Source organism: Haliotis cracherodii, unplaced genomic scaffold (genome assembly GCF_022045235.1).
Source record: "Haliotis cracherodii isolate W230 unplaced genomic scaffold, xgHalCrac1.p SCAF_10, whole genome shotgun sequence".
NCBI lineage: Eukaryota > Metazoa > Mollusca > Gastropoda > Lepetellida > Haliotidae > Haliotis > Haliotis cracherodii.
In genome coordinates this window covers 55,837,639-55,898,586 of record NW_027266265.1, presented here as the reverse complement: position 1 = coordinate 55,898,586, position 60,948 = coordinate 55,837,639, and the positions used below count along the sequence as shown (strand labels likewise).

Here is a 60,948-nt window from a genome sequence, read left to right as displayed (position 1 = left end):
TGATAACAGCATGACATAGCTGATAGACCGATATCATTACATATATCAGACAGTGAGGCGGACATACTGGACTGCGAGTGAGTGAGTGAGTGAGTTGTGTTTAACGCTGCTTTTAACATAATACATTATTCAAGTTATATCACTGCTAGTCAGCTAAATGTGGGAGGAAAGCCCGAAGTGATGCAGGTCTCAGACATTTACCATTTCGGTGAAACCCACGAGAATGGGCATGGGTATGGTGCTGACAAACCTAGTAACATAATCAGGGCGAACCGAGATTCGAACCCACAATCATAGGTTTCTGGCATCTCCAAGGGACGCTACTCTGCACAGCGCATTGCGGCGCCTTAGAAGACTGGGCCATCCGTGCCCCCTACTGGACTGACAGAAGCTTCAGAATGTCATGTTCAGAAACGAAGTGTTTGGTATACTCTGTTACAGGTACTCCCTCTTTACCTCAGCTTTGATAAAAGAGTCATCTACCATGCCAATTAACACATTTTACTTTATGCAAATATACGCATTGACATGAAGAAATCACTTCAAATGCGATTCCATAATGACTATTAGTGTCGTTCAAAAATTACAACACCGATGCTTGTGTATTGATTTCTGTGTTGCTGGTTTTATTTAACTATGGCAAACAAACATTCACAAAGCCAAATCTCAAACGCTTAATCAACTGTTATCTTTGTGTGAGGAGGCCAGGTGTTCCCAGTTAGAGGAATATATCCTATAAAAAATATATCAAGTTACTAAGGTCAAGAGCACCGAACATGCCAATATCGTAAGTAGTTACGTTGACCTTTAAAGTCAACCTATTAAATGCCAGAATAACCCTCAACGTGTTTCTGAAGAGTACATAAATTGTCAAGTACATATTGTATATTGAACTTATTAAAAACACCCTATTTCCAACAAACGCCATTCTTTAATTTCATTAAAATAAAAAGCCTTACTTCATGGTATGGTAGGGTCTTGTGAACATACCCTCAAAATATGAAAAACATGTCCAGCGGTTTCCCAGACGAAGCAAATTTGGTTCACTAAATTGAGCTGTTGCTGAAAATATTGGTATGTTCACGAGATTTGAAGAGATGATTATAGGTTGGACAGACTGACGACTTAAGAAGACCCATAAAGGCTTATATGGACACACGTTTGCTTAATTTTTCCAAATCCTGATGGTCACGTCACTGCACTACCACCATCTTTCAACACCAAAGTAGGAGATATGGTTCCAGAAATACCAAGAGGATGCTTGTCACAGCAAATTGTGTGAGATGCGTCACAAATCCCATTTGATATGATTAACATTGATCTTAAACTGTTGTAAAAACAGAATTCTAAAACAAATTGGACTGAATACAAGCTACATTATGATCACATTATAGTATCTTTGATAAGTAAACAACGTAATTCATATTGGTAAAATTAACCCAGCACACCAATGACATTGTCACCTGTGAATATTTAAAAAAAATCCTTTTATGTTAATTCACTTTCATTCACATCCATAGTTTACTTTTGTGATCCATCTACAGTAAAGCTAGCAAAGAATAGATCAGAAAATACCGGGATCAACAAGTCATAACATTCTGTCAATATTCGGTTTATAACAGATGACTTCTGTAAACAGTGAACAAGCCCCAAATATATGAGTTTGGTTATTGCCGCCGTGAAGAGCATTTCAGTCATGTAAGTGCACGTCAGTTGATGTGAGAGGAAAGACTTAACAGATGGTTTGAAACATGGTGCTGACAAACGTTAAATCACAATCAGGATGAATCTGGGATTCGAACCCATGACCACAGCTTTCTGATACAACAAAAGGATGCAATCATGAGTGAATTGTCACTCCTTTAGACTGGGCCACACATACTCCTCTCCCAACATATAAGATAAAGTATTGTGCCCATAAAGTGTTCTTTTATAGTCAACTAAACCTTTCCATCTGTAAGTTGCTTAACTTAGCCTATGTTTTTGCCACCTTAATATCAATGAATATCACAATCGTAACACATATGGATCACTTTTATTTACAATAAAATACAGAACACTGTGTGTACAAAGACTACACTGATGAATGCTTAGGACAAATTCAATATATACACTGTACATGTCATGAAAAATGTTTCCAATGAGATAACATGATGTGGTTTAAAATCCTGATACTCCTTGGATAATAAAAACATTCAACACATCCTCAACTTTAAGAACCATTCTAATTTAACATGTCACTCAATAGATTTAACAGCCACATTTAAAATAATAGATGCATTAATTGATAACACAGAAAAATATACAACAAGAAATTGCAAGGCTAACTTTATTCCCCCACATGAATGTGATCTATGCACAACAAACAGTTTATCTTACACGCGATAAAATAAACAGTAATACCTATAACTATTGAATGTGAGCTCAATGAATGAATTTGTGCTGAAATTATTGCTGCGTATGATAAAATTCCTTTGGTACATGACATTTGAAACCTTTCAAATTTCAGGACAAGAGATGAAAATGATAAGTCAATGGAAGTTACAAAAGTTCATACATTAAACTTCTGGCGAGATGACGAAGCATAGCAATTTTGGGGTAGAACACACAAAAACTATACTCTTTTACTAATTGCATCCTTGGTCAATTCTACCCTCAACTGAAGACATTCCACCATCACGTCTACAGATTCCTGTTTGACTTCCAGGAAGTCGTCATTAATTCCCTGATCAGTGTACACGGCGTGCAGCTGGGCCGCTTCACAAAACATCCCTGGTCATAGTCTCATCGAATCACTTGCTGCGGAACACCAGACATGAAGCCACTGAAACCAGCAGCTTGCAGAGCCTGTGCTGAGGGCATCAACAGGTGGTTAGCACGCACAGCATCAGAAAACAGTGCATGGTAGTTAGGCAGAGGAACATATGCTGCTGTGATCACTCGACCTGAAAAAGAGATATGTATTGTTCAGGACCCTGTTCCACAAAATAATCATAGTGCTACAACTGTCACAAGTCTATGTTAAAGTATGGAAGTTACAATTACCTTACCGCTACGATCACTTTGTGGAACAGAGCCCTGGGCTTTATCTAGGATTTCAAACTAATTGCTCATTGCAGAAAAGTTGGAATTGTTTTCAAAAATTTGCTCAATATTGGGATTAAACTTAAGTTTTTTATTTCCTGAAATTCATAGGTATCTTACCAATGTCTTCTCAGCATTGCATCTCATGCAATACTCTACAACTAAGCATGAAAACCTCATCCTCTTTATCATGTTTATTATCCACATTATCAATGAAATCTCTGAATGAAGTCTCTACAAGGCCAATACACTAGTATTTCACCTATAACACGGCATGAATGCTCAATGTGAGAGGAAAGCCCAAAGTGAGGCAGGTCTTAGATGATTAAAAATTCGTTGAAACTAATGAGCACAGATACCGTGTCGACAAACCTAGATACATAATCAGAACTTGGGTTTGAACTCATGAAATTGTTTGTCATACCCAAGACATGCAACTCTACACAGAGAATTGCGGCGTCTGACACAAATGGACCACCTGTGCCCCCTAGTTTGGCGATTAGTAATTAAAAAGTAAAACTTATTGTTCCGACAAGTACCCAAATTGAAGTATCATTCAAGCTAGAACATCATCAACCAAATTCAACAGAATTAAATATAGGATTCCTGAAAAGTGTTCTGCTCCATGTGTCTATTTGCCTCAGGAGCAATGCAACTTGTGAAGGAAATGCAATATTTGAAATACGTACCTGCAAAGTACCTTCCATGAAGAGAGTTGACTGATGCAACAGCAGCAGCAATACTTGGACACTTGACATAGACATTGCCTTGTGGCGACGCCTTATCCACATAAATATGCAATACTCCACCATGTTTATTACATTCTTCTATCACATCATCTCGGATCTCTTGATCCCAGCTGCTTCGCGTCTCTCTGTGGATGATGCAACAAGAAGAGTTGACTAGGCATATTTGTAAAGTGAAGAGCACTGGGGTCTTGTGATATGAACAGCAACAATATACAAAAAACAATAATTCTTTGTTTAACCCGTCGGTCAGCAATATTTCAGCTATATGATGGCAGCCTGCACATAGTCGAATCTGAACCAGACAATCCAGTGATTGATACTGCGAACAACAATCCATGTAGCCAGGGTACGATGACAGGCTACTGACACCAAGCACAACCACCAGAACCATTTGGTTGCCTATTACCCAGCAAAGGTTGCTGGAAATGTATTCTTACCCAGACTCCCCATAGAGTAAGTATCAAAGAAGTTGATCAACCAATGGTTGGTATGACAATGCTCTATGTTGGCAGAATGTGACAGGTAATAGTTCCCTGGTAGTCATTTGTCAACTCATAACATACAACCATTGTGACAACCAGAACCCAACTCTTTCATTCCTCTTGCATGAAGAACCAGGAAACACGTACATGCTACAAGCTTCATGATCGGTCAAATTTGAGCATGTGACCTAAGGCAGCCAATCAAATTACAGCAATGGTACCGTCCTCGTGTTTGATAAATGTCAGATTTTGACTTTAGGTTTTTGCTAAATTGTGTTATTCTGAATGTTCAAAGCGGGAAATCACAATTTACATTAAAAATATGGAACTTCGTGGATGTGTCGTGCTAGGTTACGACCTGTGAGAAAAGATTTTTCATGCATATATTTTGGCATTAAACATCGTGTCTGAGACGAGAAATCGAGGTGATGAAAGACGATATATCATTTGACTTGCATTACACACGAACGAATAAAATGATGGAAATAACTTAGATGTAAGTTTGACAACTTTTAGATACATTTTTGTTGATTTTATTTATCACTTTTTATAATATATATAAAGATTTGCTTGAAACGTCCTAATTTTGCTCTTTGACATGTTCGACGTGGAGCCGTTGTCAAAGTATATTTTTTGCAATAACATTGCGTGAATAAGTGAATAATTTTTTAATCTATCGATACTGAGTGAGCGAGTATGGTTTTACGCCGCTTTTAACAATATCACAGCGAGGGACACCAGAAAGGGGCTTCACACATTGTACCCATGTCGGGAATCGAACCTGGGTCTTTGGCGTGACGACCGAACGTTTTAACCACTAGGCTACCCGACCGCCTCTAATCTATCGATAAAAAATGATAAATTGAAATGGATTACGTATATCAGACATTGTGAAATGTGCTAGATTTAATATATGAATGAATTGACAGGTGGGTTCATAAAATTATACACTATTTTGATGTGACTTGGTCGGTCTTCCGGCCTGCGGTGTCCGGAGACTTGAGGCTTCTTTGCCGGCGTACCGGCCTACGGTGTTGAAAGAGTTAAGCACTGTTAAGAAATAACTTTTCTACTCAAATTTTGTTTTAGTATGGCAGAACACTTTTTGGCTTACACCATGCAGTCATTAGAGTTAGGTTTGCAGGGAAATGGGACACCACAGCCTTAACCCAGTCATTTCATACTTCAAGTCACACCATGTGTGGTCAAAAGAAGTCACAGGGTAAGCTTCATGGGTGTATAGATACGAAAGATTTGCATAAGTAAAACACATCCATCCTGGATAACCAGGCAGTTTTGAATAAAACATTTGTTGACACAACTCTAGAAAATATCAAAACTTATGACAGACTATTTCTAATAACAAGCTTTGCATATCACATTTCATTTCTACTTACGTGTTAGGATCAAACATGTTGGAAAGCATGAAGCACTGTGTTGCTATAGGAGGGGCCCCGCTCCCTGCCGATGGGGCTTGCGTTGATGCCGCTGCTGCTGCTGACCCTGTAGCATTGGCCACAGCAGCAGTCAGGGTTGCACCTGGTGCAGTTCCAGCCTGATTCAATGCATTAGCTGCATACTGGGGGATTTGGAAGCCGGTACCTATGATGACAGAGTAACAAGTAGTATTTACAGACTATATTAGATTTATCTATAACATATTGATTATTTATGTTTTTCTTTCCAACAAATTTCTTTAGGAAAATGTTTGTTGTTGAATGCTGCACTCAGCAATCTTACACCTATATGATGGTGGTCTGTAAATAATCAACTCAATCCAGTGATTGTCATCTTTAGCATAGATCTAGGCAATAGGGATATCATAACATGCATCAACTAAGTTTGTGAGACTGACCACCTAATCTGTTAGTTGTCTCTTATGACAAGCATGGGTTGCTGAACACCAATTCAAACCCCAATCTTCAGGAACAATTAGTATATTCAGAGTATTACTTTTGATCCATTATACATTAATCATATATGATCAAATTTCGAAAAAAAAAAGATCTGTAGGGATGTATTTTGTGTTTGAACAAGATCAGACTATTACAAGGAGCAAGAATTGTTTTTCTCTGCAGTTCTGCGTTCAGCAATCAACCATGACATACAATCATTTCAGTTGGCTCTTCCACAGGCATTGGTACTGGGGGCCTGCAATGCAAAGTAATCCCCAAAACATGGGTGTTTGAAACCCGACAGTGAGTGAGTGAGTATGGTTTTACGCAGCTTTCAGCAATATTCCAGCAATATCACGGCGGGGGACACCAGAAATGGGCTTCACACATTGTACCCATGTCGGGAATCGAACCCGGGTCTTCGGCGTGACGATCCAACGCTTTAACCACTAGGCTACCCGACCGCCCCTGAAACCCAACAATTTAAACAAACAGCCCTTCAGCTTACCTTCAGCAAGCTTGGCCATAAGTTGGAGTCTGCCTGTGGCCCCGAGGTCAATACCAGCCCGATCCATCTCATCACTGTCCAGTATTGATGCTCCCTGACTCTCTGCTGTCCTTTCCGTAACATGACCTACTTTCATAGGTCGACCAGCAAGCTCGAACCCATTCAACTGTTCAAGAGCCTTCTTTGCATCTTCTGCATCAGTAAACTGAAACACCATTGATCATCGTTAAAAGGGGGAAGTCATAAGGTGTGCGTGTGAGTGTGTTCTAGTTCGGACTGATGCTTAGTTCATAGTGCTAGCCCACCAAGATACCTTTTCCGACTTCAACATGAATACTCCACTTGACACAATACACTGACCAGCCCTTGTTTTAGACCCTTAATGCCGAACACCAGGCAGGGTAACAACAACATTATGATATTTTAAAGAATTTTATTACTCCTTAAGTACATACAGTATTCGACGTAATAAGAGCCCCGCTATATTTGCTAATATATTGGCAAGTGAACAATCTCAATTAGCACCCCTTCCGATTAATCAATGTACGCAAGACTTATTTATTCGTGTATAATACGCACTCATGCGTTATATGCACCCTGAAATTAAGGGCAATTAAATTCTGGAAAAATATGTCTGTCGTATATTAACAGTCAGGCTGTCAGCATAAACCACGAAATTTATCTTTCAACTCAAATAATATTCTAATAAGAACCCCCATATTTCTAATTTTGAGAGCACCCTGGGCGCTTATTACCTTGAATACGGTAATTTAGAAAAACGACAATTTCCTATATATCATTAGAAACAAATAAGAAGATGTCCAAACAAATTCATGCTAATTTCTAATTTTGTAACATGTACCATGGGCCAGTGGCTTTAACATTAAAATAAACTGTTAATCATTTAACTGGATTTTACATTTTTACATAACATTTTATCAGTTCTAACTGTGTACCAAAAATGTTAAAATCGAGTCTGGTGATGAACTAAACCCACAATACATATTCATAAGATGACGTTCACATGAACCAACATTACCCACCGACATGAAGCCATAGCCTTGAGAGCGTCCAGTTTCATGATCCCGAATTAGTTTAATGTCATCAATCTGAAAGAAGGAGACAATTAGATATTAAATAAGACAAACATTAACATTTAAAAGAAAAATCTAAATCAATGTTCAAATTTAGGAATGCGATTAAAGGTATCTTTTTTATGATGAAGAAAAGATTCAGGAGTGCTTGGATTCCATTTACAAACAACAGTCATCAGAAAATGACAAATCCCCCCCCCCCCCCCCCCCCCCCCCCTCAACAAATTTGAAAAAACAAATCATCTGAATGTTACTTCTAAGTCCAACTTAAGAGAATTTCTATTTAATCTGTCTGTCCCAAGATTATTCATTGAGGCATCAAAACAATCCCATGAATGTGGGTATTTGGAACTTTGTATTTCTATGTCAGGTACACAACAATATGAACAGTCAGGGTCAAACTGGTTGCGATGAGAAGGAAAAACCCAGTAAATTCTAAAAATCCCTAAATAGCAAATGGCAGCTTTGACAATCTGGTCTTCGTGTGTGCACAGTTTAAAGAAAGAGTACCTATGACTTTTAGAGAGATGGTTCAGACAAACACACCATTATGAACCAGTCAAAGTCAAACTTGTTTCCATAGAAACGGAAAAATCAAATTCCTTTACAGCAAAAGGCACCACTTCAGCCCTTGATTAATACATGTAGCAGGGTTTTTTATGAAAGGTATTTCACGGTTTTCCAGTTGTGCTCTGGAAATGAAATCCACCACCCCTTTTGAGACTTAAGTCCAAATTATTTCTATGGAAATTGAAAAAAACAAAAATGCCAAAAATCTGCAAATAGCACAGGCACTACTTTTTAAACAAGAGTCATCAGAAAGATGTAAAGTAACCACTAGTAAATGTGCAAATCTGTATGTAATGAGTCAACAGTTGAATATTCTTTTAGAAGCATACATTGTTTAACCTTCTGAATGGTTTTCGAATTCTGGCCCGGAAAAGAACCCGTTCCCCAATGGAGTCTAGGTCCAACTTCTTTACATAAAAATTGCAAAAAATAAAAATTCGTAACAAAATAAATATCAAAAGGCACCACTTCAGTATGTGCCTGATAGCTTTGCCAAGTTTCGATCAAATACACTGAATGATTTTCGAATTCTGACCTGGAAACGAACCCCATCCCCAATTGAGTCTATGTCCAACTTCATTCCATAAAAATTTAAAAAAATAAAAATTAGAAAAATCCCAAAATATCAAAAGGCACCACTTCAGTATGTGCCTGATAGCTTTGCCAAGTTTCGATCAAATACACTGAATGGTTTTCAAATTCTGCCCCGAAACGAACCCCATCACCAATTGAGTCTATGTCCAACTTCATTCCATAAAAATTAAAAAAAAAAAAAAATTACAAAAATCCCAAAATATCAAAAGGCACCACTTCAGTATGTGCCTGATAGCTTTGCCAAGTTTTGATCAAATACACTGAATGGTTTTCAAATTCTGCCCCGAAACGAACCCCATCCCCAATTGAGTCTATGTCCAACTTCATTCCATAAAAATTTAAAAAAAAATAAAATTAGAAAAATCCCAAAATATCAAAAGGCACCACTTCAGTATGTGCCTGATAGATCTGCAAAGTTTCATCAAATACACTGACATGTCTTACCTCACCAAATGGAGCAAAGATACCCCTCAACATATCTTCGGTAATGTTGAAATGAAGAGAGCCCACATAGAGTCTCATGGGACCTGACGTTCCCTTCTGCAATAAGCTTGTGCTACTGGCAGTTCGGTTCTTCTCTGCCTGAGAACTCTGTACAATGATGGGAACACCAAGCAGCTTTTGATTGTTGAGACCCATTGCTAGAGGCACTGAATCAGTCTCGGCAAACTCCACATATGCAATGCCCTTTGACCGTCGAGTTTTGTTGTCTGTAATAAGACGTACATCTCTAACCTGCAAGATAAAAAAAAAATCAATTGTCACATTTTTACATCACGTTCCATTTCAAAGAAGTCCATACACAAATTTTGTACATAGCATTTTGAGGAAGTCCTAATTTATTCTAAACACTTGTAACATTGGTGAATCCTCATAGTTTTAGAGCTTGTTACTAATGCATGATCAGGATGGTATCACAATAATGATAAAAATAGCAGTTGATGTGAACAAATGTGTTGTTGCTTGCTGACAAGGTGTGAAGGTGATGACTTGCGTACAAATATATTCTACAAAATATGAAACACCTAGCTTCAGAGATAGATATATATATATATATATATATATATATAAAATGTAATTCCAAACCTGACATCCATCAAATACATTTGATTTGCAAAGTTGTTCCAGTTTTAATTACATGGATTTCAAAATTGCAGCAAAGGGATTGCAGCATGTTTCTCAAGGACATTGGTTCAGCATTTGGATTTGAACATCAAGAAAATTGAAAGGGTCACCTTGAAATCATTACTGGTTTATCATGATGCTTTCATTTGTGTGTGTGCGGCAACCTTACCTTTCCAACTGAAGAGAAGAATTCTTCCAGGTCTCTTGGTCTGATTCTTGCTGACAGCTGCATACAAAATATTGTCCGAGCATCTCTTTCTTCTGGTGTCAACTCGGGGAGGGTCTCTCTGTGGGAACAAAATCAATTAAAATTTGAGAAATTTAGGAATAAAACAGATAGCGTATATGACCGCGGATAAGCCGAATTTTGAGGACCAGAAAAAAGATTCTGTAGAAAGGGGTCGGCTTATCCACAGGATATACTTTCATGGTAGTATTTTTCGGATTGTGATCTGACAGAAACATGTCCTGAATGATGATCTGATAGATTACAACCTCCTGAAAGTTTGGAAGTTGTCATGACTAGAGCCATTATTGTTATAAATTATCAATAAACTTATTATTATACACCAATGTTGTCATTTTTAAAAAAATGTTATGCATGTTGCTACCTCCGATAATGAGTTTTCAATTGAAAGTTCAAAGTTTATCGTTCTTCATTAACTCGACAATCCACAGCTAAAATATATAATCCACAGATGAAATCGCCAATAGCTATTTTGCAAAAATCATAAATTGATAGTGAACAAGTATCTACCTTTATTGAAAAAGGCAAATATACAACTGTAACGGCGAGTTATTCCGTTCGCCATTTGCAAAAACATGTGATCAGCTGTTTCCTGTGACGTCACAAACGGTGACCACTGTGATTGCTTCCTGTTGTTTAAAAGGCAACACGGTACACAAGGAAATGAGCACTGATAATAAAGGGGCTGATTGGTATTGTTATGTTGTTTACACACAAACACTTTCAAGTTGTGGGTGCTTAGCGGTTGTGTTTGGAGTAGGGGCTTAATTCCTTTGTTTTCGAGAGATTAGTTTAATAAACTGGAGAAGCCTGTGAGTAAGTGATGGTCATTTAATTTGATAATGTATATATGTTTTTATTTAGTTATTTGTACACAACACAATAACCAAAAATACAATGATTTGAAACTCAATATTTGACTTGTGTTTTCATTTGTTAGTATATTTTCTCACAGGTTCATAATTCTATATACACCGATTCACAAAATGGCACTTAGTTGTTGATGGCAACAAAAAACGATCATAATGAGATTAAAAAAAGACAAGAGAAACAGCTTCCCACATTATGAAAGTGGATGACTGGTTTGTTAAATCTTTATTAGAAATAATAATGACTTTTTCAATATAATTACAACGTTTTTCATTTTATATTATTGAATATCTGCGAGTACCGGCACATGTCTTGCAGTCCGACTCATCAGTGTTTTTTGCCTTTCACTTCCTGGTTCGCCTTATCTGCGGGTCATATCATTTTCTTACGTATTTCAAAGGTCAAGTTAACATCTCGGGTTATCTACAGGGTCGGCTTATCCGCTGTCATATAGGTTAGGTGTTCAGATTGTATTGTATTAGAATATAATGATTCTGTGATCCACTAGTTCCGGTAAGGGAATCATCACAAGGTGTTTTGAATTGTTCTTACCTGACTGGACTTTTGCTTATACTTCTTGGTCGACGTCTTTCTTTTGACCGACTCCGCCTTTTTCTGATGGGAGATTTGCTTCTACGTCTTTCTTTCTCCTTGCTTCGACGTCGCCGATCTCTATCTCTGCTTCTGCTCCGCTTATCTCGGCTCTTGCTTCGACGTTCACCACCTCTTCGTTTCCTATCACGATCTCTGCAAAATAAATTACCAAAACATTTACAGTTTGAATTTGGTACAATGGTCCCCAAATTTTCTACAAGTAATCATGTTTTCAACTCTGAATCCACATTCATGAGACATGAGGTCATATGGCAGTTACTATGACAAAAATTGCTCCAGCATTTTACACTATTTCATTCTACTTTTCTCCAACGTAAAACTAAACCTTTGTAGAGGTAAAACATTCGCCAACTTATACATAAGCATGGTTTACAAGTCAGACAAGCTAACTAATCACTTGCAAAATGATACTTAGAGAGGAATATTAACATGTGATGGTGTTGCTCCCCTTGGCTTACATAATATAAGCAAACAATTTCTGTCTCCATTCTACAAAAAGTTCTTGCAAAGGTAGAAAGCCTGGACAGAACACTGATTATAATCTTTGGGTTAACAAACGGAAAAGAAGAAGACAAATCCCCCCGTCCCACAAATTGGAAAGAACAAATTAATATGACTGTTACTTTAAGTACAACTTGATAAAATAATTCCTATCTAATCAGTCTGTCTGTATACAAGAGTAGTTATTGACCTATAAAACAATACCATCATGGCTTGGGATTGGGACTTGAAACTTTGTATTTGTATGTCAGGTACACAGCATCAAACTATAAAATCTAAATTCTAAACATAGCTAAATTACAAAAGGCACCCAGTTGACCACCTGGTTTTTGTATGAGCAGTTTCAAGAAAGAGTACCTGTTAGTTTTAATGGTTAATACATATATACCAGGTTTTGATGACGAGTCTTTCAGAGTTTCCAAGTTGTGCTCCTGAAATGACACCTACACCCACCCCAACCCCATTAAGTCCAAATTGTTTCCATGGAAATCGAGAAATATGAAAATGCAAAAGGCGCCACTTCAGGATCTGTTGGATATATTTGCCAAGTTTTGTTGAAAAATATTGAATGGTTTTACAGTTACTCACTGAAAAAAACCATGGACGGATGGACGGACAGACGAGGTGTCAACTATATCCCCCACATTATATGCGGGGGAGGATAAAAATAACAACATAACCTGATTGTTTACAAGTTACATGAAATAATCGTTGTGGTAGCACAGAATAAAAAGTTCTTCTTTTACCTTTTCCTGTCACGGCTTTTACTTCGGCTCCTCTTCTTTCTGCTGAGAACAACATATCCAGTTCAACACATAATGTTAAACTTCATCTAATACCCCAAAGAGTCTTAAATTGTTAAACTTTAAGCTGAAGTTATGAATAATCATTTGTAAGCAGTTACATTAATTACCCAAAGAGACTGAGCAGTGAAATGGGAAAGCTGATTACAACTTTTGAAATCCTTGCTCATATTGGTATCTTATGACAATAGTTAAATAACATCCATCCACTCAATTTCTTTTAGCAGCGCACTATAAAACAAAATGCAAATACTGTTTCCAGAACTTGCAAAAATATAGTAAATTTGACAGCTCATATGCAGGCACTTATAAATCAGATTTCATAAACTGTTTGGCAAACAGCTCCCTATGAAATAAATACCTCATGGACACATTTAAGGAATCTCTGCATCAACCTCTGCAAGTAGCAGTTTGTTCTATGTCCCTTACTTCTATTCACTACAGTGAGCGAGTCCTGTACCCCATTGAACATAGGGCTCACATACCTGGTTAACGCTCAGGTTAGCATCAATTTCAAAGACCTTGCTCTTATAGCACTCAAAGAGATACCTATTTCAATATACAGAACAAATTACAATTAGAAAGGTGGCCGAAGAGTTGTTAAGATTCGGGATAGCTGCACCCTAGAAAGGAAATAAAACGCTGATGAATGACTCCATCATGAGCACAAAATCTGGAATATTGTAGTCATCTCATCCCTTCTTAAACGAGGGAAAGGACCATTTCCATTATTTGTGGTGATAGATCTTTCCTTTGAGAAACAGCCAAACAACAAAATTAATTTGAGAAACAGCATGGTCAACTTTTCTTCAGGATGTAGGGCTCCACACCCAAAAGCCTACAGAAACCATCATATGTTAGATTGAAACAGCTGGTATTCTGAAGAGAAGATAAATACTGGGAGTGTGTTCTACATAGTTGACACTATCTTGCTTCCAATACTTGCCTGAACACAACACTGTCTGACAGCAAACTGATCTATTTATTAGTCTGGACTTTCCCTCAACACTTTAAGGTCCATTGATAAACAATCCTGCCTTTCACAAGGTCATTGATTTCCTGTTGAGTTGGGGTGCAGGATAAACACCCTCAGCAGCTACTTCATTCCTTATAAACAACCTTTTGCACAACTCTGTCTACACTATGCGACTCATCTACAAAGATTACTGGTTTTAACACTAACCTTTTCTTATCTTCATGAGATCCACTTCCTTTTCTTTCTCCCTGCGAGGCCAAAACAGCACATTGATGAAATCAGCACAGCAATGGGTGAAGGAAGGAGAACAAATCACAAAGCATTAGTTCAGGTGCAAATTAAAAAGGCCCTGTTACAAATGTTACCCCTAGAATATCTGACATGTCCCACATTACCATATCTGGGCTGAAACAAAAGGTGTCAATTTATCAGCAAACTTTGGGACCCTAACACAGAAGATTGGAAACTTTCAAAATTTGAACTTCTTTCCATTCCTAATACTCATTGTTACTTTACTAGTGACAGACACTGGAGTTTATGACTGAATTTCGATGCTTGCCAACTATTAAGAACTGATAATTGCAAACTGAAATTAGAAATACTGAAGACTCCTCTATAATTTGGAAAGTTTCCAATCTGCTTGCCAACATCACAACACTATCTTGTCGAGCACACATACAACATGATTCTTAGTATTGATGCAAGGTGATTAGAAATCCAGTTCTTTGTGGAGCGGACTTTGATGAATCATGGCATTAAGTCAGGATGCTAAGATTCCCCACCGGACGGGCTGGCTCCAACAGCTGCTGTCCAACGTCCATGTGTTATCTGAGGTGAGATGGAGGGGCAAAATTTCAGTTGGCTTTCTCATACTCAAATTATACAGAATAACAACTTATGTTTTTGTTTAAGAATGAAGTCACTTAATCAGCTGGAATAGAAGCTCTCATCTGAACTGGCAAATAGCTTAAAGCGATTTTGCTTGAAGTGGTCCCATTGAATCAGATGTGATCAATCTTGTTATTTGTATACATCTTCAGATAAATGCGCATGCATAGGTTTGGTACTTGGTCCATGGGATGGCACTTATCTCATTTGCGACTGTTACTTATTTGAAAACTTATACTTAATTATTGACCAATATACAAGAAACCATGAATACAAGTGAGATGCTTTTCTTGTTGTTGCAAGTGGGGGATACCTGGATTTCTGTCATGTATGCCATGAAGCACAGTAGGGGATAGCTGTACATGTAACAGAGTTGGCAATCTAAGACGAAAAAAAATCACCAGCATAAATATTGTATTCAGTCCAGTTGTAAAACAAGTTTTAACGAAGATATTAACAGGACACTAACAGAACGCATCAAGAAATTCCCAATCCAAATTTTACAAACACAAAGCAAGTGCAAAACAGTCCTGTACATAATGGAACTAATCAACTTCATGAGAAGGATAAAATAAGGAATCAAACCAAATATATCCATGAAAAGAATAAGTACATATATTGTACTTTGCAAAACTGATACACACCACTGCACAATGTCCATATTACATAAGGATCTACATAATAATAGGTCTTGTGTATCTTAAAGAGGATCGCTCATACTCAATCACCTCACCTTGTCACAGATACAATTTTTATGCACCGTCTTGTCCAATTGTTTTTGATATCCTAAATTTTAACCTGTGTGATCTGTAACAATGTAAACCTGCTGCTAAAGTATATCATCATGATCATCTTTCACTGCACACTTGAAATATCCTGAAATATTACAAGTTGGTCACATCATGATAGTAAAACTCATGCATGCAACTAAATACTTACAAGGCACACTTGCAGCATAGCATATACGCTTACAAATGATATGTGAAAGCTGTCACTTCCCTGTCACTTCCCAAATCATGTTGTTACAACAAAGTATTAAATGCAAATAACTGTGCTTAGTGACTCTTTCAACCCATACTTTATCACATTTGCACAAATATGTCCATGTGGGACATTTAGAAATATCTTACATTTGACGTAACCTTTGAAATGCAACCTCTTTCAAATCATTGTGTTGGCCATTTAGAAATAGCAATGTCTCATATAAAAACGAACCTCTTTATTGAAGGGAGCCTCTAACATTGCCTCGACATCAAAATCCTCAGACATTGTTCCTGTTGAAGAAGACCTGTGTGGAATAAAGATATACAGTATTAGTATCAAGATACTGGAGCATTTGATATTGGATATTCAGCATTCTGACCCCTTCCCCTCTACTTCCACACCCTGGTTGCTTATTTTCCACCAAGGAATTGATGATAAACATGATAAAATTCAGTTATATATTTTTTTAGCAGTAATATTTACCAATTTTGTTTGCTAAAGTTGGGTATATAAAAGTATTAAAACAAGTATAGTGAGTGAGTGAGTGAGTGAGTGAGTGAGTGAGTGAGTGAGAGTATGGTTTTACGCTGCTTTTAGCAATATTCCAGCAATATCACGGCTGGGGACACCAGAAATGGGCTTCACACATTGTACAAATCTGGGGAATCGAACCCGGGCCTTTGACATGACGAGCCAACGCTTTAACCACTAGGCTACCCCACCTCCCCACAAGTATAAGTAATCAACATTGTGATAACACAAAGGTATCAAAGCATGTTAGTAGTACAAAATTTCCTAGTAAATGTTTTTGTTGCCACAGAACTTTCCAACCAGAAACCAGTATCATGAACCTTTGTCCAATGCATTACTCTGGAACAGTAGTGTCGTTAATACTCCTAGCTAACAACTAGGGCTGTTACGATTAACTCGCGTATTCTGTGAATCGAACCGTATCCATTCATGAATTGAATTCGTTATTCTTGGTCACTAGAATCGAATATTCATCATGTTCATGAATATGCTGTCATGAGCATTTACATACCCGGACCCTTAAAATATTTTAATCCATAAGAACATATTATATTTATATGTATAGATTTCTTGAGTGACAGTATTTTAGTCACGTCATTGTCGCATTTGAGCAGACACTAGTACCTGGATAAGTGAAGTATATTAATGTATAATAAATTAATAATTTACAAGCCATTTCAAATAACTATTTCGTTATTGATTCACTGAACATCATAAATAATACATCAACTGCTGACTTGTTATTGTATTGGTGAATAAATATTCGTATTTGTTACCCTATATTCATTATACGAATCGTATTCGCCTTATATTCGTTGCAGCCCTAATAACAACCAGTTATAACCACATCTGGTTTCAAACCATAAAATAATGTATTTTATATTTTTACAATAGAATGTTTGGTGACTTTGACTATGAGGAATATTAACAGAATAACGTCTACTTCACACAGTGACCTTGACCATCAAAGTCCCCAAAGTTATGTTGGAGGCACATGAGGTATGAATTGTCGGAACATGTCACAAGCACAAGAAAAAACAGTGGTAGAAACTGTTTTAGTCCACTAGTCCTTATGATGATAACGTATAGCAAATCCCTTTAAAATAGAAAATTTCTACTAGTCATTTGTTTTGAATGTTAAAAAAAATAAAATTATATACGAGGGAAATGGTTGAATTGATTGAAGCATGAATATATTGTGATAAAGATTTAAAAGTTGCTAGTTATTACAAGTAGTTAGGACTATTAATGTCCTCAAGACGAAATTGGTCCAAGGCTTGTAAGCACTATGGGCATCTAAGGCAATGTTTTCTGTCTAGGAATTATTTAAGGAAAACACATTTATCTTACTTTCCACAGCAAATTCTATATTTAATGGTAAAACTGCATTGTTATTGTTATTATTATACGGCTCGGAAATAAGGGGAATTAAATATTATGATTCCCTTGAAAACGTTTATATTTTGTATTTTAAGCGATTTTTATGCATTGGTAAATGTGCTTTAAATAAGGTGCTTGGTGAAACTGGTTGCTGTAGTATAGATATATATATATACCTCGATACCTTAACTATTGAGCAGTTTGGCAAGGACTATGACTAGTGCCAATTTCTAACGCTGAAAAACCAATGGTGTTGTAGCTCTTTCAGCAAACACATCAAGCAGCCATTTTAAAAGGCAATGATTGCTTCCAAATATACTATTGCTTTGTTCAGTCAGGGTTAGAACAATGTTTCTTTTCAACAGTAAAACATTATCTGATGGATATGACAATTGACATTCACGTAATGATAAAGCGGTAGTCCACAAGAAAGTGTTGCTGGCTCTTCCTGAAGATAACTTTCAGACAAGGGGACTGTAAACATAGACATCCCCTATTCCAATCACCAAAATTATTGACATTCTACTAAATCATGCAGCCTGATCAAAAAACCATTCAGTTCTCTCTTACAAAGTGCAAAGGTTGGCTGGTGACCTATTGAAACCTAGAATACTCAGGTGTTCCCCAAATCTTTACTCCACATGGCTCTACTTCATTCAATACAGTTTTTGGATGTTAAATAGGTTCATATTCCTATCCCATCCAAAACCGAACCACTTGTCCAGCATGAATTAATTTAACTAACATTGCCTCCTGTTGGTGTTAGCACCGCATGGGAAACATATGGCATTTGACTGAAGCATCTACTCTTCGTTATCAAAGGTTATCTGTATATTGGGTTTATCCTTCAGGACAAGCAAACATGACGCTTATTTAAGTGTTTCCAGTTCTAATCACAAACGCTGATGTAAAAACTCTTTCTAGTAAACTGCAGGTATACTAGAATATAAACATGTAATTGTAAATGTTTGTTTGCTCGCTGTGAGAGCTATATTTTCTATGAACCGTACCACCTTCATGCCGGTTTTAAGGTTTAGTTACCCCTAGATAATAATATATTGTATATATATTGTTCTCTGTGGTTACCGTTCTCTCTTGTCGACACCTTACGCAAAGTAACTGAGAATGAATTCGACGCCTTTTGAAAATGAAAATCCAGCTCAGCACGAGGAGGTATATTCGTGGTAATAGCGAGACACGAAGCATTTAGTGGAATCTACGATACCATGCAGTTGAAGCTTGCGTCTTGATACAAAATCACAAACACATAGAAGTGGTTGCCGATCAAAATGAGAACAAGGAAGATCAATTAATTTCGTTCTTCCAGTCTGCAAATGACCTAGTTTTTGTAACAACTCCAACATCATGCACACTCCAGTGTCAACAATATCACTTACACAAAAATATACCAAACAAATCGTAGATATACTGTTCAGAACTTTGCACGTCTTTCTTCCAGTTCCTAATCGACGAGACGTGTATTTCAGATCGTAAACAAGGTTGTCGTTTGCAATACGTAATGGCTTCCAAATTGGGGTTTCCACGTGTCTCAACACGGTGGACCAGATCAGGGGAGGTAATAAATGCGGGTTTTGTTTTTCCCTACCGTCAGAAAAAGATATTAATTTTTCCAACGCTATGATAGTGCCTTGAATGAAATTGTGACACTGTTCTTATGTGAAAGAATAATTTATATCCGATAATTTGAGGTAGCAGGCGTTTATTGTTTTGAATGTTAAAAAAAATAAAATTATATACGAGGGAAATGGTGAAATTGGATCGAAGCATGAATATATTGTGATAAAGATTTAAAAGTTGCTAGTTATTACAAGTAGTTAGGACTATTAATGTCCTCAAGAAGAAATTGGTCCAAGGCTTGTAAGCACTACGGGCATCTAAGGCAATGTTTCCTGTCTAGGAATTATTTAAGGAAAACACATTTATCTTACTTTCCACAGCATTGAATGGTAAAACTGCATTCTTATTGTTATTATTATACGGCTCGGAAATAAGGGGAATTAAATATTATGATTCCCTTGAAAACGTTTATATTTTGTATTTAAGCGACTTTTATGCATTGGTAAATGTGCTTCAAATAAGGTGCTTGGTGAAAATGGTCGCTGTAGTATATATATATATATACCCCGATCTCATTAAAATCAGACACACGTTCTCGCTACCGCTGAGGACATCCCATTACAGGTCATGTCAGAACGACTTTTCGCGAACTTTGACCGTCCAATGAAAAAACTAACAGGAAGACAACAGTAGCCACTAAGAAAGCAGTTTTCTTGAACCTTGTGGTACTAGTTTCAAACTGGGGACCTCCATTCCAGACTATGCGTTTTAAAGTATTTCGAATCAGTCATACAACCCGTAACTGTAGTTTTGTGTTAAGCTTTAGAGTTTGCACGACTAGAATACATATTCCGCTACCAATGTAACAATATACAACAAGATTTTCGTGCATGGAAACGGTAAAGAAAAATTATATTTAAATACACATAAACAAAGATTATTAAAAATGTAGATGTATTTCAGCAAAACTGGCACCAACAAATTTCCACTATCTCAAGCATTATGCTAGTATTGAATCATTCATGATGAGCCAAAATACCCCCCCCCCCAAAAAAAAAAACCCCATCAAAACAACCCAAACCCACAACAACCAAAAACAACAAAAACAACAACACCAAAACAAAAACAACAACAAACCACACATACAAACAAACAAAACCAAACAAAACACAACCCCTAAAACAAAACAACACATTGCAACAATGTAATTTTTGTGGCAGACAATTTCTTTTTTTCTCAAACAATAAGAAGCATAAATATTTTTTAAAATATTTTCGAGGACAATTTATTTTTTACGATAAAATCCCAAAACTGTCCCACGTACACGCTAGACCATTTCATATTCACATGTAACGTTTCTAAGTTTTATAACAGACCGTTTATAGTTAGCTGGAAGCGAGTGTGAGAGTATGGTTTTACGCTGCTCTTAGCAATATTGAAACAATGTCACGGCGGGGGACACCAGAAATAGACTTCACACATTGTACCCATGTAGGGAATCGAACCCGGGTTTTCGGCGTGACGAGCGAACGCTTTAACCACCAGGCTACCCAACCGCTCCCGAAACGGACTTAGAAAACATGTTACTTGAACCATTAAGGGTGTATACACAATTAAAGATCTCTGCAACTCAATAGACCTTATGACTTTTGAAAATTTCAGGAAGAAATATGTTGTTAAAGGTACTTTCTTCGACTTAGTAAAAATTTATCAGGAATATTCCCAGGGCCCTGAGAGAGACTGCCAACAATACTGTCCGTGTTAGCCAGAACACCGGAAATAAGGTGCTGTTGAATTAGTACACCCGCAAAAGGATGCAATTATATTCAACGATATACTTACAAAAGCACAAACTATATCAACAGTATGTGAAAAAAGGGAAAACATTACCGATATCTCACGACCATGGAAGGTTACAGTTATAGAATATGAACAAAAGACACAAATCTGCTCGATTTCCAATAAAATTTATTCACCAAACTAAAATGAAATACAAAAGATGAAAATAATATACATAAACGTGTGTACTTTTTGTGAGGATGAACCGGAGAGTAGAAAACATCTGTTTGGTTTCTGTAAGGACGTGAAAAGGTTTTGGAATGATCTGAGCTTCTTTATTAAAAGAATAGTTGATATCAATGATATCTCCACCGAATGTTGCAGTACTACTGGCAATTAATACTGGCTACAATTTCTTGAATAATATTATCTTATCCGCGAAAAGATATATCGGTATCTCCAGTATTGCAACAATAAACGTAACTTGGTTCTATTCTTAAGAAGGGTTAAACATCTTGTTCATTGCCAGAAAAAAGCCGTATTGCAAAGATTGAGAAACAATGGCGAATTCGATTAGTGAAATAATTCAAAAAGAAATATTTGCTCTGTATGTACATATACGCATTTATATACACGCTCCGACCATATATGCCTGGTTTTAATGTAATAAAATGAATAGTTTACTGTGTAATACATTACATGCACTTTGCCTGACTGCATCTCACAGTCCTATACTTATCCTGACAATGTACGTTATAACAAATATGTCTAACATGTGGAAAGGTAACATCCTTCTGCAATCAATAAAAAAAATAAATAAAAAATATATCATTTCCATTTCCAGATTTATTAGACCCGGTGCAAACAGCCACACGTTGAGTTGTTGGTTCTAATATGCCACATATACTCGCTTTGTGGGTAGTTCAGTAATAATTCAGTAATGTCAGTTACATATAAAAACAAATTTAGGATATTTCGCAAATCTTAGAAAACTGTGACACACCTGCCCCTAATTCTGAGTGAGTGAGTGAGTGAGGTTTTACGCCGCTTTCAGCAGTATTCCAGCAAGCTAACATCGTGGGCTTTACACATTGTGCCCATGTAGGAAACAAACCCGGGCCTTCGGCAAGACGAGCGTCCGTTTTAACTACTAGGCTACACCACCGACCCACGCTCTGTAAGTATTTTAGTAATATTGTAGTGATGTCAGGGATTTTATAAAAAAGTTCAGTATATATCTGAAGTCATAAAAAAATATGTTTAGGGACGTCTGCTGAAATGTTTTTTTAGTTCACTGCGACTCTCGAACAGTCGTACACGTGGTGTTGTTATGACATATCTTAGACAGTCTATTATGGAGACGCAGAAAGTGCAGCTGATAATCATAGACTAAGATATACAGCAAACAAGAGGTGAATAAATCCAATTCTACCATGTGTTGTGTATTGCTTATTTACCACAAAGAATAACGGGCGTAGTAAACTGGCTCCCTGTCGCCACTCCGCCCCTACGCTGTGCGTTCGTCCACCTAGCACATTTAAATGGACCAATACTTCCTTCCGTCTCCCACTATCATTATTATTTTTAATATACTTTATCTCTAAGAAAGAAATACTCTCACTACAGAATTGCAGACGTAGTGTAAATTCTGTGCAAAGACAATATGAACATATGTATAAACCTTGTTGCAGGCGAAAGCACTCACTCACGCAAACACGCACACACGCACGAACGCACGCACTCACTCATTCACGCATGCACGCACGCACACACACGAACGCACGAACGCACACACGCAACAGCTCAACAGTATTTCTCGAAGCACGTTGATCATCCATCACTGATCCAATGTTTAGTTCCCACACAAGAACGTCTGTATGACACCATACATCTGACAAACATACATCCGTCCTTTTTCATCAGTACACATTCCAAGTGGATTAGACATATAGTCCTGGGATGTCATTAGTTCTTTTACAAACTTTCCTCTCTCCGTCAGATAGATGACTCTGCACTTGGAGTGGTCTGCAACCAGGATGTCGCCTGTGCTGGCACAAGTGATACCATAGGGACACACCAGTCCTGTGTATCCTGTAGGGCTGTACTCGAACACCACATTTCCCTCGGGGGTCAAACACATGACACATTGGGATCCGTTGTCAGACACCAGGATGTTTCCTGTCCTCGTGGTACAGAGGAAGTCGGGGCGTTGTAAGATGTCGTGACCCTTTTGGAGTGGACAGATTGACCTCAGGACATTGCCCGCCATATCCAGGATATCAACACAGGGAGATTGGGAACTAGCTGCTAGTGTTGATGGTGTCAGGGACGTTATGCCCCAGTACTCTTTGCTGGTTGTGATGGTTGACAGCAGCACCAGGTCAGGGTTGACCTCTACTGTTACAATCTGATTCGCACCTTGAGCAGTGACAGCCACCTGATTGTGTGTCAACTTCGTAATACCCAAGGGAGATCCACCAAGCAGGAGCTCACTGTGACCTTGTTGATTGTTCCTGGTATAGAAGGAATCCACACTGTGGTTAAAATGATCTGTGACTACAACCGTGTCAATACCATTTGCCACAATCACTACCACATCCCACGGCACTGCATCCCATGTGGCATTATAAGAATTGTGGTAAAGGATGTCGCGTAACACAGGAGTTGTTTGCAGGGGCTCAAACTGTTGAGTGTCTTTTTTCCGAGTAGCCTTCATTTCCCGCAAGTTAATGGTGTCTTGTAACATAGGTGTAGCCTTCAGGTCATGCACGTTAGTGGTGTCTTGTAACACAGGAGTAGCCGTCAGGTCCAGCTCGTTAGTGGTGTCTTGTAACACAGGAGTAGCCGTCAGGTCCAGCGCGTTAGTAGTGTCTTGTAACACAGGTGTAGCCTTCAGGTCCAGCACACCCTCATACAGGACGTCTATCTCACCCAGCTGTAGACCGTGCAGAGACTTACTCAGCTTGTCCGTGTCCTGTCTGACCATAGCTATTCTCTCTGTCTCCTTCAGGTCTGCGTCTCCGACAGCCTCCACATCACCCGCCTCACATCCCTGATACATCTCATACACATCCATGTCACACTCAGATTGTAGAGCCTGGTCTATCAGCTCAGCCTGTTGTTGGTACATCTGTACTGACATCTCACCTAACTTTATGCCTGCTTTCAGTTGTCCAAGGTGTTCGTCTGACATCTCTCTCAGTTGATCAAGAAGATCCTTTTCTCGGAGTTTAATCCGTTCTATCGCTTTAACAGTTGCAGAGTTAATATCTGATTCCATTTGTTTAAATCGACAAGTTTCATCCTCCAGCTTTGACTTCTTTGTCTCAATCTCTTTGCTGATTTCGTCTTTTCTCCGTGACAGATTGCCCGTCGCCCGCGTCAGTACTGCTTTCATTGCCCGTATCTCCACTCCCAAGCTGACAACAGACTCACATTTCCTGTGGTAGATTGTACAACAGGTTTGACAAACTGCTTTCTTGCAATCTTTACACAACAACTTGATGCTTTCATCCGTGTGTTCTTTACACATGACCGTTCGTCTTCGTTTGACCTTGACCTCCCCAGAAAGGTCAGTGACGTCATGATGACGAGTAGCTGGGATGAGACTGTGAACTTTGACACATCTTCCACACAGTGCATCATCACACACATAGCACCAAACAGAGGCAGGAGTTGTCTCCCCTTCCACTTTACAATAGCTGCAGTTGGTTGTATCTGAAAGATGAGGTTATACGTTATTAGTGTTTAACATACAATACACTGGTGTACCAATGCCCGATTGTACAAAGTAACTAAATACAAATAATATTTGAAATCATAGCTGCCAAAAACTAATATTTCTATGGTGCTTGGAATTCCAGAATACTGTTTAGAACCTCACACGCTGATATTTGGAGTCAATAATGGAAGTCAAGAAGCACCAAAAGAAATTGTATGATATCTGAGAAATAATCAAGAATATACTGAGCCATTGTATCATACGTGAGTATTTTACATTTGTCTACCTTTAGAGGCTGGGCCAAACGCATCCAAGAGTCCCTGGATGACAAAGATAGGATTGACGTCATCCGCCCACTCCTCCACTGGTCTCTCAGGGGCAGACACTTTCGTCATCTTGTTGCAGTATGGACAGAGGAGGGACTTGGCTCTGATGGCTTCTGGTCTGGTCTTGGTGTAGTTGACGACACATTTCCGACAGAAGGTGTGGTTACACACAAGTGTGCAGGGATTAGTGAAGACATCAGAGCATATGACACAGGTTAAGTAATGTTCCGTGAGCTTCTGAGAGGTCGCCATCTGAAAGAGGACGAAAAGTCTTGAAGTTCTCATCACCACACCCGTTGTATCAAATGTGGCAATCTCAAAAGAAACTTTGAATACTTCAACTTTCAAAACACCGATCAGTTAAGTATCAGGTCACTCAGAATTACATGTACGCTCGGTAAGTGAAAGAAATAATTCGATGTTGAGAAAACAGGTTTTCTGTTGTGAAAAGGGGATTCATGTTAACCAATTTGAAGTCCAGTAGGTCTGATATCCGCACTTTAAACTTGATTGTTGAGGAGCACACGGGTGGCCCGATCATACTAGGCGTCGCAATGATTAAACCGCGCAGAGTTGCGTCCCTTAGGCGTTGCAGTAACCTAAGATCGTTGGAATCCCAGATTGGTTCTGATTATGTTTCTAGATTTGTCAGCATCATACCCATGCTCGTGCATTTCGCAAATTTGTATATAAATACACATTAATAAATAACCCTTCTAATCATAAACTGCTCTATTTAACTGACTAAAGTGAACACACAAAGCCTACCCCATCAGTATCGATAAGAAAAAAGTAAAAAAAATAATTTGAAACACGCTTTTGTTTTGTTTTGTTAATGCCAGTCATCATAATTCTCGAGCTATATCCCAGAGACCTGTTAATAATAGATATGATGAGCAACGACCCACGACGTCGGGGCACGATGACACACTGTCAACCCAGACACTGAGTCTAACCACCCAATTCACTTTGTCACTGCATCCTGCAGTCACCATATACGATATATATTTGACAGGTAACCTGACGAAATGTGAATATAGAGAGCACTTTTCTGTTGCATACTTCGACTTCATGTCATCTCAATGTTTGAATTAATAGGTGGAATCATATGAATAATGCTTCAACGGTATTAGCGCTAGATGATGGTATGTCTCATATTGACTGACTGAGTATAGTTTTACGCCGCCTTGAGCAATGTTCCAGCAATATCACCAGGACACCAGAAATGGGCTTCACACATTGTTACTATGTTGGGTATCAAACCAGGGTCTGATAGCTGAAATATATTGCTGACCAACCAGGGTCTTTGGCGTAACAAGCGGACGCTTTAACCACAAGGCTACCCCGCCGTCTCTTGCCTCACACTGAAGTGATTAAAAGTATCAAGGTGATAATAATGATTTGTCCACATGAAAAATAAATAGATCAAAACCGGTCGTCTTTGATCTCGAATTTAATCAGCGAAACGTCTGATCTGATAATAGCAGATTCATCCATTCATGACATATCACTTATTATTCAGATATTGTCAAGTCGGTGAGTGTGTATGGTTTTACGCTGCTTTTAGCAATACCCAGCAATATCAAGGCGGGGAACACCAGAAATGGGCTTCACACATTGTACCCATGTCGGGAACCGAACCAGGAATGTCGGCGTGACGAGCGAACTCTTTCACCACTAGGCTACCCGACCGTCCCAGATATTGTAAAGAGTTCGCGTATGGTCGTGGGAGATGGCAACGGATGGCGTGGCAGTCATAAGCCATACTGGACGGTTTTATTAGAGAGTTACCTCTAGCAGAAGAATTTTTAAATAGCGTTTGCAGGAAGAGTATCATGCATGCGTGTTTACATTTTCAGCTATAGACAAATCTTTAATGAGTGTCCGACTACTGCCGATGTCCAGATACTACCGAGCTCTCTACATGGAGATATAGATTGTGCAAAACATTCATTGGCGACAAGACCGAGTGTCCAAGGTCCAAGTGTGGTATGAACTGTGCTTACTCCATGCATACACCACGTCAACGATAACAGCTCGGATTCGTTAAAAGACTTTTCAATCAAACATATCTTGGGAAATTTTAAAAGGATTTTGACTAGTCTGGCTTGCTGAAGAGAGAACTTAGAACGCCAGAACACGATATCATTATCATAACGAAAGTAGGGTATATATATCTAACTTCCGGGTTGGCAACCAAGAACAAATACAGAACACAATCAGGTTAATTACAGTGTAATTACAACAGTGTGTTAAGTTTTCATTAACAAGCATTTCGTGACAACATATATACATTTCCATGAACACTCGGATATCGAGTTTTAATCTGAACAGTGAATAGCGCGCTAGAATGACCCAGTTCATAACGAAAGTGCAAACACGCGAAATGATTGAAACTTTGAAATCACAAAACAGGGAATTCCTGATAGAAGGCAGCACGTGTACCCTACGAGACTGTTAAGAAGGTACTCCCTGACCCAAGAAATTCAGAAATCAATACACGTCCTTCGGGGGTATGACATATTCATCTCCGAGTTTTCCAGCAAACACACACCTACCTTGCAGTTGGCCTCAGACCACAGTTACGCACCCACCCGTTTTTCCCCCGGAAGGAAAATAGGCGAATATAGTGCCCAATGGAAATTGGCTGTTCAGCCCGTACAAATGTTTTAGAATGACTTCTGATAGCCTAAATGAAAGATTAGACATTGTATTATGTTGCATTTTTTATCCACAATCTGTACATGGTATTGACATCAGCTTCGCATGATTTGATCCCAAGTTCAAGGCCGTTGTGTGTGTTTCGGCTGATAACTTCCTGTGACCATTGTTGATAGTGGTAACTGTGAAATCAAGATGGTGGATCTAAGCCGATACTTTGCGGTTTAAGATAGATATTCTTTATTTCCTCCAATTGAATGAAGATAACAATATGCAGATATAATTATGTTGCATGTTTAACGTGAATTGGGGGTATATTTACACATGTTCATAAACATACAAGTTTTTAGCAGGTATTGCCATTTCCTTATACAGCGGCTTACATTAATTATTACTTCTGCCCACACATCTCTTTCAAGTTCCATAATACATTCTATTGAACATCCACTAAGTAAAAACTCAAGAATGACATTTCTCCTAGATTTTAACAAAAATATTTACATCCAGGATATCACATATGGTGTTCAAAAAGTAAATTTTGGTCATTCATATTGATGGTACAAGACATAAACACGTGCTTTACAATATCATTGGCAACAGTTTTACAATAGCATTCTCTAGAGACAATTTCAGCTGATCCATAGAATACAAGTCTTGCAATATTAGTTCAATGGTCATACTTCTCCACGACTAGTTTCCAGAGATAGTGTTATTACTTGATCTTATACTAACATATCTTGACAGACTGAGTCTTGAATTAAGGAGGACTTAAAATCATCTCGATGAGATTTAAAAATATAAATCACGGCCTTGGAGAAGCATTTCTTATTAATAAATTAACAATTATTGACATAGTTAACAATTGTATCATTTAGGTTATACTTCTATTCATGCTGTAACATATTATATTTCGGAGAAATTTTACTCCATACATTGCATGTAAAACTATCTGTACTCATAAATTGACCCAGGCGAACTAGAAACACTACTTTAAAACCACAGTTATACTTTGCAGTACATAGCCTTCCTAATATGTATAGTGCTCTTTTATCTATGTAATACTGCAGTGGAATGATGCCGATAGCATCCAATACAACAATACTGGGAGTGCGCCTGTGTAGTCCCTGAACTTTTTTACAAAATTGACGTTGTACAACTTCAAGCATTTCATAGAGCCCACATGATACGATTTCCCCCTCCCAGATACGTGCTGCAGATATAGCATTCCGACCACCAAAATACAACCCATTATTATGATTAGTGTTGATGAGTTCATGTAACTTTTCACATGCAGATTGTGTACGTTCAAGAGATGATATACACCTGCATATCTAATAGCTTTCCTTTATGCAACATGCATATCGCCAATTGATACATAAGTGGTTTGAACCTTATTGTTTCAGCATCCAAAGTATAGTGAATGAGTGAGTGAGTATGGTTTTACGCCGCTTTGAGCAATATTCCAGCAATATCACGGCGGGGGACACCAGAAATGGGCTTCACACATTGTACCCATGTCGGGAATCGAACCCGGGTCTTCGGCGTGATGAGCGAACGCTTTAACCTCTAGGCTACCCGACCGCCCCATATCCAAAGTATAGAACTGCACTCCTGCTTACATTATATTTTAGCTGCCACCTATCAGCATAGTTTTGAACATCAAGAAGATTTTGCAGGCCTTTATAAGAGATAGTCAACAAAGTAGTGTCGTCAGCATTAATTGTGGTGGGCTGTCATGTCGCAAATCATTGTGGTCTGAGGCCAGTTCGGTCGTCCACGGCGGTGTAGTGGGAAACTGTACCTCTGGTGTAAAATGTTCTCCTAAATTTAGATCTTCTGGTTACCTTTCTACAAAGTGATCTTATTACAATGGCTGTGGTAAGTCCATGCAAACATGCGTGTTATACCGTGATCAAGTACACGACATCTGCCAAGTTGCAGTTATAAAATGCGGTGTATTAAAAGGAGACGTCGAGAGGCCGTGTAAATAAAGCAGAGCAGTACACAGCATTTAATTAATTTAATTTAATTAATTGATACTTTTAATGCATACGTTGTGCTTTTGACATATGCAGAAAGGGGATTTCAAAGAGGTCACGAGTTACTTTCGATCTTCCAGCCTTTTTAGTATGACTCAATGACTTCCTATAAATACTGTTTTTTAGCTAAAAAGAAGATCAGTACATAATGAACATTCTTCAAGTTGATGGATGCAACATAGTTGAATCCACAGTGATTCATTTTGTAAATACACGTGTTTAGTTTTGAAGTATAGTACATGTAGCTATACCTTGACTCACTAAATATATGATGTATAAGTCAATGATGTCAATCACTGGATTGTCTGGTCCAGACTCGATTATTTACAGACCGCCGTCATATAGCTGAGTGCGGCGTTAAACAAACTAACTACTGTAACTACAGTTAGCACCCGCAAATCACACAATTTGCATAAAATGTAAGTGCTTCTTTGTTGCCGGACTCCACATAGCTGTCTTCCTGAAAAAACACGGGATTTATCCGATGGCACACAACTCCCCTCATTTGGTATCGCCATGGAAATCGTCATGGTAGAATGGTGATGAATTGTGTTTTGCACTCTGTGCAGCATTATTTGAATGACTTTCTTAACTTTTGAGACATAATAATGTTCATTTTAAAATCAATTTAAAGAATTATACCATTTTAAATTACCTATATGAGTGTTCAAAAATATTTCTGATACCACGCAGTGAGTGAATGTTGTTCTGCGCTAGTCTGCTATAGTCCAGCTGTATCACGTGATCGATCCATCAATCGAGTCTGGACCAGTGATCGACAGCATGAGTATCAAGGTGCGACGTGAGGCCTTGATCACACTCCACGGGGCCTGGCTACCTGATCTCCTTTTGAGCCGGCTCTTGAGATAAGCATTACAGGAACCTGGGATCGGGATTCAGGATACGCAATTATGATGGTAAGGATGACTTGAGTAAGTGATTCAGGTGACTTTGGAAACCAACGAGCTTGCGTATGGTGCTGACAAACCCAGAAATATTATCAGGGCAGATCTGAGATTCCAACCCACAAATGAAGGATTTTGGCAGGCCTTGATGCAACTGTATGCAGAAGAAAATCGGGCGCCTTAGACAACTCTGACCCCTAGTCCTGAATGAGTGAATTAAAGAGATTTCGTTTAACGCCGCTTTGAACAGTATTTCAGTAATATCAGGGCGTGTCAGTTTAATGTCGGAGTGAAGTTATGCATTTCTTAGACGTTTACCACTTTGATGTTTTTGAAAGAAAGAAATTGGTCGCTGTACATGCTGGATGTCCTGAAATAAATGCCTTGCCTTTGCATGTGTTGTGACGGGGGCCACCGGTGGGGCAGGATACGCTCCCATTTCCGGAACACCTGGTATCATCACTTTCTGAGAGTGACAGGTTTAGTCGGTTTAGTCGGTACAGTGGACTGTGCGGTGTAAAACAACAGACCAACATCATTCAGAAACATCAGCTCCATCAAGTCTTGAGGGCATTTGATTTCTAAGTTTATTACATTAGATTACTAAAAGCAATAGTATTATTTAAGAAATAAACCCGTGTTTTCATATAGAGTCAAGTCTCGTTAATCAGACAATCGGCTTTATTTGACACTAATGATAGGAACCGATTACATCAGTGCTTTTTAGACCCGTTAATGTAGATCGGTGTTACGTGTATTATTTAATATTTGAATCCCAACGCACTGGTGTGTTGTGTCAAACGTTACATTTATCGTAACTTAGTATATAGGGAAATTATAACAGAGAAACAAACATAGGTTAATTCACAAGAATAGAGCTGTACCAATGATAAAGGTGACGCAGCGCATATACTACGAATTAACAGCGTACAGAAGGGCTTCTCTGCAGCGCTAGTCACATTTGGTTCAGCCTTGTTATTGACTGATAGGTATCACGTGGGAAAACTTGCGAACACACAAAGCAGTGACGTCACGGTTAGTAGCGCATTAGTGAAGGAAGACGGGTCGTTTTGACTGTTAAATTAGAACCTACTTCTTTAAAAAGAAACATATCTTTCTAGGAACAAGCAAAATGTACAGTGTCATTGAAAATATGATTATGGAGCGATTATTTTCGAGTCAGCAAATATTTTCACTGCTGGTATTACTATTTTAGTAATACATGACATGGAACGATGAAATGGCTTTACACATTCCGACCATTTGGTGAATCGAACCCAGGTCTTATAATCACCCTATCAGTTTAGTTCGTTGTGACGTCATCGGCTATTAACAAAAACGGAATAAACAATAGTCGAATTAAATTCAAAACGCCAGAGAACCTGTGTCTTCAACCTGCCACCTGAGACGTGTACGAGAGTAGTGCGCGGATATAGAAACATTGTGATATGTCTTTGCTTATAGGAGAAAACATATCAACACGTTAAGTACTGTTACTTATTCATTTATGAAACTGTCTGCCGCCAAAGACAAGTGTGAATTTTGAGTTATTTATGCTCAGTGGAATCTCCTTCGGCAGGTACCTGAGGCTGATTATTCTCAGGCGATCACGTCTTATATTTACAAGTCCACCTATCACATTCAAATGCACCTACGAACACACACAAAACACACAAAACACACACACACACACACACACACACACACACACACACACACACACACACACACACACACACACACCCTATGTTCAGTTGCTACACAAGAAGGTCTGTATAGCAACCTTTTTAAGACAAACATACACCCGCCCTCTCACATTAACATATATTCCGCTTGGCTTCTGGATACTGTCTTGGGATGTCAGTAGATGTTTTACGAACTGTCCTGACTCCGTCAGATGGATGACTCTGTGTAGAGAGAGGTCTGTCACTAGGATGTCACCTGTGCTGGTACTTGTGATACCCTGGGGACACTTCAGTGCTGTGTCTCCTGTCGGGCTGTAGGTGAAAACTACATCTCTCTTGGGGGTCAGACACACGACACACCTGGCTCCACTGTCAGATACCAGGATATTTCTTGTCCTCGTGGTACAGAGGAAGTTGGGACATTGTAAGATGTTGTTTCCATTGTGGCGTGGACTGATTGACCTCAGCACGTTTCCCGTCATATCCAGGATATCAACACAGGGAGGAGACGGGGAACTAGCTGCTAGTGTTGATGGTGTCAGGGACGTTATGCCCCAGTACTGTTTGCTGGTTGTGATGGTTGACAGCAGCTCCAGGTCAGGGTTGACTTCTACTGTTACAATCTGATTGATATTCGGGACAGTGACGGCCACCTGGTTGTGTGTCAACTTCGTAATACCCCAGGTATATCCACCAAGCAGGAGCTTACTGTGACCTTGTTGATTGTTCCTGGTGTAGAAGGACTTCACACTGTGGTTAAATTGATCTGTGACTACAACCGTGTCAATACCATTAACAACCATCTCTGTCACATCAAATGGCCTTACGTCAGATTCGTCGCCTGCTACTCTGACGTTAATGGTGTCCTGTGACACAGGAGTAGCCTTCAGGTTCAGCACACCCTCATACAGGACGTCTATCTCTCCCAGCTGTAGATCGTCCAGAGATTTACTCAGCTTGTCTGTGTCCTGTGTGAATGTGACCCTGGCTATTCTTCCTCTCTTCTTCAGTTCTGCGTCTGCATCATCCGCCGCACATCCCTGATACATCTCATACACATCCATGTCACACTCAGATTGTAGGGTCTGGTCTATCAGCTCAGCCTGTTGTTGGTACATCTGTACTGACATCTCACCTGACTTAATGTCTGCTTTCAGTTGTCCAAGGTGTTTGTCTGACATCTCTTTCAGTTGATCAAGAAGATCCTTTTCTCGGAGTTTAATCCGTTCTATCGCTTTAACCGTTGCAGAGTTAATATCTGATTCCATTTGTTTAAATCGACAAGTTTCCTCCTCCAGCTTTGACTTCTTTGTCTCAATCTCTTTGCTGATTTCGTCTTTTCTCCGTGACAGATTGCCCGTCGCCTGCGTCAGTACTGCTTTCATTGCCCGTATCTCCACTCCCAAGCTGACAACAGACTCACATTTCCTGTGGTAGATTGTACAACAGGTTTGACAAAGTGCTTTCTTGCAATCTTTACACAACAACTTGATGCTTTCATCCGTGTGTTCTTTACACATGACCGTTCGTCTTCGTTTGACCTTGACCTCCCCAGAAAGGTCAGTGAGGTCATGATGACGAGTAGCTGGGATGCGATTGTGAACTCTGACGCATCTTCCACACAGTGCATCATCACACACATAGCACCAAACAGAGGCAGGAGTTGTCTCCCCTTCTTGAATACAATAGCTGCAGTTGGTTGTATCTGAAAGATGAAGTTATACGTTAAGAGTGTTTAACACGCAATACACTGATGTACCAATGACTGATTGTACAAAGTTACTAAATACAAATAATATTTGAAATCATAGCTGCCAAAAACTAATATTTCTATGGTGCTTGGAATTCCAGAATACTGTTTAGAACCTCACACGCTGATATTTGGAGTCAATAATTGAAATCTTAGCTTCCAACAAACAACATATATTTCTTGGATGCTATTTAGTCAATGTGTTTGGTTGTGTTGTCAAATAAAGCGCCTACAGAAACTGTATGACATATGTGAAATAGTATCATACGATCATATGATACGCAAGTATTTTACACGATTTATACCTTTAGATCCCGGACCAAATGAGTCCAAGAGTCCCTGGATGACAAAGCTAGGCTTGACGTCATCCGCCCACCCCTCCACTGGTCTCTCAGGGGCGGACACTTTCGTCATCGTGTTGCAGAATGGACAGAGGAGGGACTTGGCACTGATGGCTTCTGGTCTGGTCTTGGTGTAGTTGACGACACATTTCCGACAGAAGGTGTGGTTACACACAAGTGTGCAGGGATTAGTGAAGACATCAGAGCATATGACACAGGTTAAGTAATGTTCAGTGAGTTTCTGAGAGGTCGCCATCTGAAAGAGAACAAGAAGCATTGAAGTCCTCATCACTACATCCCGTGCATAAAACATGGCTATCTCAAAATAAACTATGGACATTTCAATCCTGACAATACCGACCAGTTCATTGACCGAGTCAATCGGTTAATTATGAAAACAATCGTAAATGAAAAACCTTCGATGTTTTGAACTTTTAGGAAAAAGGTTTCCTATTGGAGAAAATGAGATTCATGATTACCCAATCTAAAGTCGACTAGGTATGATGATATCCACAATTCAAACTTGATTGTTAAAGGGAAAACGGGTGGCTGGTCGTGTTAGGCGCTGCAATTCGCCGTGCTGAGTTGTATCCATTAGGCGTTGCAGTACCTACGATCGTAGGAATCCTAGAATGGCCCTCATTATGTTCCTCGGTATTCCCGCAACACACCCGTGATCGTGGATTTAGTCAAAGTGGTAAACGTCTAAAACATACAGGCTTTTCTCCCATATCAAACTGATATTTCGTGAAACAACTGAAATATAGTTCAAAGCGGCGTTAATCCGAACTCACTCACTTACTGATTGCTAAGATCACAAGATATTACTTATTCTGTTTCTTAGCCTTGTTTGGCTCAAATAAACATTTGTTTCATATATTTGATTAAAGTGAACACACAAAACGTATATAATACCTCCTGCCATGACATTTTTTTATTGTATTAGCTGCATGCTTATTGGTTCCCCGTCAGTATCGATCGAAAAGAGCAAGAAAATAGCAGAAACACGCTTAATGAAATACCACTATCTTGACGACAGCTTCGGTAGTACCCGGACCCGGTCGGCAGTATCCGGACACGGTCAGCTGTACCCGGGCACGGTCGGTAGTACCCGGACACGGTCGACTGTACCCGGACACGGTCGGTAGTGCCCGGGCTCGGTCGGCTGTACCCGAACACGGTCGGTAGTACCCGGACACGGTCGGTAGTACCCGGACATGGTCGGCTGTACCCGGACACGGTCAGCTGTACCCGGATCCGGTCGGCTGTACCCGGACACGGTCGGTAGTACCCGGACACGGTCGGTAGTACCCGGACACGGTCGGCTGTATCCGGACACGGTCAGCTGTACCCGGATCCGGTCGGCTGTACGGCAAAAAAACAGTAGTCGGACACCACAGTCTTTTAATATTTATTTCAGGTACATCGATCGAAAAGATAAGGTACACAATAAATGTGAAAGATTTCTAAAATAGATTGTCTGATATCACTCACAGCAAGCCGTAAATCTATTTTTATATTAAAAACGTAGAACTAACCCCACAGAATATCGCCATCAACTCTGCGCCCTGCAGACGCTCAATACGTTCTTGAACAGTATGCTTCTTGGCAAAAACAATAAAACCCGTCCAGCTTAGGACCACCGCCTCAAGTTGGGTATAAAATGCAGTTATTAGTTTGTTGTCCCAAAACACTGGTAAAAAAACTTGGCCAACTTCTTTGGTACCCGACCGACGAATGCACCAGCAATATTTGGAACTAATTTGGTGGTGGACGCTAGTCCGCGTCTACACCATGTCTGTGTGTATCCGCTAATTCTGGCATTCTGTTCTCGGGTAAAAAAATCTTCAGGGCCATAAATGGAAGTGGTCTCACGTACAAAATATGATACCGATTGAAAGAAGAAAACATACAAGTACTTAAGTTTACAATAACGAGTAGTGTTCCAGCTATATCTCGGACACAACATACATATACTACAATATAATCCTGTTCAGGCAGCTTATATCAATGTAAAATGCAACTTTATGATAGTAATCTTTGCGTTATGGATACTAGTACATGTGTATTTATGTAAATGACACATGACTAACACTATAATGTCGGACTTGTATGACCAATTGACATAGTTTATCCTCTTCGGATATAATTGAGACCCATGAAGATCCGGGGTAGAATAGGTCCAGCAACCAATGCTTGTCGTAAAAGGTGACTAACGGGATCGAGTGGTCAGGCTCGCTGACTTGGTTGATGCATGTCATCGTATCCCTATTGCATGGATCGATGCTCGTGATATCAATCACTGGATTGTCTGGTCCAGAGTCGATTATTTACAGACCGCCGTGATATAGCTGTAATATTGCTGAGTGCGGCTTTAAACAAGAAACAGACAAAAACACATAATTGAGGGAAGGCCTTTGTGATATCCCTTTGGCACTTTTGGTTTTATACTTTTTGCTACAATTGCCGCTTTTTGATCAATATTGTAAAATATATCAAATATATTTAAATAAAAATAATTCCTTTTACAGATATAAAAAAATCCGAAAAAAATGAATACAAATAATTACACTTATTTACATTTAAAAAAAAGAAAGAAAATCTACTTTGATATATGATTAAGTTGTATATAGACAAATAAATAAAATTATTTGTCACCATATGTGCAAATATATAGATTTAATTTCAATTTATTTAATTATTTTTGAGGGGTGGAGTGGAATGCTCAGTTATTAAAAAATATATAACGTTACTGTAGAACTTTTGGTTGTATTTAACCAGTGATAATGTAGGATGGCGTGACAGTAGGACAGCTCATACTGAACCGTTTGTTTTGACAGTTTCCTCCACCAGACGTATTTTCAAATGGAGTTTGCAGGAAGGGGATTATGCATGCGTGTTAACTTTGTGTATTGACAGTTTACCTTTTCAGCTACAAACAAATGTTTGATGAGTGTCCGATCACTGCCGATGTCCAGATACTACCGAACTCTCTACATGGAGATATAGATTGTGTTAAGCATTCATCGGCTAAGGCGACAAGACCGAGTGTCTAAAGTCCAAGTGTAGAATGAACTGTGTTTACTCCATGCATGCACCACGTCAACGATAACAACTCGGATTCGTTAAAAGACTTTTCAATGAAACATATCTTGGGTAATTTTAAAAGGTTTTTGACCAGTCTGGCTTGCTAAAGGGAGAACTGAGAACGCCAGCACACGATATCATTATCATAACGAAAGTAGGGTATATATATCTAACTTCCGGGTTGGCAACCAAGAACAAATTCAGAACACAATCAGGTTAATTACAGTGTAATTACAACAGTGTGTTAAGTTTTCATTAACAAGCATTTTGTGACAATATATATACATTTCCATGAACACTCGGATGTCGTATTTTAATCTGAACAGTGAATAGCGCGCTAGAATGACCCAGTTTAATAACGAAAGTGAGCTCACGAAATGATTGAAACTTCGAAATAACAAAACAGAGAATTCCTGATGGAAAGCAGCACGTGTACCCTACGAGACTTTTTGTCAGGAACTCCCTGACCAAAGAAAAGCAGAAATCAATACACGGCCTTCGGGGTATGAAATATTCATCTCCGAGTTTCTCAGTAAACCTACACCTACCTTGCAGTTCGGTCGTCCACGGCGGTGTAGAGGGAAACTGTACCCTCGGTGTAAAATATCCTCCTAGATTTAGATCATCTGGTTTCTTTTCTACAAAGTGAAGTGAATTGAGGTGAAATGGGGTATAACATCGCGTCCAAGATAATATCACTTATATAGCGACGCCCATGCACGTGTGTGTGTGGCTGCTTTTACAAGACCGGACTAATGTCGATTTTATATTGCTAGCCCAATGAGATACCCTGCCGCAGTTTAACACAAATGCCCCACTCAGACACAGTATACTGACTCCGAGCCGACCGGTCCTTGTTTCTGACCCTTAATGCTGAGCGCTAGGCAGGGTAACAACAAGTACCATCGTTTAACGTCTTTCGGTATGAAACGGCCGGGGATCGAACCCCAGGTCTTCCGCTCACCGGTCGGATGCTCTAACACGAGACCACGTAGGCGGTCTTCTACATAGAGGATATTTAATGTCTTTTCTCAAATACCACTTTTATCTCATCGAGTGAAGTGGGGAGAGTCTAATATTTTCACTCGTGACTGCGTCACTCGTCATACACCCGTCATATAGCTGGAATACTGTCAAGTGCAGCCTTAAACATCAAACAAACAAAACATTCCATCTACCGTATTTTGAGTTACTAAACCAAATCGAACATTCTCCTGCTACTGTTCCTCCAAGGTCTCCCTTTCAAAACTGCGTCACTCGTTAAAATATTACACTCTTCCCACTTCACGAGATGAGATAAAAGTGGTATTTGAGAAAACACATTGAATTTTCTATTTATTATATACATGTTTTATTTTTATTACTGCAATTTATATATTTTTTCGAAAACAGTGTCTGATAAATTACTAAGTTCTCCCTGTCGCCCCTTAACCACCGTCGTATAAAGGGGGTTTGCGAAAAGAATATAGTTCGTGAATAAAACTAGCCCTGTTAATATATGTTATGCGAAATATATTATTTCATATCCAGTATTAAGTTCCGTGCACATTTTTGTTTGTCATAATTAAACATTCCTGTTTAAAATGAAAACAGAAATCATTTTCAAACAGCGATTATTTTATTGGCGTAGGAATACATAAACAGTTAGTACTGTGACCATGTCGAACGATCAGCTGAGCGCTCTCCAGGCTTACAAAATTTGATCAAATTTTCTCACAGATAAGTATGAACGTTGACATAAACACATTTATAGAACCCCGAACATTTTAACTGAAACTGCTGTCATGAATTAAATTAGGAAAGTTCAATTCTCGGAAAATTCAAGCGGGCGCTTCTCGCCTCGGCGGTACGTCTCGCTGTCGCCAGTTGTGCCTAATGTCTGGCGAAGCATGTCCGGCGCAAGAGTGATATTAACATTGCCATTGATGTTATTTCCAGACATCAGACTCGTCAAAAAGTTCCTGTGGTCAGTTGAAGAGAAGCTATGCACCTGTAGTTGAGACAGTCGGCATCTGACGTAAACGTAATGTTTTGATTCAGGAGAAAGTAGTTCCGGCACCTTGTTTATATCAGTCACTAGTGACTGATATAACTTTTTTTTATATCAGTCACTAGTGACTGATAACTTGATCTATCGTCACTGATAAATTTCCAGTATTTCATTCATATGTATATAATAAAAAGTAATTTTATTACTACGGCTGTGGTAAGTCCATGCTTAACATGCGAGTTGTGACTGCCGTGATCAAGTACAATGACATCTGCCAAGATGCAGTTATAGAGTGCTAAGCGTTAACAGTAGACGTCGAGAGGTCGTGTAAAAAAAGCAGAACAGTATACAACGTTTACTACGTTACTTGATACGTTTAATAAAGATGTCGTACTGCTGACGTGGGCACGAAGGAAATCCCAGTGTTACGAATTAGGTCACGTGTTACTTTCGATCTTCACGCCTTTTAGTATGCCTAGATGACTACCTTTAAAAACCAATAACATTTGAAACAGCACATAGCGACGAAATCATTCTTCGAGCTGATTGTTGCAAAATTGATGAATCCTCGATGATTCATTATTTAAATAGGTGTGTTTTTAGCTTAGAAGAACAGTATATGTAGATATACTTTGACCTAGATCTAAGCGACCTACTCAATCTACATTCCACCATGAGTAAATACTTGATTCAGATTGGGTAATTAAAGTAATCGCCTCAGAAATTATAGTGTTATTTTGTCTAAGTTCTTTTATTGTTCATTTTAAAATCATTTCGTAGAGAAATACCATTGTAGATTACTAGTAGTAGATTTTATATGAAACTATGGCAACATGGCCTTCTCCTGCCATTGGAGAACATGTAATGAAGTGATAATAGTCGCCCTTTACGGCAAGAATGGGTTGCTGATGACCTATTCTACTCCCGTTCTTCACGGGTCAGAATGTCTTTCAAGAGTGATTTCAAGAGACACCGTATCTTGTCTTTGATCACGGTTTGATCTGTGGTGGATGCGTGTCACTCAATCGATCACGTACAGAACGAGATAATGGTGCCTCTGAGAACTATCTAGTAACTTCGAGAACACAATGCAGTGAACTGACAAACATGTTTCCCATGTTCTTTTCAGTTTCTCATCAGTCCACTCCCCAGACTTTCTTTGCGCCCCCGATATTGTTTTCGTTTAAGTTTCATACCCTCTCGAAAGATAGCATTGACACGGACCCACACGCAATGCAGACCGACTTCCTGCCATTCGTTTCCACTCAGATTATGTTCAGGTATTGCTCCCCCTCCTTTCTGCACAGCCGCAGCATCATTGTCGTCGTCAACATCCTCGTCACCTTTTCTGAACGACTTCCTTTTGTTCTCGGGGCACCACGCCTTGGTTTGAAGTTGTAGGTCTTGCGTGTTTACTCCAGATTCGGCACAAACCGCAGCCATGACATGGGAACTTGTATGGTTGTCAACGCGCTCTTTCAGGTCATCAAAATTATTATTATTGAAGTTTATGCTTGTATGAACGTGTGCCTCACATACTGATGAAGTGGTGTGATGTGGCTGAGAGTTGCCATGCATCTGTGTACCTCTTGGTTGAAACATCACTTTTACAGAGCAGATGTCATGGGTCAAATCAGGTTGAGTTGATGTGTTAATCTACTGTTTGTTCAAAGTTATTGCCTGGATATAGGAGTGTAGTCGTTCCTTTTCACTAGTATAAGGTCTCAGGTCAACAGTTAGAATACCATCAGGGTGTTGCGCTGCTTCGTTACACATTGACGTGAAGTAATGCCAGATTTGAGGATAAATGTGCCTGGCAAATATGTTTACCTGTTGTCTATCGACTGGAGCATTGAATAGTATCACGTGATGAGAGTTCAGAGCATTGTCACATCGGAAGTAAGGGTGTGTGTAAGGAGGTGAGTCAGGATGTGAGTAAGGATGTGAGTAAAGAGGTGTGTAGGTAGATGAGTAAGGGGGTGAGTAAGGAGGTGAGTAAGAAGGTGAGTAAGGAGGTGAGTAAGGGATGAGTAAGGAGGTGAGGAAGGAGGTGAGTAAGGGGTGAGTAAGGAAGTGAGTAAGGAGGTGAGTAAGAGGTTGAGTAAGGAGGTGAGGTTGAGTAAGGAGGTGAGTAAGGGGTGAGTAGGGAGGTGAGTAAGAGGTTGAGTAAGGAGGTGAGTAAGAGGTTGAGTAAGGAGGTGAGGTTGAGTAAGGATGTGAGTAAAGAGGTGTGTAGGTAGATGAGTAAGGGGGTGAGTAAGGAGGTGAGTAAGAAGGTGAGTAAGGGGGTGAGTAAGGAGGTGAGTAAGGAGGTGAGTAAGGGGTGAGTAAGGAAGTGAGTAAGGGGGTGAGTAAGGAGGTGAGTAAGAGGTTGAGTAAGGAGGTGAGGTTGAGTAAGGAGGTGAGTAAGGGGTGAGTAGGGAGGTGAGTAAGGGGGTGAGTAAGGAGGTGAGTAAGGGGTGTGTAAGGAGGTGAGTAAGGGGTGAGGAAGGGGTGGGTAAGGGGGTGAGTAAGGAGGTGAGTAAGAAGGTGAGTAAGGGGGTGAGTAAGGGGGTGAGTAAGGAGGTGAGTAAGAAGGTGAGTAAGAGGTTGAGTAAGGAGGTGAGTAAGGAGGTGAGTAAGGGGTGAGTAAGGAAGTGAGTAAGGGGGTGAGTAAGGAGGTGAGTAAGGAGGTGAGTAAGAGGTTGAGTAAGGAGGTGAGGTTGAGTAAGGAGGTGAGTAAGGGGTGAGTAGGGAGGTGAGTAAGGGGGTGAGTAAGGAGGTGAGTAAGGGGTGTGTAAGGAGGTGAGTAAAGAGGTGTGTAGGTAGATGAGTAAGGGGTGAGTAAGGAGGTGAGTAAGAAGGTGAGTAAGGGGGTGAGTAAGGGGGTGAGTAAGGAGGTGAGTAAGAAGGTGAGTAAGAGGTTGAGTAAGGAGGTGAGTAAGGAGGTGAGTAAGAGGTTGAGTAAGGAGGTGAGGTTGAGTAAGGAGGTGAGTAAGGGGTGAGTAGGGAGGTGAGTAAGGAGGTGAGTAAGAGGTTGAGTAAGGAGGTGAGGTTGAGTAAGGAGGTGAGTAAGGGGTGAGTAGGGAGGTGAGTAAGGGGGTGAGTAAGGAGGTGATTAAGGGGTGTGTAAGGAGGTGAGTAAGGGGTGAGGAAGGGGTGGGTAAGGGGGTGAGTAAGAAGGTGAGTAAGGGGGTGAGTAAGGGGGTGAGGAAGGAGGTTAGCAAGGGGTGAGGAAGGAGGTGAGGAAAAAGGAGAGCAAGGGGTGAGTGAACACAATCTTAAACAGGTTAAGACATTAATCCTAAACATGTTAAGACCTCAACGTGTCTTATGGGACAAGGAACGTCTCTAAGATTGTGTTTAGGATCTAAACACATTTTTACTTTGTGAATAAAGATCTGAATAATAATAAATAAAGCGACAAAACCCTTTCCATATCCAATTGAAGTCTCTGCATAAAGAAGTGATCCCATTATCGGCCACGACCTTTCACTCGACCAACCAGAGCGTCGCTTACCAGACCGGTAAAGTGGCATTCGGAATGTGTTTCTAATCATGGAATATCGAAACGGTTAACACGCAGTGTTCGAGCGACGGGCTGTACGACTGATTCATCAAATTCGTCGTTTATCTAACGCTTCAATGGGAAAAATATTGGCCATCAATAGGCATTCTCGAATTGTTTTCTTTCAGTTTTCTAATTTTGAATTTCTGATTGGCTAATGGCGATTTCTTGTAAGTCATTTCATTGGTCAAAAATCACGATAGGTCGTTCCGACGTGACCTGAGATGTCCTCAGATCTTTGTGTAGCGGGTGCGAGCACTAAGATCTGATTTTAATGAATTCGTAAGACATCTATTAAGGACGATAGGTAAACTTATTTATGCAACAAAAAAATAATGTTTGTGAATGGCATATAGAAGTGATACCCATAAGGAAGATTGAGTGAGTATGGTTGTACGCCGCTTTTAGCAATATTCCAGCAATATCACGGCGGGGGAAACCAGAAATGGGCTTCACACATTGTACCCCTGTCGGTAATCGAACCCGTGTCTTCGGCGTGACGGGCGAACGCTTTAACCACGAGGCTACCCGACCGCCCCCAATAAGGAGGAGAGTTTGTGGATAACAGCTACTTTATTTGAGGAGCACAACGCTTTTGATGTTATATTTTCTCCTTCATCACTCGTCACTATATGGCTGAGATACTGCCGATGTGGCGTAAAACTTTAACTCACTCACTCACTCACGTGACACTAGATCGTCACTATATGGCTGAGATACTGCCGATGTGGCGTAAAACTTTAACTCACTCACTCACTCACGTGACACTAGATCGTCACTATATGGCTGAGAGACTGCCGATGTGATGTAAAACTTTAACTCACTCACTCACGTGACACTAGATCGACACTATATGGCTGAGATACTGCCGATGAACGTTGTGTTCCTCGCAATAAAGAAGCTAGCATCCATAAATTCTCCCCCCATCAAACATAGTTCGTCAAACTGTCTCAACAGTACTGTAGAATAACGTGCAAATCGATCAAAGATCAATACTTCTCGATCTGACGCACGCTCCTTTTCAATAATTCAACATATCTTCACTGTCTTACATAAATATGTTCCGGTAGTCGCTGCATCATAAAACTCGAATGAACAGATGGATACAATGATGTTGATACGGTAGGCGTTTCCACGAACCCCAAACAGCTTCGAAAGATGACATTATACCGGAGAAATAGTTTTATATGGCCAGGGTCTGGCTCTGAAATGCAAGTGGAACGTGTTCTCGTAAAAACCAACATGGAATGAGTGAGTGGGTTTGGGGTTGCGTGAGTGAGTAAGTGAGTGTGTTAATATAATCTACAATCTATAATCTAGACGCTGCTTTTAGCAGAGATTGCTTATGAATATGGAAGGAAGGGGGTCACTTTTTAAAAACAAATCATGAGAAAATGAATTGGGTTTAACGCCGCTTTGAGCACCAGGAATGGACTCTACACATTGTACCCATGTGAAGAATCGAACCAGGATCGTAGTGTCACAAGCTAACACTTTACCCACTGGGCTAATTCATTAATTCCCATGACCTTCTCTCATATTGTACATATCCAACATAAAGCACTATCAGATAGACAGATGAATACAAGAATAAAAGTTGAAACTGAACGTTTAGTATTATCTCTCTGAAGATGTTTAGAACTAAACTATTGGTAAGATTTGATGAGTGCATGGGTGGGTGATTTTTTCTAAACAAATCCCACTATTTTGCTGAAAACATCATGGGAGTTAATCAGATTCTCGTGAATGGTTTAGCCTATGAGAGTTAATATTCTTCTTCACGATGAGAGGCCCATTTCTGGCGTCTCCCGCTGTTATACATTATTGCTAAAAGCGGAGTAAAACCATACTCACTCACTCACTCACTCTTCTTCACGATGACACGCTTTAAAAGGAACATGTCTCGTGTTAAGTGGCAGTTCTAACACATTTAATAAGAGTCATGGTTATCAAAAATGAGAAACTCTTTGCCTATCCGCTGATACATATCAGTCTACCACTAAACAACTACCCTAATAACACGGAAACAATTTGCCATTTACACACAGAACGGAGTAGGTAGTGTCGTTCCAACCTGAAAGACTGGAGCCTGTAGTCTTTCTGTAGCTGGGAACCGTGAAGACCCGGGGTAGAATAGGTCTTCAGCAACCCATGCTTGCTGTAAAAGGCGACTATGCTGGTCGTAAGCGGCGACTAACGGGATCGGTTGGCCAGGCTCAACGACTTGGTTGATATAACAGGTCATCGTATCCCAATTGCGTTGATCGATGCTCATGATATCAATCACTGGATTGTCCGGTTCAGACTACCATTATTTACAGGCCGCTATCATGGAGTATTGTTGATTGCGGTGTTAAACAACAAACAAATCTGTAGCGGGGCCCGTTTCTGTCAGTCGGAATAGCTGGAAAATTGCTGGTGCGACATAAAACAATATTAATTCATTCTGTCAGCCTCCTATATGTTTTGTCATTGACCGGGAACAGCTGCCTAAATAGTTTTGACTATATATACTACTCCACGTGTGATAGGGATATGTTGAATCTTTCCATAATACAAAAAATGATTCATATATGTCAAGTGAATATTTAAAAAGAATGGCACATCTGAATATCCCTATTCAGCAGTTGAGCAATATATTAGTAATAGTTTGTTTTCATTGCGAAATACTCCATCGCATCATAACCATGTGAGGAACTAAAGGCAGTCATCCAAACGCTGTAATCGTCTTTTTGTAAGCCAACGATCCTCCTAACAATAGACCTGTAATGGATTCGTTAGGGCAGCAGCTATATGGTTGTAACCAACTGAAGCGTTACCTTGCCTTAACAACAGGTACACGGCACAGGTATTGTGAAACACACACAAACGCCACTTGCGGTGTGGGTGCAGCTACTTGCTCTCCGGGGATGGTACTTTCCACGTTTAATTAATACAATACTACATTTCGTTGTGCTTTAGCTCAAGCTGGTCGTGTCATACTGAAAGACTCGTACGAACATGGTGGCGGTATTTACCAGATTCTTGGGCCTGATGTTTCTTGTTTGTTCCATTCGTGAATCATCCGCTTCAGAAGATATAACGAGTAAGTCCACTGTAAGGTCACTTCAAACAAAAACATTGTATTCTTGTTTCAGTTTTTTATATTTTTTTATAGATATGGGCTGATGGGTCATATTTTAACTATATTTAATATTTTGATTCCTCAAATACTCTAAGTTACATTCATAAATGTACTTCATTAAAACAATCGTATAAAAAAGTAGAGACCATGTTGACGAGACCTTTTCCGAAAATACATCACACGAGCATTTATCCTGAGTCGGTGAAAACCGCGGCCTGGCAAGGACCATGCGTCAGAGTGAGTGAGTGAGTTTGGTTTTACGCCGCTTTTAGCAATATTCATGCAATATCACGACGAGGGACACCAGAAATTGGCTTCACACATTGTATCCAAGTCGGGAATCGAAACCGGGTCTTCGGCGTGACGAGCGAACGCTTTAACCACTAGGCTACCCGACCGCCCCTCCATGCGTCAGAACTAACGGAACGTAATCTGAGGCCCTGTTTTAAAGTATATAGATGTTGAATCGTCAGATAGCGTTTAGGTTTACTGCAAGTACTTCTTCGTGTCTTGTGCGTTTGCTTCCAGGCGAACCTTGTTAAGTTACGGGTCTGGCTCGCTACGTGATATGTTCTTAAATGTGTACACCCTTCTCGTTGTATAAATAAATCGAGAAAAATGATTTGTGATTGTGGAGTTCTCCTACAAGCAGTTTACTCTGGGACGTCTTCATTATAATATCATATAGTTGTGCTGTTACAAGCATCATATTCTGCCAGCAGATCCTGCTCAACATTACGTCACTTTTAAAAAAACCCCGACTTACATGCAGGGAATTCCGCAATTCCGTTTTTGTTATGCTATAATTACACGTGGTCTTTCGAAGAAAGAGAATTAAGGACTTAGTATGAACTATCAACCTTACAAAGAAACTCACTGAAATAAATCTGTTTCTATAGTGATGAAATACTGCATTTATCTTAAAATATAAAAATATATACGGTAAACTACAGTTATAACGAACTCAAAGGGACTACTAATTTTAGTTCGTTATAACCGTAGTTCGTCATAAGCATATATACAGCATAACTACAACTAATAGTCGGGACCAAAAAAGTAAGTTTGTTATATCCGTCAGTTCGTTATAAGCGTGTTCGTTATTACCGTGTTTACTGTATGTTTTTATTGTGTCGTCAAATAACATGTTCAAATAACACTCGATAAAATAAACATGTTTGGTGATGAGAAAATAAAAATTTGTGCTGTACTGAATATTGTATGACCTCATTTAAGCATTTACTTTCACTTTGTGTGAGATCATTGGAGTATGAACCTTCATTGAGTGAGAGCCAAACTGTATCAACGTCGGAGCTTGCGACAAAGTGAAAGTCAATTCTTATAATTTTTATGTCACTAGTTTTACCTCAAAGGACGTAGACCTTGATATATCCACAATTGTATTTAGTACGTGTGACTTCATGTTTAAACACTGACAGCCATACAACAACCTGCTGTATCGCGGAATAAAATAGTTCCTCAAAACGAGAGGTGATATGAGCTTATGTATGCTCAACATGCTCAACAGGGACAACTTATGTAGTTTCTTCATAACAAATGTACTCAAATAACATCCTTAGATAGAATTAGATATTAGATAAGAAAGGTCTTTAAGAACTACCTCAGTAATTCAGTCACAATGACAGCGCGTCGTAATACATTTACATCAAGTACAAGACGTCAAAATGGCCGACACGATAAACGTTACGGGAGAGATTTCGGAAGTTGTTTATGAAACTGGAGAGGTTACATGGGTAAGTCATCATTGATTAACTGGCCGATCGTTGAATAGTGATTAAAGATGTGTCAAACAGACACTAATGTAAATTCATAGATTGCTGTAGACGATCACTGTCAGCCAAGACACGGTTCGAGTCGATACTACCATAGTTTGGATGTGCATGTCTTCGTTTTGTTCATTGGGATGGACCGTAGCGAGGATATTCGCGAACAATCATTCAGTCAAACCCTCTGACGTTTCTCAATGTATACTGAAACGATGAGTTCAAGATTAAAGGGTTTACATGATCAGAAAGAACGCTTCTGTATGCTTTCGTGCTAGGAACTTTCCAGTGTTTTCCCCAGGAATGTGGAAGTAGTCCGCCTGTGTTAACCTCATTTCAAGAACACGGGGCTCGTGAAAAACGTAAGTGTCGTTCACACACTTAGAAACGTCAATTTCACGGTCATGTGACCACCTCACGTCCAATGGAAAAGCCATATGTCGTGTAAACTTTAAAAATATATTTCATATTGTTATTCACAAAGAAGCAGCATGGCTTCAATTGACCAATAAGCATTGAAATGAATTAATATGCACAATGGCAAATATGGTCTGTTATTTAACACAATCTGTCATTCCTTGGTGAAGTGGTGGTTCCTTGTCAAAGGTTGTAACGTCATTATCGGTACTTTTTTCACACAAAATCCACTTGAACATATATCAGACCTAGCTTTGTCTAATTTTGTACGATTGGTGTTCTATAAACAACAAACACAAAACCAGACAAAGCTAGGTATAACAGACACATTACCGTCCCTTTAATTAACGTCGGTATTGTAGATGCACCGATTTGGATCTTATATTAGATATTAACATATTTATTTTCATAAAGTGCTTATCTGAATGAGTCTCCCAAACTTGATACATATACAAATTACAATGTATTGAAAGTAACATGAGATATAGTGACATTGTATTATTGACATTAAAGTAACTTGTTAATTATTGTACTGTAAGTGTTATGTTATCGATTTTCTTTCGTAACTACAGCAACGTTATTATTTACATCCAGCACAACAACATCGCAGTATCATGTAGCAAAGCAAACATTGCTTAAAAAAGAAAAAGAAGAAGAAATAACTCAGACAAAATTTCTAAATCGGCAGGAAGAAAGAATAGAACTATCAACTGATTTCAAAATTTCAAGATTTGTTACAGTCGTTAAATGTAAATTGCCATTTAAACATGAATTTAAATCGTAGACTTTTACGAAATAATGCATATTTTGCCTTTAAGGGACAGGTAGGAACGAAATGAAGTGCATCTTCCATGTGATAGCCACAACATCTGGGGCTGTCGGATATACGTAAATCTGGCAAATTATATGTTGTATGTTATATTTCAGTGTACATGGACGAGATGTGCTACGTGCCAATCAAATTCGGCTTGATTGCTTCCACGGAACTAATAGTGAAAATATCCAGGTTCAATACCTACCCTGCCAACAGTACCTGTTTTGTCAAGGTGGTGGCTAAAACAGGCTACAGACTGATGTTCAAATTCCTGTCTGTTGAGACAGACACTTGTAACGACTTCATGGGTGTGTACGGCGAGACCATTACAGCTCCAGATGGTAAGTGAGTGAATCCCATCTTCTCCTCACAGGGGATTAATAGAATACAGGTACAGTAAAGTACGGTTATAACGAACTCAAAGGGACTACTAATTATAGTTCGTTATAACCGTAGTTCGTTATAAGCATATATACAGTATAATATCAGTAAATAGTCGGGACCAAAAAGTAAGTTCGTTATATCCGTCAGTTCGTTATAAGCAAGTTCGTTATAACCGTAGTTTACTGTAGTTGCCTCAGCAACCTTAGCTTTATGAGTGGAGACCTATTTTCTCACCTGAACCCCCCGCGGATTTAAAGCACATCTGAATGATCAAGGTAATATTGGCATATGAGGTATCATGGCAATTCACAAGATTTAAGAAATAAACAACGAGTAGGAGTTGATTGTCCTACAATAAAACACTGCAGGGAGAATAAACCATGAGGTGCGCAGCCCGAGCGGTTTATTCTCCTAGCAGTGTTTTATTGTACGCTAAACAACGACCACAAGTCTTTTATTTCTTATATGAGATATCAACATTTTGTACAGCCTTTTTAAGGATGTTAATTTAATGTACAATCTTTAAAGCGCTTAACTAAATTAAATAATGATGACTCCCTGAATACAATACGACCTCGGCAAATGTCGGACAGGTCCATTTCATGAATGGGGGTTACGTTTGTTATTTCCCGGATATTCTCACAATTTTCACGTCGATTATCTGTATCATTCCTCTCAATAACAATTGTCATTTTTTCCCTCTTTTGAAAACGATGGTTCGGCCATTGCGTCCATTGTGTTGCCCAACTACATCTACGGGAAACGACTCACTGCACACTTCCCTCTAAACAATGACGTCGTCCAATATCCGATCAAATGATCAAGTTGTGATCGCATGTGTATTAGTGTATTACCGCTTGGGTAACTGTGTTCACCGGTAATCCCATGAGCTCACCGAGGTGGACAATCCCACGGAAGTGTTTGTTTGTTTGTTTGTTGTTTAACGCCGCACTCAGCAATATTCGCGCTACATGACGGCGGTCTGTAAATAATCGAGTCTGGACGAGACAATCCAGTGACTGACATCATGAGCATCGATCCACGAATTTGGGATGCGATGACATGCATTAAGCAGTTCAGCGAGCCTGACCACCCTATCCCGTTTGTTGCCTCTTACCACAAGCATAGTCGCAGTTTACGGCAAGCACGGGTTGCTGAAGACGTATCATTCACGGCTTCACAGTTGACCTGGCTAATCTAGAGTAAATAGGGATGACTGTTCAGTTAAATTCTCAGATGAATTATATTATTATACTTACCGTGGAAAACGTATTGGAATGTGGCAGCAGTCTCACATTCTCTACTCGGTGAAAGGGCGAAGTGCCATGAAGTTTCTTTGCAGGTTTTGAAAACTGAAACATTGAAATGTTTACAAACGTTTATCTTGATACAGATTGCCTTAAATAGGCCATTGGAAATGTGCAAAATGCACTGGTAATTTGTTTGAATTAATTTCTCAAGTTCCGTACTCACAATAGGACAGACGTATCATTATATACACATTTGTCATACTTTTTGAAAATAATAAGTATTGCCATGAACAATATGCAATTAAGCAGAAAATTTTTTTTTTTTCAATTGTCTTTCTTTCAGCGATAAATGCATTTGTGTGTGTCCAGCCACGCAACGTATACACCACCCAAGGCTCAACAGGCAACTTGCTATTCCTCAGTGATGGAGATGGAAATGACGGAGGGATGAGTATCCTGGTAACAATGTTCAAGACCAAGAGTATGTATATAGAGGATATTATCTTCGTGTTCATGTCATACCATGTAAGTAAGTTCCGGTATTTCCCGAGCGAGAGCAAGGGAAATACCGGGATTTTGGCACAGGTGTCGTAAACATGGTATGCCATGAACACGAAGATAATGTTATATTTTTTACCGAAGTAGATGTCTACATACAGAGACGAATTTCAGTGTGTACCTATAAGGAAAGCGGAATCACAATTTGTGGAATGGCGTCAACAGTCTTCAGCTATGACGTCGTTTCTAGTGTGACGTTATTCCATCTCGCGTCAAAATAAGATTCGAATGACGTCAACAATGCCGCCCGAATGACGGAAACAAAACACTTTTGTCTCATGACGTCATATGACCCAAGGGCACATATTGTTTTTATGAACCCCGCTATGTTTGCCCGCGTAGGTAATGAATTCGAATATTTATAGAATAATCTACGAGCTATGAGAAATTCCCAAGCCATGGCGGGGAATATTGACATTGAATCAAGAGGGACAGATAAGCCTTTAGTCTGAGTTGTTAGTAATGTATTCTTTGAATTACCCAGAGTACTTCAGAGTAAATGTAGTTAAAGAGAATCGCGTGCTAAAACTAGGACATTCAATCCCCACGCTAACGCTTATGTGAGTCGACCAATTGGTGATCGGGACAGTGATATCTGTTAACTGATATTGCCTTACACATGCATTATGCATCTTTAGTTGGATCCAGTGTTGGGTAATAAGTGGTACTCCCTAACACATGCAATGGTTGATTCAACCAGGTGGGCCGGGTGTTATATTCGCCACAATTTACGCGTCCCATTATCATTATGTCGTGAGTTCGAATCCCAGATTCGCTCTGATTATGATTCTTGGTCTGTCAGCACCACGCCCGTTCTTCAGGTTTCACTAAAGTTGTAAACCTCTAGATAAGAGAGTTTGAACCCGCTGGGTTTTCCTCATATATCAACCCCGTGGATGCTGGAAAGACATATCCTCCTCGTCTACTCTCACTTTGAAGTCCCGATTGTGTTTCTAGGTTTGTCGGGACCCTACCCGTTCTCGTGGGTTTCACCAATGTGGTAACGCCTGAGAACTGCATCACTTAGGGTTTTCCTCCCACACCAAGCTGACACGCAGTGATACAACTGGACTATTGTTCAAATCGGCGTTAAACCCAAGTCACTCACTCACTCATGCACGCAGATATACTTCTTCATAATTCTGGCAACACTTTCAATTTACAACGTTGTAACGTGCGTGAGAACCGGATTGACTCAACAGCTCAATAACCCACATTTCAGATGGCGATTGTGGCAAGAAACATTTCAACTGCGATAATAATCGCTGCATCCATGACGCCCTGAAATGCAACTCCCGGGACAACTGCGGCAACAACCAGGATGAGGAGGAGGGCTGTCGGTGGTGGCTCGGCTTGGTAATCGGTCTGACCGTGACGGCGGTCATCTCAACTACTGCATTGATCATCTTCATAATATTCTTGAAGAAATATTCGGGTCGGAAAAGGGTGCGTAAATACTTGTTTGATGTCGTTTAAGTATATGTACTATGTATAGTGGCTGGCGTTTAAGTTTATGTACGATGTATAGTGGCAGGCGTTTAAGTATATGTACTGTGTATAGTGGCAGGCGTTTAAGTATATGTACAATGTATAGTGGCTGGCGTTTAAGTATATGTACTATGTATAGTGGCTGGCGTTTAAGTATATGTACTATGTATAGTGGCTGGCGTTTAAGTTTATGTACTATGTATAGTGGCTGGCGTTTAAGTTTATGTACGATGTATAGTGGCTGGCTTTTAAGTATATGTACTGTCTATAGTGGCTGGCGTTTAAGTATATGTACTATGTATAGTGGCTGGCGTTTAAGTTTATGTACTATGTATAGTGGCTGGCTTTTAAGTATATGTACTGTCTATAGTGGCTGGCGTTTAAGTATATGTACTATGTATAGTGGCTGGCGTTTAAGTTAATGTACTGTGTATAGTGGCAGGCGTTTAAGTATATGTACTATGTATAGTGGCTGGCGTTTAAGTATATGTACTATGTATAGTGGCTGGCGTTTAAGTTTATGTACGATGTATAGTGGCTGGCTTTTAAGTTTATGTACTATGTATAGTGGCTGGCTTTTAAGTATATGTACGATGTATAGTGGCTGGCCCTGTCCAAAACTCTCACAAAAGTCGGATAGTACTGAATATTTTAGGAAGAGTCTTGGCAAATTGGGCCAGAGAAAAAACTCTTTACACACTGTTTAGACAACAATTTCTTTCTTTCTCCCAAACCAACTATACTTGAAAGTCAACTCAATTGACAAAAGCAAGATTTTGTAAAAAAATTACCTTTGTTTGTATATATACTAACAGCATGTCCCTAAATGAAACACTATCCAAGTCTCTATCAAATAAAATGAATGCACAACTATAATTGGTGGATGTGTAAAATAAGACTTCTTGTTTTCACAGATTCAAACCCAACCTGTTCGAGGCTGGGTCCTCAATCAACCCCATCAGGGCTGGGCGATGACTCAAACCTCGCAGAGCTCAGGGGGCCAACCCCACGTGCAAAATGTAACACATCCGTACCCCACAAAGAACGGCAACCTCACACAGTACTCAGATATCGAACAGGTGCCCACGGTTCAAAGTCAGCAGTCCTCCCTTGAGACTCCCAGCTTTTCTGAGCCCCCGACCTATATGGAGACAGCACCCGCACCAGTTAACTACACCCTCCCAGCGGACACCGTTATGGCACCTGCCCCTGCTCCAGTGATGGCCTCCTCAGTAACAGGAGGGACGGGGGCACACGGGCCACAACAAATATAACTCTTATGCCAGAAGTCCGTTGTGGTATATTTCATAAATCACACACACCGTGACACACAGACAGTCCTGATATACTTCATAAAGCAGACACACCGTGACACACAGACCGTCCTGATACTCTTCATAAAGCAGACACACCATGACACACAGACAGTCCTGATACTCTTCATAAAGCACACACACCGTGACACACAGACAGTCCTGATACTCTTCATAAAGCACACACACCGTGACACACAGACAGTCCTGATATACTTCATAAAGCACACACACCGTGACACACAGACAGTCCTGATATACTTCATAAAGCACACACACCGTGACACACCGACAGTCCTGATATACTTCATAAATCACACACACCGTGACACACCGACAGTCCTGATATACTTCATAAATCACACACACCGTGACACACCGACAGTCCTGATATACTTCATAAAGCACACACACCGTGACACACCGACAGTCCTGATATACTTCATAAAGCACACACACCGTGACACACCGACAGTCCTGATATACTTCATAAAGCACACACACCGTGACACACAGACAGTCCTGATATACTTCATAAAGCACACACACCGTGACACACCGACAGTCCTGATATACTTCATAAAGCACACACACCGTGACACACAGACAGTCCTGATATACTTCATAAAGCAGACACACCGTGACACACCGACAGTCCTGATATACTTCATAAAGCACACACACCGTGATACACAGACAGTCCTGATATACTTCATAAAGCACACACACCGTGACACACCGACAGTCCTGATATACTTCATAAAGCACACACACCGTGACACACAGACAGTCCTGATATACTTCATAAAGCAGACACACCGTGACACACCGACAGTCCTGATATACTTCATAAAGCAGACACACCGTGACACACAGACAGTCCTGATATACTTCATAAAGCACACACACCGTGACACACAGAGAGTCCTGATATACTTCATAAAGCACACACACCGTGACACACAGAGAGTCCTGATACTCTTCATAAAGCACACACACCGTGACACACAGACAGTCCTGATACTCTTCATAAAGCACACACACCGTGACACACTGACAGTCCTGATATACTTCATAAAGCACACACACCGTGACACACAGACCGTCCTGATATACTTCATAAAGCACACACACCGTGACACACAGACAGTCCTGATATACTTCATAAAGCACACACACCGTGACACACAGAGAGTCCTGATACTCTTCATAAAGCACACACACCGTGATACACAGACAGTCCTGATATACTTCATAAAGCACACACACCGTGACACACTGACAGTCCTGATACTCTTCATAAAGCACACACACCGTGACACACTGACAGTCCTGATATACTTCATAAATCACACACACCGTGACACACTGACAGTCCTGATACTCTTCATAAATCACACACACCGTGACACACAGACAGTCCTGATATACTTCATAAAGCACACACACCGTGACACACTGACAGTCCTGATATACTTCATAAATCACACACACCGTGACACACAGACCGTCCTGATATACTTCATAAAGCACACACACCGTGACACACAGACCGTCCTGATATACTTCAGACAATGCATGCACTATATACAGACAATGCGTGCTCTGTATACAGACAATGCGTTCACTGTATACAGACAATGCATTCACTGTACACAGACAATGCATGCAATATATACATACTGCTTCTCTGTATATAATTGATGATGTGTATAGGAATTGACATATCGTGACAGGCCAGTTAACCCTATAAATGAGAGTGAATGTGACGTGTACATGTGTGATGATGATGGAACGTGTCATATTTTACAAGAAACTGTAAATACGTCCATATATTTTGATTATCATTATTATGTACCAGTTAAACAGATACATGCGTGCTTATGGTATATATTGTGTACAGATGTTCCTACAAGGAAAACAACAGAGATGATTTTTGTGAGGGGAATTGCAGTGTTTTGTAGTTTGTTCCTAATGATAAATATACATTGGATGTTTTCTATGTATGATATATAATACTTTAGCAGATGAATGCGTTTTGTTGTAGCTATGGCCCCAATATCAACATGAGGAAACAACCCTTTATCTAAAACAATATAGCAAATCATAACATGTTTTATATTTTTAATTATTAATTTTTTTTTTTCAATTCGCGCTAATAAAAAGGGCAAATACAAATATTTTGTTTTAAAAATGACATGCTTTTGTGATGCGTGTATTACACTTCCATTGATCGGTTGTTTTTTGCCTCCACATCACATTTGAATTTGCCAGAAGATATCTGTGACTTGAGGTCCTTATTGCCCCGATCACAGGGGGTATGTGCTGTCCATGGAAAACCGGAAGTTAGTAGATAGCAGCTACTATTTCCTCGCTGGACAGTAACAAATGAGATTTCACCCCAGCGCATAAATCATGATTGAGGCACGTTTTTAGCACTTTTATTTAATATTTTGAACTTATTTGAACTCATATAATGCACCTGAGGGCTTCCGGACCATAAATTGTTTTAGTATTTGTATAAGACACTCAATAAAAAGTTCAATTTTTATCTTTACTTTTGACGTCATCTTGTGCGATAGTGGACGAGGAAAAAACTAGCAGCATGAAAACAACATTATTCATTCACACTAGAGAACATTTGTGTCAATTTTGGCTTATCAAGCTAGTTGAGGATTTGTATAACCTTTCTGTGATGAATATTTTCTGGCTTATATAGAGTCACGGTCACCTGCCATGGATTAAGCCATTATTTAATTACTAATTGCTTATCTCGTTCAGCTCAACCGACAGTCAATGTACTATACCCTGGCGGTGGGGATTCCCAGCTTCAACGTGACAGGCCACAATACCAGCATGGTTGTGTCACGGTGTAGTATCGCTTTGTCAAGTCTGCCTTCCAAAGTGGTGTCCAAGGTAACTGTCGACTAGGTAGCTATATCCTACAGCCGAATTACTTTAGATTAGTAATGCATGCGGTTCATGGTGTGATGCTGTTAGCATATCGCTCTCTAATAGGATAATGGTACATTTGCGTAAATTATTATCATGAACATGTACCGCACAGGACGCTGTCATTATATACAAAACATAAGTAGTTTTGTAATCAAAGTTTCTCCTACACGTCTCCCATTCCAATCAGTAGAAAACATAAGCCTTTTTAAATACTAGGTAAATACATTTTCTTTCAGTGGTGAAAATAAAAAACAAACATAATTTATCAGATGTATTGCCGGGAATTCAAGTTAAAACATTAAAGAAAGGGGAAACGTTTTTTTTTACCATTACAAATATTTACTATTTTGGATTTCTTTTCATGATTGAAGTAAGAAAAAGATTATTTGTTTGTCGGAATTTCTGCTGATTCTTTTTAAAACAGCAATTACTTCTTTATCTCAATGGGAAAAACGCATACATACATATTATGTGTGTGTGTGTTTGCGAGCACATCCTGTCGCCGTGGCTGACTATAACTGAGATCATGATGACGCCCCTTCAACCATGTACCACTGTGCAACAACGATGTCTGATGCAAACTTGGAGAATCATAATAATGATAATAACTACAGATTTATATAGCGCTGGTATCCAGTTCGAAGAACTGATCAAAAGCGTTTCATTTGAGTCTACACAAAGAAGAGACATTACACAGCTAGGAAAACACAAAGCCTCAATACTCCAAGAAAGATTTGGTTAAAAAATAAGTTTTGAGTCTTGATCGGAACAAAGTAGGACTGTCAATGTTCCTGATATCCAGTGGCAGCCTATTCCATAGCTCAGGGGCAACTTATTGCGAAATTATTGCTAGGGTGCCCTTAGTTGTTATTTGTGTGTAATAAAAAAATGTTTAGTGTAGACTTACGAAACTCTTCTTCATTGTAATTGCACGAGGGGTTTTGAGGTATACCCCCTTACTTCAACATCACTCGTAGTCGACAGCAGAAAGAGGAGACACTCGGCGATTAGCGATAGAATAGCTCACACGAATGCAATGCTTTATTACAACAGGAGGCGGAGGTATTAACATTGTGGCCCCTTGATATATTCTACAGCTGTCCAGGTACAGAGGTTAGTGGTGCAGATTTAATGTCTCGGTACAAACATTTCTTATTTAAACTGACTCGGGATAACTGATAAATGCTATTGAGCTTATCATGAAACTCGGGGACTGCAGTCCACAGGCACTTTAGGCCGTGTTTCGCCAAAGCATTGAAAATATGATCGATCGAAATCAGGTACAGCTACCACAATCATACTTGTTGCGATTTATCTCCCTTTGACCACTTCATTCAACATACCTGACAAATGATCCGCCCTCTTATCGCGAGAGTGAGTATGGTTTTACGCCGCTTTTAGCAATATTCCAGCAGTATCACGGTGGGGGACACCAGAAATGGGCTTCACATATTGTACCCATTTCATGAATCGAACCCGGGTCGTCGGCGTGACGATCAAACGCTTTAACCAATGACCTACCCGACCGCTCCGTCTCTTATCGATGAGTCAACATCAACGTCCATACCAACCTCGTAACAGCCAGGTTTCAGCACTTTTGGCTCAGACTCCTCAGACTGTTCAGAGATGGAGCAAATAGAGTACGGTGTTTTCGTCACATCGTCTACAACGTCTGAACTACCGACAATAATGCCTTAGAACAACACAACCACTGACAGGCATTGTCATTCATGTGCAATCTCCACTTCCTTGGCTCTTTTTTAAAACTTTTACTCATCTTTTGGCCCATCGTCCACCCACGGCAGCATTAAGTCAGGCGATCACACTCGGCTCTTCTTATTATTATAGAAAAGGTTTTATCGCATCCATCCATCATCCATCCATCCATCCATCCAATCATCATGTTGCATCCGGCATCATTGTGGTCGCTTCCAAACATTTTCGAACGGAGTTTAACATGCGAGAATATTTTTTCTTCTCACTTCGTTACATTAAATGAAAAGTATTAACTGACGGTATCCATGTCATTGGACCCGTGAAGATCCGGGTTAGAATAGGTCTTCAGCAACCCTTGCTTGCCGTAAAAGGCGACTATGCTTGTCGTAAAAGGCGACTAACGGGATCGGGTGGTCAGGCTCGCTGACTTGGTTGATGCGTGTCTTCGATCCCAATTGTGTGGATCCATGCTCATGATGTCAATCACTGGATTGTCTGGCCCAGACTCGATTATTTACAGACCGCCGTCATATAGCTGGAATATTGCTGAGTGCGGCGTAAAACAACAAACCAACCAACCAATCATGCCATGGGGACACAAAGACTCGTGTTGGAGTCCCAAAGGAGTACGATATGTAAAACATTTTGTTGCTCTCATTCACACACTGTTACTTTGTTTATTGTTGTCAGCTTGCTACTGTTTGTGTCATATTCTCAAGGTTGTCGTCAGAGGAGAAATAAGGATTATGTTTCGCCTTTGAGGGTTGAATAAATGTACACGTAAATAATAAACTTTAGTTTGTATAACTGTGAAGCCCACTTCTGGTAGTCCCCGCCGTGATTTTGCTGGAATACTGCTGAAAGCGACTTAAAACCATACTCACTCACTCACTCACTCACTCACTCACTCACTCACTCACTCACTCACTCACTCACTCACTCACTGACTGACTGACTGACTGACTGACTGACTGACTGACTGACCCAACCAACCAACCACCCACCCAGACACTCACTCACTCACTCGCTCACTCACTCACTCACTCACTCACTCACTCACTCACTCACTCACTCGTATCAGTCACTCGTATCAGTGACACTGTGACTTTTGTCATACAAGGTCAACAGAATACCAAGACCAGTCCTGAACAGTTAAACCGTGTGTGACCGGATGCTGGCAAAGCAAGGATCATAAACACACCCAAAGGGACGCAATTCTGCACAGCGCAGAGTGGTGGTCAGGCTCGCTGACTTGGTTGTTCCATGTCATCGTATCCCAATTGCTTGGATCATGATGTCCATCACTGGATTGTCTTAAAACCAACATCACTGTATTTATTATTTAATCAATGAACTTGGTATGAGTGACTGATCAAACACTGCCATGTTAACCTAGGAAGAAATATGCCAAAACCATGCATCAGTACTATCAACTTTTTACTTCACTCAAAAACACGAAGACACGTCCATTCCTCTTTTGTACAGGATTCCAAAGCTCCATAAAAATCCGTACAAAGAGAGATATATTGCTTGGTCCAGCAAATATACCACCAGATTCATGTCTCAAAGATTAATCATAATCCTTAATACAATTAAAGAAGGACTTTCTTTGAATTCGCAAAATCTATATGAGACAAATGGAATTAATACTACGTGGATTCTCAAACACTCAAAGGATTTGCTGTGTTGTTTGCAGTCTCAGAAAAGAACCAAGTTCAATCTGTAACAACATTTGATTTTTCAACTTTGTACACCACTACCCTACATAACAAACTCAAGGAGAAACGTCACTCCTTGATCCGTGGGGCTTTCTACAAAAAGTGACCATAGATTCACTTACAAT

At 39.7% G+C, this 60,948-nt stretch overlaps 3 protein-coding genes across 4 annotated transcripts; 1 reads left to right on the top strand and 2 right to left on the bottom strand.

The window, feature by feature from the left end:
• Positions 1 to 687: 687 nt before the first annotated feature.
• On the bottom strand, positions 688 to 19,441 carry LOC139454543 (RNA-binding protein 39-like). 2 transcript variants are annotated; one of them, XM_071236324.1, is made up of 12 exons: positions 19,294 to 19,441; positions 16,217 to 16,289; positions 14,321 to 14,361; positions 13,081 to 13,122; positions 11,771 to 11,965; positions 10,271 to 10,388; positions 9,421 to 9,711; positions 7,762 to 7,827; positions 6,719 to 6,923; positions 5,713 to 5,917; positions 3,774 to 3,958; positions 688 to 2,945 (listed from the first exon to the last, which is right to left on the bottom strand). In XM_071236324.1, exons 2-12 carry the CDS (start codon positions 16,268 to 16,270, stop codon positions 2,785 to 2,787), a joined length of 1,563 nt encoding a protein of 520 aa, XP_071092425.1. In that variant the 5' UTR covers positions 16,271 to 16,289; positions 19,294 to 19,441; the 3' UTR covers positions 688 to 2,784. The 2 variants fall into 2 exon arrangements, with proteins under 2 accessions (XP_071092425.1, XP_071092426.1); XM_071236325.1 differs by lacking the exons at positions 16,217 to 16,289; positions 19,294 to 19,441 and adding exons at positions 14,896 to 14,941; positions 15,315 to 16,183.
• A 3,518-nt stretch (positions 19,442 to 22,959) lies between these two features.
• LOC139454541 (uncharacterized) lies at positions 22,960 to 38,342 on the bottom strand. Its single transcript, XM_071236323.1, has 5 exons — positions 38,317 to 38,342; positions 34,646 to 34,937; positions 32,722 to 34,295; positions 25,261 to 25,552; positions 22,960 to 24,970 (listed from the first exon to the last, which is right to left on the bottom strand). The coding sequence occupies exons 2-5, from the start codon at positions 34,935 to 34,937 to the stop codon at positions 23,106 to 23,108; spliced, it is 4,023 nt and encodes a 1,340-aa protein (XP_071092424.1). The 5' UTR covers positions 38,317 to 38,342; the 3' UTR covers positions 22,960 to 23,105.
• A 7,963-nt stretch (positions 38,343 to 46,305) lies between these two features.
• On the top strand, positions 46,306 to 54,395 carry LOC139452724 (uncharacterized). Its single transcript, XM_071234303.1, has 5 exons — positions 46,306 to 46,390; positions 49,555 to 49,782; positions 51,419 to 51,556; positions 52,856 to 53,079; positions 54,036 to 54,395. Exons 1-5 carry the CDS (start codon positions 46,306 to 46,308, stop codon positions 54,393 to 54,395), a joined length of 1,035 nt encoding a protein of 344 aa, XP_071090404.1.
• The last annotated feature ends 6,553 nt before the right edge of the window (positions 54,396 to 60,948 follow it).

Bases quoted from the DNA above. Each gene is read 5' to 3' on its own strand.
- LOC139454543 (XM_071236324.1), bottom strand. From the start codon at position 16,270: ATGTCTGAGGATTTTGATGTCGAGGCAATGTTAGAGGCTCCCTTCAAT. The intron at 10,389-11,770 runs GTAAGAACAATT...TTGTTCCCACAG, and splicing joins ATAAGCAAAAGTCCAGTCAG to AGAGACCCTCCCCGAGTTGA. The intron at 6,924-7,761 runs GTGGGTAATGTT...ATGGTGTTTCAG, and splicing joins AAGGCTATGGCTTCATGTCG to TTTACTGATGCAGAAGATGC.
- LOC139454541 (XM_071236323.1), bottom strand. From the start codon at position 34,937: ATGGCGACCTCTCAGAAACTCACTGAACATTACTTAACCTGTGTCATA. The intron at 34,296-34,645 runs GTATAAATCGTG...TTCATCTTTCAG, and splicing joins ATTTGGTCCGGGATCTAAAG to ATACAACCAACTGCAGCTAT. The intron at 24,971-25,260 runs GTAGACAAATGT...CTCATCTTTCAG, and splicing joins GTTTGGCCCAGCCTCTAAAG to ATACAACCAACTGCAGCTAT.
- LOC139452724 (XM_071234303.1), top strand. From the start codon at position 46,306: ATGGTGGCGGTATTTACCAGATTCTTGGGCCTGATGTTTCTTGTTTGT. The intron at 49,783-51,418 runs GTAAGTGAGTGA...TCTTTCTTTCAG, and splicing joins GACCATTACAGCTCCAGATG to CGATAAATGCATTTGTGTGT. The intron at 53,080-54,035 runs GTGCGTAAATAC...TTGTTTTCACAG, and splicing joins AATATTCGGGTCGGAAAAGG to ATTCAAACCCAACCTGTTCG.